We start from the raw sequence: 71,145 nt of genomic DNA, 5'->3' as shown, positions 1-71,145 counted from the left end.
TAGTTCTGGGTTATATGGTGGTCATACTATGATTTTTTTTCATGCTCTTATACCTCTAACTATGAATTTATTTTTACATTAAAGGCACCACCAGCCCCTTGCCATGTCCATTAGGCACCTTGTCAAACAGCACAGGCCAGAGGAGTGAAGAGGACTGCCAGCCGTGCCCTGGAGGATTCTACTGTGCTAGCACTGCCCTCTCAGTGCCAACTGGACTCTGCTCTGAAGGGTGTGTGCAAAAGTAAACCTATTAAACCATTAAAACTATTAAACCTATTAAACCAGCTCTTAAGTAATACTTAATCAGGAAAAAATTCATTAAGGTAACCAATTTATTTGCATTTTTTCTTTCTGAAAGATTTTATTGCATTGAGAAAGCAGCAACCCCCATGCCTACTGATGGAAACTCAGGAAACATGTGCCCACATGGTCATTATTGTCCGAATGGAAGCGCTCAACCTCTGCCATGTGATCTGGGGACATTTATGTCTGCCACACAGGCCTCTCAGTGCTGGCCCTGCACGGCTGGATGGTACTGTGTGGATGGGGCTCGCTTACCATGTCCACAAGGTTAGGGTAATTTTTTCTGTTTCTTACACGCCTCATAGATGTCTATTAACAGTTTATGTGCTTAATGGATAGACTAGGATACGTCCATTTGATTTGCTATAATGCTGAAGGAAAGCACCAGCGACATGACAAGACAAAGGACACACATATAGCACAGTTATACACAATGCAACTGATACAAAAGAATAGTCTGTCCATCTTGTTCAGGAACATGGTGCTGTCATACAAGTGTAATGAATTCTGTTCTGTTTCTAAATACCTTCTGCACAGGATAAAGAACTGGGACAAAAAAAAAAAAAATACAATAAGAAAGCAAACAGCGCCACACTGTGTAGACAAATTGTATTTGACTTGGTTCCAAACTGGTGTCTGAGCTCTGCTGATTTACCTGTAGGTTTTTACTGTCCAGAGGGGACGGCTTATGAGTGGAAAGCTTGTCCACCAGGCACTTACAGCCCAGACTCTGGCCTGAGTGAGCTCTCCCAGTGCATGGAGTGTGATGGAGGACACTACTGCTCTTACCAGAATGCTACATCTGTCTCTGGACTGTGCTCTGCAGGATATTACTGCATACGTGGAAACACCTCACCGCAGCCACTCACCTTGTCCACAGGTACAATGAATGAAAATGAGTGATGCAGTTATATAAGTGTGATTAGTTGATTGCCTGTCTTAATTAAACAGAAAAGCTGAGCTGCTTTTGCTAATTAAGCAAGCACGGTTGTTTATGAATTGCTCATATTCTTTGATTAAAAATAAAATGAAAATAAAAAGGTATTAAAAAATACAGCACCGAAAACTTTCTAGGGAGAAAATAATAACCATTTTGGGGCTATATAATGCAATATGTACAATGTGCAATATGTATTGCTCTTTCAGTTCCTATTATAAGAGTCTTGTCTTCAAGAGTTACTCAGAAACTAGAAGTTCTAGTTCTGCTTTGTAATCAAAACTAAGGAGCTATTGTTTTCTTAGGAGATGGTGGACCTTGTCCTGCAGGTCATTTCTGTCTAGAAGGCACCAGGGACCCCCAGCCTTGTCCAGCGGGGACGTTTAGTAATAGAACCAAATTAACTTCAGAGGTATGAGTTCAGTACATTCCTGAAACATAAAGCCAAATGTGTTGTAATCATCACTCAATAGTTATGTTCTTATTGAATGATCACATTGTGTGTTTATAACTATTGTGTTTGCATCAACTGCATGCTTCAGTATGTGTACATTAACCCATGTCTACTGGTATGATGCATGATTTATAACACTTTGTTATGTCCTTGAGTATGAGAGAGTCCTGTTTTAGCAATATTATAGTAAAGTTGTAGTATTTCTTGTAAAGAGACACCTCTCTCTTTCAGGACGAGTGTGTTCCCTGTTCTCCTGGTCATTACTGTGACACACCTGGGCTGACTGCTCCCAAAGGGGAATGTTGGGAGGGTTTCTACTGCAGCCAAGGAGCTTTGCTGCCCAATTCTTTAATCAGGGACCACAGAGGAGGGCCATGTCCTGCAGGTCGCTCAGGCTTACCTTGTTCAGGTTGAATTGAACCTAACTTTCTTCCCTTCAAAACCCTGACTTCTAATATTTATGATCTCTGTGACATACCACAGGTTATTTTTGTCCTGGAGGGTCCAGTGTGCCTCAGTCCTGTCCACAAGGATCCATCAGCAACAATGAGGGCCAAGCCAGCTGCAGCCCCTGTCCCCGCGGGTACAATTCTGAGAGACAATTCTGAGTTAATATCCAGACTGTCTTGGCTGAATAGAATAAAAAACAGGGATAGATCCAATAGCATGGTTTAAAACAGATGCAAAATCTGGGACAGACGGAACATAGATGCAGCTTAGGTATTTGTGGGCAGATTTTCAAGTAGATTTAAAAATAATTATCCACAGATTATACACAGCAAAACAAGCAATAATGAAAGGCACAGAAATGCACAGAAACCTTGGCAAGACTTTGCCAAGGTCTTTAACAGGAAGTTTAATTAGAGACAACAATAAGGGTGCAAACATTTCATAACACTGGTGATGGTGACCTCTAGTGGTCTGAAATAGATGTGTGAGTAGTGACTATTATTGTACCAACACTAGAGGAACAGCTCCATGCATGTGTATAGAACACAGGGGTTTAGGTGCAAGGAAATCCAAAATTTGACTATTACTTTAGTGGCAATATGTCTTGGGCTTGACCCATGATTGTTCCTTAGCATGGGTATAACGTTGCTTTAAAAAGTGCTAGCAAGAAGAATAATAAGCCCAAGTAGTTAAGTGAAAATAGTGGGTTGAGGTTCCATTGTTTTGAGTTCTGGTTCATAAACTTAAAAGGTAATTCTGGGAGGCAAGTAATAATAAACCTGGAATATTTTTTATTTTATTTTTTTTAATGGTCAAGAATCAGTGTGTTATGCACTCTATCCTGTGGGGAGAATTTCATTGTCAACAGTTTGCTATTTCTGACATCATAATTTTGTTCAGCAGGGTATCTCGAGCAGAAAGTACATGGAAACATTTTGATAAAATCATAATTATCCTATAGATCATAGGAAATATTTCTCCATCTCCTATTTCTGACCATCAACCTCAACAAAGATAAAGATCCAAGTGTTAAAGGATAGGGGCTGTTGTGAATCTCAGTTTGAATGAGTTGACATTCCAAGAAGACTTGTGGGCAATGGTGAACCCATACGGCATCACTATATATTCACAGTGTCTCCTATTCATTCTAAAGCTCATTTTCCTTTCATCACCTACCCGTTTCCTAATTAAATTGTACAACCCCAATTCCAAAAAATTGGGGACACTGTGTGAAATGTAAATAAATGTAAATAAAATGCAATGAGTTGCAAATCTCATAAACCCATATGTTATTCACAATAGAGCACAGAAAACATATGAAATGTTCAAACTTGAGGAAATGTACCATTAAAAAAAAAGGTAATTTTGAATTTGATGGCCTCAACGCGTCTGAAAAAAGTTGGGACAGGGGCAACAAAAAAGCTGGAAAAGTAAGTGTTACTTAAAAGAAGACAGCTGTTGGTTAAAGCAACAGGTCAGTAACATGATTGGGTATAAAAAAGAGTATCTTAGAGAAGCAGAAGTCTTTCAGAAGTAATGATGTGTTTGGTCATAACACATGGACAATACTCTGGATAATTGAATTTCAGGATATTTTCTATTTTTCTCTTCAATATAGTTACTACTGTCTGGCCTACGGCTCTATCACTGAAGGCAGAGACTGTCCAGTGGGTCATTACTGTCCCACAGGCACATCCCTGAAAAATCAGTATCCCTGTCCTGCAGGGACGATTAATCCCTATACAAGAATGGGCAGTGCAGACGACTGTTTACCATGCACACCAGGTACAATACTTCAAGCGTGATTTTTTTTTCCTAATTAAAAGAAATACTGCAACATAATCTCTATCTATTGCATCTGTAATGCATGTGATGTTAGCATGGACAATAATTACAATATCATTATGTTTCAATTTATTAAAAAAAAATTAACTGAAATCTAAACATATATTTTTTAAACACTTTCATGAATTCTTAAAGATATATTAGGTGCATTAGTTATAAATCTGTATAATCCATCTTTTCAGAGATAAATCGAACTCTCTTTTCAAAGAGAAATATTTGTGGTTGTGTTACCAACGTAGTTAAAATAACTCAAAATAAACAAGGAAGTGCCTCAGTTTTCACCTGATGTAGTTACCACAAAACCTTAGAGAATGCAAGTAAATAATGGAGATTACATTTTACTGTATTGCTCCAGGTTGGAAAGATAAAACTACATAATAGCTTTGATAGGATGCTTTCATGACTGTCTAACCCTTATACCTATATTAATAGATAGAGGTTGCATTACAGTAAATCATTATCCATCACCCTGATGGACAGGGTTGTAAAAAAATATTTTTTTTGTCCAAATTTTTGTCCAATTTTTTTTTTCATTTGCTAGTTGAATGATTGAGACCTTTTCTTCCAACTCACTGTGTTGATATATCTGGCAATGAAAAGTAGCTTTCTGGGTACCACTTTGCACTGAACTGTATGAGTGACAGTGAATGCGAACCGTTTATTAACAGTTTATTCTGGATAAAGCACCACACAATTAGCTAGTGTTGGCAACAATCAGGGCAGGTGCAGGGCACGATGAAAAGTGTCTTTCTAATATCTTAACGTATATACTTTCTCTGTCCACTTTATTAGGAACACATGCACATTCATGCAGTTGTTTAATCAGCCAATCATGTGGCAGCAGTAAAATGCAAAAATAAATAAATAAATAAAAATCATGCCGATACAGGTCAAGAGGTTTAGGTTATATACACATCAAACATCAGAATAAAGAAAATATGTGTGATCTCTGTGACTTTGATTGTGGCATGGATGTTGGGGCTGGTTTAAGTATTTCAGAAACTGCTCATCTCCTGGGATTTTCACACACAACAGTCTCTAGAGTATGTACTCTGTACAGTATGCTCTTGACTTGTATCTGCATGATTTTATGAGTTGTGCTGCTGCCACATGATTGGCTGATTGGATAACTGCATAAATGAGTAGATATACAGCTGTTCCTGTCCCGAATAGCACAAAGCCATTTTTTTTTCTCACAAGCGCTTTGGTGGGAAATGAGTGAAACCTCAAGTACGAATGTTTGCATGTCGTATTTGTGCGTTTTTGGACTCTACAGTGACTGTGAGATGTATTTGCTGCCATTGTTCACTATCTCGCCAGAAGTTTTGAAATGCTACTACATACACTTCAGCATTCGTAAACACAGAAGTGTATGGTTCTTCCATATTCTGTCGATGGTGCTGAATGAGTACATGCACAGGGATTTTCTGCCTGCTAGAATGCTACATTGCTAGAATGAATTGAATGCATTATTTTATATCTGTCACAATTTTCTGTCAGTGCATTTAAAATTCAGTAAATGACTGGTGGATAACACAACCTCTTCTAGTCGAGTATAATGGTAATAGTTTTGAATTTGTGTTATACAGGGGAAATGATAATACTCTACATGTGGTTGATAGAGATTAGTTTGAAAGCACTGAAATATATCTTTAAAATGAGCCAGATAACTGTAATAAAAAATGTGAACTACTTGAAACACTCCCTCTTTTGCAGGGTTTTTCTGCAAGGCTCCTGGTCAGAGTGCCCCATTTGGACCATGTGTAGCAGGACACTTCTGCCTCTCTGGGGCTGTGTCCCCAAAACCTGAGGATGGTGTGACTGGGGACCAATGTCCTCCTGGTCATTACTGTCCTGTGGGCTCCTCATTTCCACTGCCATGTCCACCTGGCCACTATAGCAACAGCAGCAAGAACACAGAGCTCTCTGCCTGTCTGGCCTGCCCTGCTGGTGAGAGCGCAGATCAGCCCAAGATTTAGAACAAACCAGCTCTTAAAAATGTATTGCAGTGAATGTTGTCTAAATCTGATTTTGTGACATTTTTATAGACCATTACTTGCACTGTTTCTTTATATTTGCTGGATATTTTCTCTCTTGTAGGATTTGCTTGCTCCAGCAGGGGGCTCTCTGCTCCTTCTCATGTCTGCCATGCTGGCTATTACTGCCCCCAAGGCCAGAACTCCAGTCAGCCTGTTCAATACATGTGTTCCCCTGGCCATATGTGCCCCCCAGGCAGTGCTACACAGATTTCCTGTGCTCCTGGGAGCTATCAAAGCCTACACACACAGGTTAGCATAGAGATTTATGGGTTAACGCTACAGCAGGAACTCTCAACTCTGGCTCAAGTTTCAAGTTTCCCCTGCTCAACCTCACCTGATCGAGTCTACATAATCAATATTAACGATATTAATTACTTAATATCGTTAATATTGATTATGCCTTTCCCTAAAAAGATATTTAAGTGTGTTCCCTATGTGGAGTTGATGCTTTCATTTCGGGATGATTTAATAAAAACGATTTTATTGTGTTCATTTTTTATAAGTTATTTCTAGCAACTTTCAAGAAATCTATATACATCAACCTTTAGCATTATTATACACATAATAAGACCATGTCTGGTTGAACTGACGATACAGTGATTGATTTGTTCTGCAGGCAGAGTGTTTGCTCTGTCTGCCTGGTTTTTTCTGTGCAGGCTCAGTGGATGCTGAAACAGAGATTATGAGAGGGACCACCACACCTGTCCCGTGTCCTGTGGGGCATTACTGTCCAGCAGGTAAACACACTTCTTGGAATATGCTAACACAAAGAAATTTGCAGTTTTTTCACATTATAGAAGTTCTATTTTCATCAGGTACAAAATCTGGGCGTGAGTTCCCCTGTCCAGCTGGTACTTACAGCAATGAGTTAGGTATGTCCAGTGTGGGACATTGCATTCCCTGCCCCAGTGGACAGTACTGTGGCTCCTCTGGCCTGTCCACACCCACTGGAGACTGCTCTCCAGGGTGAGTGACCATATCCACATTCCATAACACACATCATTTCATCACAGCACTATAACACATTGCATAAATGACTGTCTACTAACCTTTTTTTTGGTAGGTACCTGTGTATCCAGGGTGCCTCTCAATCACAGCCACCTGGAGATGCCACAGGAAGTAAATGCCCAGCAGGCTTCTATTGCCCAGCAGGCACCAGTCATATGCATTCCTGCCCTCCAGGAACATTCAGTTCATTAAAAGGTCACATCCATATTTACATAAAGCTCATTCTCTATTCGTATTATAGCAATTGAAAAATAATGTATGTTTCTGAGTTTACTTAGACATGCAATGTGTACTTCATATTGCACTGAAATATATGTTCCAATAGGGGCAACATCTATTCTGGATTGCCAGCCATGTCCACCCGGTCAGTACTGTGCAGACTATGGGTTGAGTTCACCCTCTGGCCTCTGCAACCCAGGATATTACTGCAGTCTCCGATCAGTGTCCTCTACACCGCATCATAACAGAAGTCTTGGTAAACAATTGTGCTCTCAAATGTAATGAATGGTTGAAGGAATACTCTAGTATTTTTCTTTTTTTTTGCCTACCCCACAGGGCAGCATAACACACTAGGAAGAAAGTGTTATTTGCCCTCTTCTGCATGCAAAAGCCAGCAATTGACTAGTTTCACTGTGATTGACAGCTCACTGGGGGTATGTCATCCCTCCCACCCAGAGGGTATGGCCATTTTAGTTCCCTTGGCTCCCAGCAACAGACTGCTGTAGCTCAGGATTTGAAATCGCAATCTCCCAAATGCTTTTCTGTGCCAATCAGGAACCCTTTAGCATTTAAAAAAAAAAAAAAAACTAAACACTATCTACTGCATCTGTAGTAGATGTGCAGTTGCTCACATCAAGAATTTCAACATGTTTCCCTAACGTGAGTTCAAAACTACTATACAACTTTACAACAACTACACTCTAATAATAAATGTCTTAGGATGAGACAAAAATGATAGAGTGTCTTAAAAAGTGGAGTTTTATCTAGTTTCAAACTATTTCTCTAAGGGTTTCTGGTCTCCAAGCGCACTCCGGCTGAAACTGGGGCACAGTGGTACCACATAAGTACACATTCTTCCCTCTGGAAAAAGTAGTTCCATCTCTGAAAAGATGAAAGATTTTTCAACAAAAAACTCATTTAGCTAAATATACTGTATTGTTTATTGACTGCCCAAACAACTGCCACTGGACTATCATTATAAGTGAGTTTCAGATGATGAGTTTGCATTTTCCCCCTCAATATAAAGAAATTCTAATCAATCGTACATGCTCAAATGCCGTAGATAGATATTAAGTTGAAAAATGCTAGTGTATTCTTTTTACAGTACATGAAATATTATATAACAATATAACATTAGCATTTTAATTGCTTCCTTTCAGAGGATAAGGTGCATGGGACAAATGCAGAAGATAAACTCTTTGATTTGGATAAGATCACTGGGAATATCTGTCCTCAGGGGCACTACTGCCCCATTGGAAGTGTCCAGCCATTAAAATGCCCACCAGGTAGTGATGTAACCACACAACCAAGATAACAAATGATCAGTTATTCCTGGCCCACACTTAACACTTACATCTGGTCCATATGCTGCCATGAAAGTAGTAATTTTTGTTTAATTTGTTTTAAAACATAGATACAACTTTAACAAGCCCACTTCTTAGGCAGCATGTGGAGAAGAACATATACTTAGGCTATTTTTGGATGATAATTAAAATCACAAAAAGGCGTTAGATTAAAGTGAGGAGAAATAAGTATTCGAACACTTTTGTTTGTATTCAATTCAATTCAATACAATGTTATTTGTATAGTGCTTTTAACAATGGACATTGTCTCAAAGCAGCTTTAGAGAAACATATAAACACAGGAATATGTGTTTTTAATATTTAATATACTTCTATTTGTCACGATTTCCCCTTGTGTTAAGTGCTGGAGTACGCAGTGCTCCCCAAGCTTAAAGCGCGAGTACGTGCTTCCAGGTTTCAGTGACATGACAAGTGTTTTGTCATGGTTTTGCCTTGTCTCTGGACCTGTATTGTCATTGGTTGTTTCCTGCATGTGTCATCATTAGTCTGAGATGTTTTGTGTTCACACATGATTACGTTTGTCATTTAAACCCCCTGCGTCTCGTTGTACTTAGCGAAGTATTGCGTGAGTGTTATCAACGTACCAAGCCTTTGTTCCTTGTTTACATGCGATAGTTTTGATCCTGTTCTCGTCCTTGTTTTCCGATTCTGGCTTGCCTCGCTTATGCCCGTTTACCGATCGCCTGGACATTTGCCTGTTTAACGACGACTATGTCTAACGTTTTGGCTTTGCCTGCCTGCATTTGCATTCGTCTCAATCAGTTTTACGTGACAATATTGTGAATATCCACCACAAATTTACTTGCATACATGCAAGTTTTTTTTTATTTTGTACACAAAAATATGAGCAATAAGGTAAGCATTCATAAGCATAAATAAATAATATGTTCAAAAATTAACAGAGTTGGTAGGGGAAAAAGTTCTAGATAAATGCTACAAAAAATCGCACTTGGTGATATAAAACCAGATGTTGCTATTGGTTGGGAAGATTCTTGCAACAAGTAGCAGTCATGGTGAAGGTGAAGGAGCTTCTTAAATTTCTCAGGGACAACAATATTAATTAACATTCGAAAGGAAAAAGCTACAGATCCATAACAAAGACCTTAAACATTCCTGTCATCACAATTGATTTAATAAGATGGAGCTTTAATAAGATAAGATAAGATGTACCTTTATTGATCCCCTGTAGGGAAATATCAAGAAATGCAGAGGAAAATTGAAACTGATCCCCGGACAGGTGCAGCACGCAACATTTCATGACACTCTCTCAGTCCCGAAAGCAGCAGAAACAACAGTTACACAGAGAACAATAAGCAATGAACTGCACCACAATCATCTCTGTTCCTACACCCCATTCAAACATAATTCAGCTCGTCATGTCTGCAGAAAGAAGGGTTCCGCATATGATCCCAAGAGCACCATACCCACAGTGAACTATGAAGGTGGGAATATAATGATATGGAATTGCTTCTCTGCAAATAGTACTGGGGCATTGCATGTCATTGAAGGAAATTTGAATGGAGCAATGTACTGGGACATGTTAGAGAAGAATTTAATCTCATAGGCCAAAAAATGAATGTGAGGAGAAGATGGATGTTTTAACAAGATAGCAACCCCAAACATATGGCCAAAATATCTTAAGAAGGCCTTGCATGGCCTGGACTTGAATCCCACTGAGAATTTATGGAGGATTTTGCGAGTCCATCAGAATTACTTTTGGGGAATTGAAGATGATTTGCCAGAAGGAATGGGCATAAATGTAACCACAATGCTGTAAAAAAAAAAAAAAAGCTAATTATGTAGATGTCTCAAAGCTCTAAAGGATAACAACAGCTTTGCAACAAAAGTACTAATGTTGTTATTTTGCACTGTCTGAATATATATATATATATATATATATATATATATATATATATATATATATATATATATATATATATATATGTGTGTGTGTGTGTGCGTGTGTGTGCGTGTGTGTGCGTGTGAGTGTGTGTGTGTGTGTGTGTGTGTGAGTTATGAATGCATACATTTTGTTTCATATTTATCAGTCAAAACTAATTTTTGTAGTGTTTGTAAATTTGAAGTGGATATATGCACTGGACGTATACTAAATAACAAAAACCAAAGTGTTCACATACTTATTTCCTCTCAGTGTAGTTGTTTGTTTCATTATTTCCTAATGTGCCTAACCTGACTAGGGAATATATTACATACATTAACAGTACCCTAGGATGAAAAATAAAATGGGATTAAATAAAATGGACAGGAAATAATAAGCAGTCAAACACACATACTGTATACACAGTCACATACACAGTTTCACACAGTCACATGACTGAATGTTACTTATACATTATGATGCTTAAATACAGAATGTTTTTGCTGATTTTCTTTTGACTGTGATGGCATTAATTGTGCAAATGCTTCTTTATAGGAACGTTCCTGGGCCGATATGGCGCTGTGTCCGAGTCTGACTGTAACCCATGTGTGCCTGGATTTGTCTGTCCCGATTGGGGCCAGAGCTCTGTAGAGCTCCTCTGCCCAGAGGGTTGGTTCTGCCCTGCAGGCTCTGAGACTGAACGTGAGCCTGGTAGGCTGTAGTGGCAATGATATATCGAATATTAGTCTCACATGGTTATGAAAATGCGTAGGCTAGTTTTCCAGTCATAGAAAAGACCCCTGGGAAATGAGAAAATGGATAAAATGTCTGGGAAATTTTTGTGATATCCTAGAAAGATAGACAACACAGTCTATTTACACCAAATGCTTTTTTTTTTTTTTTTTTAAATCATTGATTGAGAAAGTAATCCACATTGTTCATGTTTACTGCATCTATTTTTGTATTTCTCGTGAAACCTTCTCAATCACTACTGATGATATGTGATTCATGTGGGTCTAAATAAATGCACTAAATCTGCAGGGTTTTTTCACAAGTCACATGAAACAGGACTATCGCTGAAGACTAAATCTGTAGTCTGAGCTGGAAAGAAATTAGCCTCAGCCTCTAATTAATAGCATTCTGTGTATTTGTACTCTGGTGCTGTTGTTCTTGGTTGCACAAAAGTAAAATATTAAGTCGCTTTAAGCCATTGTTAACAGTGCAAAAATGTGGACGTCAGATCTGACCCTTATTTTAATGTATTTCTTCCTAAAAGAGAGGGAAGGCTTAGGCCTGTTATTTACTATGTTGTGTGGTCAGGTCAACAGTGCCCACTAGGTCATTCATGTCCATATGGTAGTACTGAGCCTGCCATCTGTCCCCCTGGAACCTATCAGTCTCAACCAGCTCAGCCATCCTGCCAGACATGTCCAACAGGTGACTCAATGTTAAGATATATTAGAAACATCTATACACCCATAGATAGCGTTCTAAAGATCTGTCCTGTCCTGCTCCAGGTTTTTACTGTCTGGAAGGTGCATCTTCTCCTACGCCCTGCCCAGCTGGAACAGTGAGTCAAGTTGAAGGATTGCAGTCTTTGTTGGACTGCCCCCTCTGCCCCCCAGGCTTTTACTGCAATATTAGTGCTCTCACCACTCCCTCAGGACCTTGTTCTGCTGGTCAGTGTCTCTTGGTGTTAGTTTTATTGTTTTTCTCTGTCAGGGCTTGTTGTCACAAATTGCATTCTGATCCATTTTCCCAAAGGCCACTTCTGTTCATCTGGAGCCACAGAACCTAGACCAGTCGCTCAGACATATGGAGACATCTGCCCAGCAGGGTATTACTGCCCTAAACAGAGCAGTGCTCCTTTACCCTGTCCTGTTGGCCACTTCCTGCAAAATAAGGGAGCCTCTTCTTATACTGCCTGCTCCACATGCCCTCCGGGCAGGTACTGCCTTGCATTTGGCTCCTCCCAACCATCGGGTAGGCAGATTTCAACCAATCCTAGACCTCTACATTTATTGAAACTATGTATGCTTTTTAGATTTAGCTCTGTAAGGAAAAGGAACAGCTCTATTACAGCTGGGGGTAGAGCTAATTTCAGGGCTGAAAAAAAGAGACAGAAGGCTGAAATAAAGAAACTAGCCTAAAATTTTTCTGGCATTATTATGAATTGCAGGTTTTCCTCGAAGTTTTGAAAATGTTTTGGAATTGTTGAAATTGGGATCTTTATACTGTCCGTTTAAGATTTAACAGCATCCTTCATGAAAAGAAGCAAATATATTTGTATAAAATAAACATTGCATACAATAATTACAAATTCCCACTCAAACTATTGGAGAAACCAATAAACGTTTCTTCTAACAAAATTTAATATTGGCCATTTTTATTTTAATAACAGTATTTTTTTCTCAGAAATATACGCAGCGCAAATTATTGACACCCTATAGAATGTCTATTGAAAATTTAAACATATGGGAAGAGTTCTATTGCTTGAATTACATCCATCCATCTATACATCTATTTTCTATACCGCTTATCCTACTGTGTCGCGGGGAACCTGGAGCCTAACCCAGGGAGCATGGGGCACAAGGCGGGGTACACCCTGGACGGGGTGCCAATCCATTGCAAGGCACAATCACATACACATTCACATTCACACACCCATTCATACACTACAGACACTTTTGACATGCCAATCAGCCTACCATGCATGGTTTTGGACTGGGGGAGGAAACCGGAGTACCCAGAGGAAACCCCGCAGCACGGGGAGAACATGCAAACTCCGCACACACAGAATCGAACACCCAACCCTGGAGGTGAATTACATCCATCTTCCCAAATAAGAATAAGATAAGAATCAAATTACTTTTTGCTTCCAGGTTTTTGCTCTCCTGGACACTACTGCACAGGCGGTGCAGATACTGCAGCACCAAAAGCCAAAGCTGTTCAGTTGACATGCTTCTGTGACCTCTTGCCAGAGTCCAGACACAGAGAGTATTATCTGTGTGCTCAGAGATACAGTACCACCTGCACAGCTCATAGCACAGGTATACTGTATTATTGTGCCTGAAACAAACAAAAGCATGTGTGGTAGTTCAAGTTCAACCAATTTATTTGTTTCTTTATACAGAAAGTGGAATAAGAAACAGCATGAGTGAGAACTCCAGGCTTTCCTCAGATTTAGCACTGACTAAACCTAATTCAAAAATAGCTCTGGAAGTCACGCAAGCTCTATGCAATGACTTCACAGGAGACATTTGCCCTGTAGGTAAATAATCTGCCTTTTTATATATGTATTTATGCAATGTACTGTGTATCCTTTATATAGCTAGTGATCATGAATTACTGTATATACAGTGAAGTCTATAAGTAATTGGAAAGTGACTTAGTGTGTGTGGTTATGGCTCTGTGTAACACTGCACTAGATGTGAATGGATTCATGTATGACATCATTGATTTTATTACCTCTGGTAAATTGTAGTAAATGTCCTGTGCAGGTTTTTACTGCCCTGTGGGCTCATCCTTGCCTCAGCTCTGTAATGCAGGCTCTCACTGTAATCAGACTGGCCTTCATGCACCTGTTGGTTTTTGCCCTGATGGTTTCTACTGCCCTAAAGGCTCCTCAGATCCTTATGCTACACCCTGTCCTCCTGGACATTACTGTCCCAAAGGCACGGTCATACCCCTGCCCTGCCTGCCAGGCACATTGAGAAGTAAGATAAAGCATTTCTAGCTGTGATCTTTAGGGATATTCCAAATCAATATTTATAAACACTCAAAGTATATAGTAAGTGTAGTCACTGAAATATAATCACTTAATTTAAAGAATGCTTAATGAGAAATGTTCAGCAGAAATGTACAGCAGAAATGTACAATAAAAATGAAACTGGAAAAAAAAAAGAATGCTTAATGTTATCATATTGATAGACTGTAAGTCAAAGTGATTCCTTATTATATTATTTTGGTGGCAAATTAAAGATGTAATATCTCCTAAATCAGTTGGTGTAGTCTTGTGTTATTTAACAGACCTCTTTGTGGTTTGTGCTTCATAAATTCTGTTTCTATATGTATCTTAGGCTCTGCTGGAGGAGTGAGAATAGAGGACTGTTTGTTCTGCCCATCTGGATATTTTTGTGACCAGAAAGGTCTAACAGAGCCCAGTGGCCTGTGCTCTGAGGGATATTACTGTCCTGTAGGGCAGAACTCATCTCAGCCTCCAGAGCATAAATGTAGAGCAGGTCACTACTGCGAAGAGGTGAAAACATTACACTGTCTAAATCGGTACAGCACATTAAAAAAAATGTATTTCTTACCATTAGTAAGTTACCAATTTTATAGGGAAGTATGAGTGGCAGAGCATGCCCTTTGGGCAGCTACCAGCCCAGGAAAGGACAACAGAAATGCGAGATGTGCCCTGCTGGTTTCTCCTGCCCTCATGAAGGTAAGCGGTGTTCCTTTAACAGAAGAACATTTTCAGGCAATATAACACAAGAGGGAGTGTGTTCTCTCAAATAACACCACAGCTGTTATTTTATTATAGTTGTTGTTCCTGCATCTGTGGAAAAAAATATTGCAGACCAATCTTTTACTCATCCTTCAGTATAAACTTGCCATATAGTCATGTAAAAAAATAAGTACTGTACACTTCATGGAAATTGTTTGCTTTTTTGACATGTTTGGACAAGCAAACATTTGATCATCTTTTAAACTGCCTGTTAATGAAGTTGGTATACTTGAACAAAACGATAAGGAAACTTATCAAAAAAGATTTTCCGATCATTTATTCAACAGAAATATCAATAGATGGGGTATTCTACTGTGGAAATAGTCAGTTAGTATTGCCCCCTTTAGCAGAAATAACTTCTTTTAGACATTTTTCACAATTGTCCACCAGGCTTGCTGGAATTTTTGATTTTGGATGTTTGAGGGTTTTCTTGCATGTACAGCCATTTGCTGGGATTCATATCCAGGCTTTGACTAGGCCATACCATAACACTCCATTTCTTCTTTTTGAGCTATTCCTTGATGGATATGCTAGTGTGCTTAGGATCATTATCCTGTTGAAAGGTCCACTTTCAGTTCAACTTCAACTTTCAAGCAGATGATCTCACATCATCTTAAAGCTCTTTGATATGATGCAGAATTCATAGTTGAATCAATGAATGCAAGCTGTCCAGTCCCTGAGGCAGCGAAGCAACCCCAAACCATAACATTTCCACCACCGTACTTCACACTTGGTATGAGGTGCGTCTCCTGAAAAGTTGTCTTTGGTCTGTGCCAGACATGTCTGCTGTTACTGTGGCAAAACAAGTCTATCTTTGATTCATCTGTCCAGAGCACATTATTCCAAAAGGTCTAGTCTTTGTGTATATGCTCATTGGCAAACTGTAGTCTTGCAAAGGCTTTTTCCTGGCATGCCTGCCATGCAGGTCAAATTTGTGCAATCTCTTTCTGATTGTAGAAGCATGCACTTTGACACCAACAGACTTATTAGCAGATCCTGTGATGAAATTCTGGGGTTCTTGGAGATTTGTTTTTGCGTCATGGGCTGAATTTGCTGGGCTGAATTTGCTGGGACGACAGTCCTGGACAAATTGGTAGCCGTTTGAAATCTGCGCCATTTGTTAATTATTTTCCTTACAGTGGAATGATGTATTTCAAATCATTTGGAGATCTTTTTGAAATCCCTTGCCAGACTCATAGGCATCCACAACCTTTTTTCTGAAGGCCTTACAGAACTCTTTATGTCTTGGCAGGATGACACCACACACCTCAATAGCAAAGGGAACACCAGACACTAGATATGAGAGGGGTATAAATAAGACCGGTTCCACCTGCACTCCCTAAGCAGCTTCTAATCACTGGCACCCAATCATGAACACCTGATTCTAATTTTATGGATTTGAAGGTGTGATAAATGTATTGGTGTACTTACTTTTTCCATGTGACTGCTCTGGTTATTTTGTGTTAGTTTAAATGGTCAAAATTTATTTAAAATGTCAAATTTATATGTGTCATTTGATAGTGTATCACCTTTATTAATAGGTACTGTTTCAAAGAGGATCAAATGCTTGCTTGTCCAAATATGAAGAAATAAATAAATACATAAATAAATAAATAACACAATGGTGTACTTGTTTTTTCACATGACTGTATGTTTGTCCACCATATGAGCAAAACAGTGAAAATTAAATGTAGCATTTATATTAGCTGGTATTTTGTTTTTTCTTCTCAGCTGATGGTTAAAACTGCTATAGACTATACAGTAGCTTGTCAATCTCTGATCCATACATTCATCATTTGACATCTCTGATCCAAACATTATAGAATTAGTTTTGTTAAAAGTGTGATCAGCAGAATAATACAGACTGAGTGGGGAAAAAGAGCTGTTATCAGATATAACATAATGTCTAGTGGTCAGATTGTGTGTTTAGATTTACTGTAACTATTTAATGTTCCATTTTTCTAGTCCTTTTGCTTAGGTATTATTTTTACCATAGGTATGACACACACAGTCCCATGCAAGCCGGGGTTTTATTGTCCAGCATGGTCTGCTATTGACAAGCCATGTCCAGCGGGGACTTATGGAAACCAGTCTGGGTTAACTGAACTATCCGAGTGCACTTTGTGTGATCCAGGCTCATACTGTGCAGGAGCAGGTAGATAATACTGTATGTTCTCTAAGGCAAGCAGGTAAAGGTCATCAGAGTCCTCTGTTAGAGGGTTTTACACATTTGTGTCTGCTTAGGTAACGTTTCACCCACTGGTCTGTGTATGGCCGGCTTCTTGTGTTTTGGAGGAGCTTCTCTGCCATCTCCTGTAGACAATGTGACAGGAATGCAATGTCCACCTGGATTCTACTGTCTCACTGGGAGCTTTACTGCAACACCCTGCCCCAAAGGCACTTTCAGGTACACATGGCTTTGTATAAAATGACAGAAAATTATATACACAGTTGTGTGTAAATGTTTTCATCCCTTTTTTAGAAGTTTAAAGTTAAAGATTTTGAATGGACAAAGACTGGCCAAACAATTTGACAGAGGATACAGATAAACATTGGAAGGAAAATATAACACATGAGATGATCCTAAACTCCTTAGAGGATATTTATAAAGGTTAGGATAAGTTATAAAGGTAAATTCACACATTTAGATAAGAAAAGAACTTTACTATTATTATTAATAGTATTATACTAGCATGTACAATTTGGCTATTTCTTTTACTTAATTAAGGAACATCTTTGAAGCTTAATAAGCTAAATATTATTTGTTTTCTTCATTTTGTCCTAAGGGTGTCGAAACTTTTACACTCAACTGTAGTGACATAATTTTTTTTTTTTATTAATGTCTGTATCTGTTTATTGCTCAAAATATCCATATCTGTATCTGTATTTGGATTTTAAAGTGGGTGTGGCCTAAACTTGAAGGTTTCTGTTTGTTTGCATGATTGTTTTTTGTTTAATAATCAAATATTTATTTATTTAACCCTACCAATCTCGAAACACTGGAAAGCACCGGGAAAAACCTGGACATTTTGAATTCTCCCTCAACCTCAGCTACCTCACTCAAGTTCATAAATGGTCTTAAGTAGAAATGTGAATAGTTATTATTTTTGTTTGCCCTCAGTATGTTCAAATGAAGATGGTTCTATTTCCCAAAATATAAACAAACATTTAGCCTAATTTAAAATATCATGACCCTGATCAGGCCATTGTAGTGATTACGTTTACATGGACAGCAATACACTAATTATTGACCTTATTCTGAGTAAGACAATATTGTGATAAAGGTGTTTACATTAGTCGCTTTTAGAATATTCCTTTCATGTTCCTGTTTTACATGTTATAGAACATAGATCAATTAACGACACACGTCATTTCGTCTCCACACCACGCCGTCCGACGTTCCCTCCAGAATTTCACATATCAACATACAGTTGGTCGTTGTTATGGTACCGTATACAGTTTTGGGTGTTTTATTTTTAATTTTACGAAAGCTTCAAGTGCAGTTTATTATTTGTCATGCTGTACGTGCAAATAGACGACTACTTGAAGCTGTGGGCTGCATCCCAAACCACATACTTACCTGCTATATAGTAGCTGAAATACATGTATTTAACCTACTGTATAGCAGGTAAGTATGCGATTTCAGACGCAGCCATGCTCTCTTGTTTGTCGTCAAATGGTTGAGATGCCATGTGTGTACGTGCCCTGTTGCAAAATGCGGTGAAAACTCCCACATGACGTTAATAGTGTGATTAAGTTCTGTAATGCACTTCGATAATGTGACTAAAATAGCAATACTCGACACGTCTTAATTAAATTCGAGTATGACTTTAGCAGGATTAAGGTAATCAATAATCACTGTTTACATTCTTAATCAGAGTATTGTCTTAATCAGTTTACTATCGGCTTATTGTTAAAAAACGAGGTCTTAGATTGTCCCATGAGCTTCTAATCTGACCACTCACTCATGTTAACAAGAAATAAAAACCTCCTGCTTTATGCTTAAGTATGTTAAATGCAGAAACAGTTTTGATTCTGTAGCCATAATTATGTGATTTTTCCTGTAGCGTGCTGCGCGGATTGACAGAACTAGGGCAGTGCCAAAGTTGCTCCCCAGGGTTCTATTGTTCAATAGTAGGCCTGACTGCAGTTAGCGGACCTTGCCTGCCAGGTTAGATTTGTGAAACATATCCTTTATTTTTCTAACTTTTATTATACTGCAGTCTTTAAATATGACCCTGTTGATTCTGGCAGGTTTTTACTGCAGTGAGGGATCGCCTAGCGCAGCCCCTGTGTCTGCTGTGTTTGGTGATGTTTGTCCTCCAGGTTATTACTGTGAGAGTGGCAGCGCTGTGCCCACGCCCTGCCCGGTGGGCACTCACAATTCTGAGAGTGGTGGAAAGGGTGCAGAGGACTGCATGCCTTGCCCTGATGGTAATGCGTTATTAGAACTTTGCAGGTTGACCTCAAGACCTCACTGCTATATAAATCATCTAATGGAGTTGTAAAAAGGGTCACAGGCATTAATTATTCTCACACTTCCTATTTTTTTGTGTGCAGACTTTCATCATTTCTGCATGTGATTCATCCACAGGGCTGTTCCAGGATCTGAAAGGCCAAAGAGAGTGTAAACCTTGTCCTCCTGGATTCTACTGCCCCGCATCCACCCAGAAATCTAATGTCAGCAGCACTCCATTGATCTGTCCAGAGGGCTATTATTGTCCTAATGAAACACGGCTAGGCAGGCCTGTCCCTTGCCCCAGAGGCACATACAGTAATACCCGAGGCCTTTCAGCAGGTAATACATTATTTAAAGTAATATATATACAATAAGGGTGATTATTAGACCCCTATTTTTGTGCTTATGACACAAGTGTAAATAAAAGGAATATATTATATTGCTATTATATATTTATAATATTCCCCTTAAACAAGAGCAGCTAATTGCACTGACTTTTTTGGTAAAGGTATACAGTTAGATTTCATTTAACTGGTTTGATATTTTAATGGAAGAAAAAAAAAAACACCTGGCTGATATAATTTAGGACAGTGCGTATGGGGGCTCACTTACATGAGTGAGGACATACACTTTAATTTCATGTCTCTGTGAGGACATTTTTGATTATAATAATTATAGAATGCTCGATATAATAGTCCATTGGCTGCCTAACTGACATTCAGTCCCTGCATGTCATTCTTTTCTTTTTTTTCTTTTTTTACAGATAAAATAATTATGTCTGTTGTATTTAGTTAATAATTTGGGTTAAGATGCCTATTCATGTTGAAACAGTGTGAGAGAAATAGTCTAAATTCGTAAATTTGGGTTGGGATAGGACTTTAAATCTGCACTTGAATTCAGGAAAATACTATTTTGGGTTTGTGCCTGTAGAAGGTCGAGGCTGTACCTCAAACAATGATTTATTTTAAAACAAGGTTTATTTTAAAGCAAGATTTTGCAGTTGGGCCATTTCTACCTAAAAGTGCAAAATGCATGATGATGTCAACGTAGATTATTATAATTATTTTACATGTAAAATGTTTCTTACTGCAGTCTTAAAGTGACCTTGGGAACATAGAGTGCATGCTCAAACGAACACAACCAAAGGTTAGGTATTAAATTTGTGAAAGCCCATTTCTGTTAGCTTAAGACAAAATAAAACCATTTACAAATCCTTAATAATAAAAAATGACGCTCTATAAAATATTCACAGATGACTTATTGTTACTGCAGTAAAGTTGGCTCTATTTTACATTCACCATACATTCCTACTAAGAGCCTGTGAAAAGCCTTATACCTTATCACGATGCACATGTGGACTCTTGTTTTACATTAATATCATATTTTGAGCAGCTTTTTTATGTCTCAATCAAAGTTATACTTGAGTTTCAATTTGAACTCTTCTTATTTCTAACAAAAAATGTCTAAACAAATTAGCAAAATGCCACTGCTTTATGAGCAGATTATGCTTGTGCATGGAAGAAAATGGATCCTTTATTTTGAAAAATCATGACATTCAGGTTTGGCATTGGCTTTGGCATTTGTCTGTTTTTGTGATTAGATGAGTGCGTGGTCTGTCCAGTGGGCTATTTCTGTGGTGCACATGCACTTGTCCAGCCATCTGGGCCGTGTGCCCCTGGATTCCTCTGCTTTTTGCGTGCCACAGTTCCCAACCCCAGTGACAACAAAACAGGAGCTCTTTGTCCACCAGGGGCATACTGCCAGCTGGGAGTCAGAACTGGTACTGGTCAGAGCTTCCAAAACATTCTACATAACAATGATAACACTGTACAGAAATCAACATTCTGAAGAGATTTTGTAATGGCAGAATGACTTGAACATACACTAATTTCATTGTTGTGCCTTCCAGGTGACTGTTCTCCAGGCTACTACTGTGACTGGGGATCTAGTAGCCCAGAAGAGAGACTCTGCCCAGCAGGTTTTTATTGCCTAGCTGGCACAGACAAACCCATTGCCTGTGGCCCAGGGACATTCAGCTCAGTCATGGGGAACAGTGACAGAGAAAACTGTGAACCATGCCCAGCAGGCTACTTCTGTCAGGGTGGGTTTTCCATATTCTATGTAATATTAATATTATAGTAGTACTTCTATAGCATCGGTAAATATGTATTTACAATGTAGGGGATGGAGTGGTGGTACCGGTTGCTTGTCCCCAGGGGTTTTATTGCCCCCCTGGAACTGTGATGGGCACAGAGTTCCCCTGCCCTCAAGGGACAGTGCAACCACAAATTGGAGCCTCTACTGAAGGGGATTGCTTACCATGCCCTTCAGGTTACATGTCTACCACATCTATTCTAGTAGCTCATGTAATATGTATTTTAGAGATAAGTGTGTAAACAAGGCTCTCTTATTATGCATATATAGGTATGTTCTGTGCCCTGCCTGGGCTTTCTGAGCCTACGGGGCACTGTCCGGAGGGCTATTATTGTCCTCCGGGAACTATCAACCCTAATGCTACTGGATACAAGGTAGATTTTATATGATGTATATGCACATTAAATTAAGCTTATGGTTGTGTAATAGGTTATATCTTAATTTCTCATTTAAGAGAAAATGAGTAATAATAAGAGAAACTAAATGTGACCATGTTAGGGTTGTGAATAATACTAAGCATACAAAATAGATAGTCAGTTTTAATTAGTTTTCTCACTCACTCCATGTTTCTCTCATTGCCAGATGAACTCTACTGGAAATAACATGTGCCCTCCTGGTCACTACTGCCCCGCTGGCACTAGCTACCCTCTACCATGCCCTCCTGGATCATTCTCAAGCTCTCCAGGGTTAAGCATTGTAGAGAAGTGCCAGTCCTGCCCACCAGGCTACTTCTGTGAGCATCCTGCAATGGTCAGCGCCTCTGATGCTTTGCTCTGTGATGCTGGGTAATACTCAAGTATACTATGAGCTGTGAATGGATGTCTGACCAAAATACACCCAAATCCATTTGAGTTTGACATTCCCTATGCACTTTTCTGCTACTAATGGATGGGGGTTACGCTTTAGTGCTCCAGCCATTATTTTGCTTTGATATTATAGTTTGAAATGGAAGCTGTCTATAGAGTTTAAAGATGAACAGCAATGCAAATAATTGAGACATACATATGCCAAGCGATAATGCATTTTCTTTCATAATGCAGTGCAGTTTGTAGCAAAACAGGCTCTGCATTTTTGCTTGATGATAGATGATATGAAACTTGACATAAATTTATGAATTCTAAAGGGGGACATTTTTCTAAAAGTGTAGAGCAGAGCAAAAGTCATTGCATTTTCCTAGTGTATTTGATAGGATTGTGTCCTTATAATTAATTGGCAAGTCATGCACCATATTGCCAGGGGCATTCTGTAAGAGATGCTTTTTCTTGCTCAGGTATGTATGCCTTGGAGGTAGTCGCAGTTCTCGCCCAGTTGATGGACTGGAGGGTTATATTTGTCCCAGTGGCTACAGTTGCCCCATTGGTACCCCAGTGGAAATGCCATGTGAGCCTGGCACTTATAGCAGTGCCCCTGGAGCTGCTCATTGTCTTTCCTGTCCATCAGGTACCATGTGCCCTTCCTCAGCCACTCAAGAGCCCTCTCCATGTCCTAAAGGTATCTTGAGTTCTCTACTGTATTGTGAAACATCAACTTGACTGTTGTTATTATTGTATTATGTTCGTAAATATCCAAGGACAAAATTAACTAAACCTACAAAAATCAAACACTATATTTGGTATTTGGGCAAAACATTCTATGTGTTATTATTGAGCATGCTCATACTGTTTCATCATTTTTTCGTTTCTTCTTAATTATTATTAATTAATTTATTTATTTTTTACATCAGGACATTTCTGTCCTTCTGGCACTGCTTTGGCACTGCCATGCCCTTTAGGCACTCTGGGCCAGTTTACCAGGGCTCAATCAGAGTCTGCCTGTGTACCCTGTCCACCTGGCCTCTACTGCAACATACCTGGATCCTCTCAGCCACAAGGTCTGCTTACGCTCATATACTTCCAGATTTCTCACGACTTGTTGCCAAAGACATCTTAGTATGCTGTATTCAGACAATATTAGTATAGTATAGTATAGTATAGTATAGTATAATGAATTAAATTATCCAAATGTTATTTTAAGATATTTGTTTCTGTTTGCCTTAGGCCAATGCCAGGCAGGATATTTTTGCCAGAGTGGTTCTGCATACCCTGCCCCCTATAACACCTCCAGTTTCATGAGGAATGGTCCCTGCCCACAAGGCCACTTCTGCCCCTCAGGAACCCTCACACCTCTGCCTTGCCCTGCAGGCAGCATTCGCAATCTCACTGGTGTGTAAATGCACATCACTAGCCAGCAAGTCATTAGTGAATTTTTCTCCTTTCTCCACTGACCAAATTCTCATTTGATTTTTATAGCAGTTTTATTCTACAAATTGCAGAATTGTTCATATTCATCTCAGTTATGAGCAATATGAACTTTTACAGAAATAGACTAATAAGAGATAGAGGCCATATGATGGACTAAGATCAGCTATTTTGCCATATTTACAGGTTACAGTGATCAGGGTGAGTTTTCCAAAAGCATAAACACAAAGCTCATCTTTAAATGATACAGTGAATGTCACATTGCACACTCCCTCTTCCGTTTAAAATTATCCTAATTCAGCTGTGCTGTAGTCCAGAATATAATCTTTATTATTCACGTTTATTAGAGAAACTGTCATGCAACACATGTAGTTTGCCAGAAAAAAAATAGCACTAGATCATTTTTACCTCAAAATTCAGTAAAGGTTAAACTCAACAACTGAGGATTTGCATTGATGAACAAAGCTGCAAAAATGCAACAAAAAAAATACTGGTCTTCTTTCAATCCTTGTGAGGATATCCCTTATACTGGCTCCATCTGGGAAAGAACTCAACCAACTTTTTGTTAGGTTTGTAAACAATGGTGTAACACCAGTAAGAAACCAGAGACCGGTGTTGAATTTCAGACTCTTGATGTTTATGCACATGATTTAAAGAATATTCAGATCTGCTTTTTACCATCAGAGGCATAACTTCAGAAGGTTTCACCAGCTCCTATACACTATAGATAAGTCTATAGTTTAAACCGGTCTAGTATATGTAAGAGGAAAAAATGTTAAAAAATTCACGAGTTTTAATCAATCTATACCATAAATGTGTGTAAAAGGAGGAATGTGAAGAACACAATTCACCTTTACTATAAAGTTAGAAAGTCCACGATAAACATAAATGAACAATTGGAGTAACTATGCAAATAGTAAAAAACAAAACAATTAAAATATTGTTTATTTTTAAAAATATTTCCTTCAACAGGTGGTTATTCCATAGACAGCTGTCTACCCTGTCCAGCAGGGTACTACTGTGCCAGTGAGGGCCTTAATGCTCCCAGTGGCCCCTGTTCCGCAGGCTTCTACTGCCCTGCTGATTTCTCCTCTACTACTCCCCATGCCTTCCTCTGCCCCAAGGTTATACCTGCGTTTTCATCCTGTTCCTCTCTCATATCAATCAGAGCTTAATAAATAGACTGACAAGCTGCATCATTTCAGGGTCACTACTGTCCCCTGGGCTCTCCTGTGGCCTTGCCATGTCCCACAGGACAATATCAGCCCAGCCCAGGCTCAGAGATCTGCATCCCGTGCCGCCCAGGCTTCTACTGTGAGGAGTCCATTGCAGGAGACCCCTCACCATGTCCCTCTCACTCTTATTGCCCAGCAGGTATGCAGTAGACACACACAATATAAATAATACTAATACCTTCCATACATGGTGTTCAGCTCAATTTGATTTACAATAGTATAGGAGAAAAAGCAAAGGTATTTTATTTATAGTATCAAAAACAAATTATGTTTTTATAGAGTATTATGTTTCACTGACATTCTTTCATTATTGCAAGAAACAAAAATAGTCAAATAGGGAAAACCTTATATATGGTATCAGTTCGAATGTAAGCATTTACCTTTCTGAATGTGATTTAAGTATTTTTTAAAAACTTTTTTACTCACCCTTTATTTAATACTACACCCAACATTATAGCATATCCACTGAACAGCTTTTGGTTCCTCTCAATTGTAGTCATTTTCCAAATATCCAAATAAGTCTGTTTGAACTCTGCTACTTTGCTTTACCAGCCTTTGTTTATTCTTATTGACATCTGTTATAATACTCTAAATGTTGGGCATTGCTTTCTTTACTTCAGATCTGGAGACTCAGAGGGTCATTACAAGGTTTTTTGTTGTTGTTGTTTGTTTTATGTTGTAGATTTCTGGCGTTGTTTCAGATTATGGCTAAATTTCATTTTTAACTTTAGCTTTGAATTCTATTTTTAGAGATAAATAGAAAAATAGAAGTATATTTTACTTTTTCAGCCAGACTCTATTTTGAATACAAACTTTAGCACTTTAGTAGAGATTACCCGATGAATGTCCAGTGCCACAGACTTTCACCACTTTGGAGAGTAAACACAGAAAGTAGCCTTACTTTTATACCGCCTTTATTAGACACTGGACAAGTCTTATACCAGATTATCTTAAAAAATGATTTGGCACATATCCGTTAAAAGACTTTCAAATGTATAGCTACCGGATCAGATTACATAATCAGATTATATTAATGTGATATAGTAATGGTTACATTTTTGCTTTAATATTATGTATATATGCAGGCACTATGGTTCCTCAGCCATGCCCCAATGGCACCTACACTCTTCCTGGTGTCGAAGGTCTACAGAATGAGAGAGAGTGCTTGGCCTGCCCCCCAGGAAAATTTTGCAGGTTATCTAATCCACCTAACAGCAGTCTATGTTCACAGATTAAAATGTGTCTTTTCGTGCAGCGTTTTTTAGGTGAATATAATGTTAAAGCCTTTTGTTTTTAGGGGTGGTCAGATAAGAGGCCTGTGTGCAGCTGGGTACTTGTGTATCTCAGGCAGCTCAGATTTGACCCCACGTGGCCCAGTTATGACTAACACAACTCACTGTGAATGGGGAGTGCAGTGTGCCGGACCCTGTCCTGCTGGTAGGTCATTCAGGACACAGTGCAAATTAAACTAAAAGCACTCAGTATATGTCACCATGTAACCATAATTGTATTGGCAGGTTTCTACTGTCCAAAGGGCACAGAGAAACCTCAAGCCTGCCCTGTTAATACCATAAAGGAAATCCCTGGAGGAAGCAGCATACATGACTGTCTCCCCTGCCCACCCAGACACTGGTGCAAAGAGGGTAATTAGAACACCTCAAAATATTTAACATTCTCTAGTTAGTTAAACATGAGTGATATATATTTTGTATATAAATAAATCCTCAATCACTTTACCTCAACCCAACATGCAGGTGATCCTGAGCTCTACATGTGTCCTGAGGGTCATTACTGTGATGGTATAATTGATTATGAGTCTGAGGGTAGACCCGGACCAAGAAAGTGTCCTCGGTTTACTTATAGACCTACTTCTGGTGCAGGAAGCAAAGGAGACTGTCTTCAGTGTCCGGCCGGAACTTTCTGCAATGCTATAGGTCAGATATACAGTGGATATAAAAAGTCTACACACCCCTGTTAAAATGGCAAGTTTTTGTGAAGTAAAAACAATGAACCTAAGATAAAGTGTCAGAACCTTTTCCACCCTCAATATGAAATTACAATGTATAAAAAAAATAAGTGAAAAACAATCATTTATACATTTAAAGGGAAAAAATAAACATTAAAAACTAACAATAACCTGGTTGCATAAATGTTCACACCTTTTTATAAACTTGCCAATTAAAAAGGGGTGTGTAGATTTTTTATATCCACTGTACAATTAGTTATGTATAACTCATTCCACACACTGTATAGAAGATTAAAGTCTGATTTATACACAATTGAAATACAATTAGAAGTTTCACTTTCCACTATATTTCTGTCTCTTAAATTCACACTGTAATCATCACTTTAATTGCTGCAAATGGGTCCAAATTTAATTTAACAACATGGCTTCCATTCGTAGTATTCAGTAGCTCATAAAATAGCACTTGATCCAGCATATTCTATTTTGCAATATATATTTTTATACTGTGCTCTTACAGTTAGTTGTGCATGAAAACTTGAAATTAAGGTCATGAAATCATAATGTCTGCATGGGGTCTGGGCTATTTTATTATGCATTACATTGTCTATTTTGAATTTATATATATATATATATATATATATATATATATATATATATATATATATATATATATATATATATATATATATATATATATATAAACATGTGTTAAGATTGGTTAAATCTGAGACCTGAGTAACAATTTGCTCAATTTTGGAATTAAATTCTAATTGCTCAGAACTCAATGGACCATTGTTTTTCAGGTCTGACTGACTTCTCCAGTTTCCCCTGCCCCCCTGGGTATTGGTGCAGTGGTACAGGTTTGCCAGTTCTTTGCCCTGCAGGCACCTTCAGAACTCAACCAGGGGCAAATGCTTCTAGCCAGTGCCAACTCTGTGGTGCTGGTACCTATTGCCCTGACCCTCGTCTCACTGGTCAGCCTAACACTGTGGGAATTCCTTGCAGAGCCTCTTACCAGTGCCCCATTGGTGGGTACAGAGATGCTTTATTTTATATTTGCATATAAGATCTTTATATACAATTTGTATATAGTAATGGTTTACACTAAGTCTTCTTATAGGATCAGTTGTGGAGGACTTGTGTAGAGCAGGCTCATATTGTAGGCCACAAACTGGAGAACCCACTCCATGCCCTGCAGGATATCACTGCCCTGAAGGCTCACACACCTACAACACACCACAGCAAATGTATGTAAACTTAATATGCTTTAAGAAAATGGAAAAATTATTAAGTTCACATTTTGTATTAATTTCCTTTGACAGGTGTACATACCCATATTACTGCCCAGCTAACACCTCAACCATGCTGTCATGTGGTGGTGGCTTTATGCCCCGTAATGCCAGTGGCCTAAGAGTGTCTCAGGAGAGCAGCTGCTTAAGGTGTGAGGCAGGGACTTACCGACCCAGTGGGTCTCCTCACCTCCGCTGCCTTGCATGCCCCCCAGGCTACCACTGCCCTCCAGGTAAGTCTTCTAATTGGGAAACCAGTAGTCTACAGGTGTGAATTGCATTTTTGACAATTCTATTAAAGCTTTTTTAAAAAAAAAAAAAAAAAAAACTATGATGAAACCAAAAAGACAGCAAGCATCATAAATAATAATGACCTGTCCGTCAGGCACTGATGACCACAGTAGTCAGCCTTGTCCAGTTGGATATTTTTGTCCACGGGGCTCAGCCAATCCAGTTGCATGCCCACCTGGCAGCTATGGCAACAGCACCAAGGCTGAATTACTTGAGGAATGCCACCCTTGCCCTCCAGGCACATTCAACCACCTGTACGCCCAGAGAGCCTGTTTCCCCTGTGGCAGCTCTTCCATTTCATCACAAGGTCTCCTCATTAACATTAACATACTAGAACAGTGTCATCAACACCGACTCTACTGCATACAGTGAGTCCCGTTAAGTGAAATTCACAACATTTTATGGTGACTTACTATGGTCTTTATGTCTAGGGGCATCCTCATGCATGTGCATAGGCAAAAACCGGGCATTCCAGCACTCTGATGGCTCCTGCGTGTGTAAAGCTGGTTATGTCTTCTACAATGAATTGGACTTCAAAAGTTCCAATGGTGATAGTGATCTAGACTGTCAACCTGAGGTAGGAGAACTGACTCACTTACCTAGAATTCAGACTGGATGTGTTCAGTAAGCATTGCTATGCCACTTTCCCTCTAATACACACCGGATACCTTGTTTTGTGTACTACTGAAACAATTCAATTTTAACAAGAAAACAAATGCCCATAAGAACAACAGTGTCAATAAAAACATGAGATGGTTGAAATTCGCCCAAATGAATGGGACATGACACAGAAGGACAGCAAAAAACTGATATTTACGGTTACACGATCATGACTCTGTTGTAGATTGTGATTTTAAAAAGGTTATAGATTTTGTATTTAGTCTAATCTCAATGGAGTTTATGGTTCACTTACAGTATCTCACAAAAGTGAGTACACCCCTCACATTTTTGATATATGATTATATCTTTTAATGTGACAACACTGAAGAAATGACACTTTGCTACAATGTAAAGTAGTGAGTGTACAGCTTGTGTAACAGTGTAAATTTGTTGTCCCCTCAAAATAACTCAACACACAGCCATTAATGTCTAAACCACTGGCAACAAAAGTGAGTACACCCCTAAGTGAAAATGTCCAAATTGGGCCCAAAGTGTCAATATTTTGTGTGACCACAATTATTTTCCAGCACTGCCTTAACCCTCTTGGGCATGGAGTTCACCAGAGCTTCACAGGTTGCCACTGGAGTCCTCATCCACTCCTCCATGACGACATCACGGAGCTGGTGGATGTTAGAGACCTTGTGCTCCTCCACCTTCCATTTGAGGATGCCCCACAGATGGTCAATAGGGTTTCGACCATCACCTTCACCCTCAGCTTCTTTAGCAAGGCAGTGGTCATCTTGGAGGTGTGTTTGGGGTCGTTATCATGCTGGAATACTGCCCTGCGGCCCAGTCTCCGAAGGGAGGGGATCATGCTCTGCTTCAGTATGTCACAGTACATGTTGGCATTCATGGTTCCCTCAATGAACTGTAGCTCCCCAGTGCCGGCAGCACTCATGCAGCCCCAGACCATGACACTCCCACCACCATGCTTGACTGTAGGCAAGACACACTTGTCTTTGTACTCCTCACCTGGTTGCCGCCACACACGCTTGACACCATCTGAATCAAATAAGTTTATCTTGGTCTCATCAGACCACAGGACATGGTTCCAGTAATCCATGTCCTTAGTCTGCTTGTCTTCAGCAAACTATTTGCGGGCTTTCTTGTGCATCATCTTTAGAAGAGGCTTCCTTCTGGGACGACTGCCATGCAGACCAATTTGATGCAGTGTGCGGCATATGCTCTGAGCACTGACAGGCTGACCCCCCACCCTTTCAACCTCTGCAGCAGTGCTGGCAGCTCTCATATGTGTATTTCCCAAAGACAACCTCTGGATATGACGCTGAGCACGTGCACTCAACTTCTTTGGTCAACCATGGCGAGGCCTGTTCTGAGTGGAACCGGTCCTCTTAAACCGCTGTATGGTCTTGGCCACCGTGTTGCAGCTCAGTGTCAGGGTCTTGGCAATCTTCTTATAGCCTAGGCCATCTTTATGTAGAGCAACCATTCTTTTTTTTCAGATCCTCAGAGAGTTCTTTGCCATGAGGTGCCATGTTGAACTTCCAGGGAGTGTTGAGGGAGTGTGAGAGCGATGACACCAAATTTAACACACCTGCTCCCCATTCACACCTGAGGCCTTGTAACACTAACAAGTCACATGACACTGGGGAGAGAAAATGGCTAATTGGGCTCAGTTTGGACATTTTGACTTGGGGTGTACTCACTTTTGTTGCCAGCGGTTTAGACATTAATGGCTGTGTGTTGAGTTATTTTGAGGGGACAGCAAATTTGCACTGTTACACAAGCTGTACACTCACTACTTTACATTGTAGCAAAGTGTCATTTCTTCTGTGTTGTCACATGAAAAGATATAATTAAATATTTACAAAAATGTGAGGGGTGTACTCACTTTTGTGAGATAGTGTATGTGAGCAGGAAATAATATGATCTCACATTTATACACTGTACATAAGTTGCATCTCTATGGTGTGGTTGTTGTGGATTGCAATGCTGGTTAAAGTGTAAGTCCATATATACCATGTGACTTGTCTACAGAACAGAGCTATAGAAATGCAATGTAGATTGGCGTGGAGCTATAAAATATTCATCCGAATGTCTGCATTATCTTATAAATCAATAATAAAAGGCATGATGAACATTTGTGGTCCTTTAAGGTGAGCAAACGCTGTGGAACTGGACAAGTGAGACTGGCTTCATCACAAGACTGTGTCAGTCCCTCTGAACACTCATGCAACATTACTTGTGGAGCTCATGGTGGGAGTCTGGATGTAAGCTTGGGCATGTGAGTTCACTCAAGAGGATCTAGATTAATGTTAGAGTAAATACAGCACAATACAATACAGCAAACAAACCTTACATGATCATCTTTACAGAACAAGTGAATCAGCTTGCAGGATTTGCAAGACCTGTAGGGTTTATGATTTTATAGTATTTGATAATTAACTCTAGTTCATGTGGAGGATTATAAGAGAGACAGTTGTCTGCTTCCTTGCAGTTGTCACTGTGAGATGTATGTCTCTGTGGAGGAGTTGTGTAACTCCTCATGCTTGTCTGCACTGCCTGTGCTATCTGCCAGACTGGCTCCAAATGGACAGCTGGTGCTCAGGATCAAAGTGATGGATGAAAGCAGGATCTGGAGCAGGGTGAGTACTGTGTGTATGTGTGTATATTTGTGTATGTTCTTTTTTTCTTACTAATAGATATTGATAGGCAAAATTGTTTCTGTCCACTTTGTGAGATGTACTGAGCAACTCGTTTCTCCTTTTAGAATATCATGAATGTCCTGGGGCCTGACAGTCATATCAGCAGCTTCGGAAAGATCCATTTTGTCCAGTTTTCTCCAGATGGAGTGTTTGGTTGGATTTTAAAGGACCCTGTGCTTATTGACATCTTTTTGTCTGGTACCTCAAATAGACATTGCATGGCCCAGTTTATTATTTCCTAGTAACATATTTGCATCTTAAACATTTATTCTTTGTTTTCTTGAATGTAAAAGAGGGAAATATAGTACTGTGGACTAGTCTTCATCTACTTGGAGGCTTAAGTGATATCCATAGTCTGATATTTAATCATATCTCCCCAGAGCCATTTGAAATTCTGGATGGACATCCAAGGAAGCGAAGACACACCCATGAGCTAGGATTACTGATCTCAGGGCCTCTCCCTCGCATTCCCAACCCCATAGCCTGCCTTTCCACCAATGACATGCTCATCTTTCAGCTCACCATCAACTACACAGGTAAATTATTTTTTACAAACAATTTCTTCTTAAGTATTTATGAAGGACTGTTTATAGTACAGTATGTAAAATCACTCTATTGATTGTGAATCCAGACCGTCTCCTCAGCCACTTTCCAGTCTATCAAAAGAACCATTTGTTCAGCAGTAACCCTACCTGGGACTTTGGTGCATTCAGACAACTGGAAAGCCTTGTCAAACATTCCCGATTTAATTCCACCAGGTATGATCACTAATTTATATGCAAACATTTAACTGTCTTGTTTTATTCATGGCTTAGTTGTTGTCCCAACGATCAAGGGCACCACTTTTGATTTTATAACACCTTCATGTCAATTATTCACAAGATAAACAATATTTATTGAAATAGATATATACGAATATAGAATCGTTTCACATGCTTAAGGATCCTGGTCTATGTCTATTGGATATTTCTGCATTTAAACCTTCTTATGCTGTAGATGGTCCCACATGGATAGCCTAAAAATGTGCACTTCTCAAAACTCCCAAATCTCACTCTTTGATTTAGTGGATAATCTCACCTGGATATTGTAGATTTGCACTTTCTAAGAACTTCTGCTGTAATTGTAAAGAGTCAAATTTCCTTCCAAGTTTAAAACAGGTCATCTAGACCTAAACAGTTTTAAATAACACACAATCTTTTTTTTTTTTTCTTCCAGATTTGCACATGCATTCATGGAGCCAGGGAAGTATGTGTTCCTGGACAATGCAGTGCCAGATTGGAGCCTGATAGTTGTGGTGAAAGAGGAGGGCACTGAGTGTGATCCTACTGCAGCTGCCTTCCAGCCCACCTCTCCAGCACAGCTGGTGCGACATGGGATTGTCAAACAACAGCGACTCAACCTGTTGCCTGACTGGGGTACCATTGGAGGTGTGTGCATAGTTCATTACAATTACATTTAGAGTCTTAGCCATGGTATATGAAGACTCCAAATTTAGCTTGTTATATGGGCAGCAATGGCTTCAATTTTGCAGTCCTGCTTCATATGTTCCTTCGTGAGTGTTTCTTCAGGCCAGTTGAGGTTTTGATGTTGAGGTTTTGAATGGGCATGACCAGACTTCTCCACTGGTACACTATATGGCCAAAAGTATGTGTATACCTGACCATCACAACCATATGTGGGCCTTCCACAAACTGTTTCCACAAAGATTGAAGCACACAATTGTCTAGAACAGGGGTGTCCAATCTTATCCATAAAGGGCAAACAACAGGGCAAACAAGTAGGATAAACTGATTAAACAGATGCCCTTATCCAGCGTGACTTACCTTTATCTCATTTATACAATTGCACAGTCGAGGGTTAAGGGCCTTGCTCAAAGGCCCAGCAGTGGTAACTTGACATTGTGGGGGTTTGAACTCATGGCATTTAAAGCAGCCCAACGTCTTATCCACTGACCTTCCACTGCCACATTTTTGGCTACATGGTGTATTTTGCCCCAACCCAAAATATTTTCCCAAAAACTAGCTTCACCATCAACATGAAAAATTGATCAAGTGTGGATCAAAACCTCCTAATGTATGTATTATCAACATAGTGACATAATCCTGAATGGACTTTGTTGGGTATTATTATCTACAGGGGTCTTGGTGCTGATGGTGTTACTAGTAGTCGTGTTGACTCTGACTGCCCTGCTTCTGAGACCAAATCATGCCAACCTCATTGCTAAAGGCAGACCAAAGCCTAAATGGCGCAGCTTGGGAGAACCTACTGTTCCTGTAGCGTATGTTTACAATGAAGAGTGGTGAGTCAGCAGTTAAGGTAACTCTATGGCTCTGACTGTTTTGTGAACACTAGATGATGCATTTTTTTGTTGTTGTTGTTCTTGTCCAACAGTATAGATAGCGCTCTACTGGGACTCAGGGGAGTCGGTGAGGGTGCGGAAGAAGAAGAACCTGCTGTGTGCAAAGGTGACATACCTACACCACTCAATTAATTAACCATCGTCCATTATCCAAATAAGATACAAGTCTTATGACTTTTTAAAATATGTTATTCAAAACCTGTATTAAAACAACACCTCAAGGATTCAAGAATATATTCATGGAGCTGGAAGGATTCAATGTCAAAACACTGTATGACAAATTAGAGGACCAGAATTTGCATCTGGCATCACAGCTGGCTAAGCACCGCAAAGATACACAGGAGTTCTACAGGAATATCTGTCAGCAGACTGATATACTGCGGGTGAGAGACATGGGTTCATTCTGTTAAACCACATGAAAGTATTTACAACATTCTCTTTCTCAGTGCAATGGCTTTTTAATGGCATTGTGCTTTTTTTTAGGATGTTTTGGAGAACATGGAGCCCTCAAAACTGATCCAGTGGAAGAAGATTATAGATAGTAAGGCGCAAGCCAAGAAGGAATCAATTTATGGTATGACTTTGAAGATTAATGACTGATATGTGTGAGCTGGTAAGAGGTCAGTAGTCAGTATATGTGTCCATGTGCATTTCACAGTGGAGTCATCGATGGGCTTGATGGAGGCTGTGCTGAAGTCTTTAGAGGCCGTGTTGTTTAGATTGAATGGAGAGGCCTGGCAGCAACAGCACCAGCACAGAGACAGCAGAGAGAGTGAAATCCACATCAGAAACACCCAGGTCAGTCACAGTGAAACATGGACCGTAGCATATTTTCCAGTCAATATGATTTGCTTCAAATTCTGATCAGGCTGTCTGTGACACATTGCAGATTTCTTCAACTGACATGAGTGAACTGAAAGCACGGCCGGATACAGAAGCAGCTTCTTCTGGCCAGGGTGGGAGGAAATATCTCTCAGTGCCCCCTTTGAGCACAGTACCCTGTGTGAGTGAAGAGGATCTGGCCAAGCTGATGGCGCTCACACCTCTCACCAGAACTCTGCAGGACATACAGCAGTCTCTGCAGGAACTCAGCCAAAGGCCCAGAGCACAGGAAGATAAGAGTAAGACTTTTTAGTTTTTCTTCAAACTCGTCACTTAATTACATATTAGATTGTTAAACTCTTAAAGAGATCCTATATTCTAATTAATTAGTAAAATTTGGTTTCATAGGTAAAAAAAAAAAAAAAGGTTTGGTCACATCTGCTCGGAGAAGAGGTTTTTTTTTATTCTTAAAGTTTTCTGCTATTTTAGAACATTACATATGGACAAGGCTAAGTGGGTAACAGTTTATTTAGACACTTATTTAACAACAAAACCGGAACTAAAACAAACATAATATTATTGCACTGTTGACATGTTCTGGAGAGTGTAAAACTTGCTGTTAATCCATGTCTTCCAGGTACTCCTTCGGCAATTCCCGACGACCCAGCAGAATGGGCATCAGCAAAGTTGATCCCTGTTGCCCTTGATAACCTCTCTCCAAGGTGCTTTGCAGTGTTCCTGTTTGGCTGCCATGTTGTACAGCTGCTGAGCCGAGTCTGCTCGTTCCCTCCTGTCATGCTGCTACTGGCTAAGACTCTTCCAGTCACGTGCACTGATACTCTGTTGGTTTACTGCTACAAAGAGTTTTACTACGACACAGCCAACCAGATCCTGTATATCCTTGAGAGCAAGCTTCAAAATGCTGGCCAATTTGTCTCAGTTCTCTTACACTCCATGGCCTACATTAGCTCAGGTGCGTACAGAGAGGTCACTAAGGCAGCATTTACACAGCAGCTCTTGATGTCCAATTCCGATTCATTAACTATATCAGATTTTTTTTAATGACAAGCTTACATCTTCTTTTAAAAGTGACCCATATCTGATATCTGCATTTACACTATACACTTTGTGAAACAACCCCAGGTAGATGTCACCGGAAAAGCTTAGGCCAAAAAGGAAGTAAAAATGGCTCAATTTGTAATGAACGCAGAAGAAAATATAATAGAATCTTTTGCTTTCCGCACCATATTTAAAGGTAAGCAAACACCGGCCTCTTAAGGTGGAGAAAAAACAATAGAGCCCTTGTTGCAGCCTGGGCGAATGCAGCAATGATCGCTGCTGTGAGGCCTAAAACTGATCTGAGAATATTGGAATCCATACGCTTTTTTTTCTGCTTACACGTTCATGAGTCATATCCGATCTGTGTCATATAGGAGGAAAAAAATCGGAATTGGGTCACTTGAACCATGTAGTATAAATGCGGACTAAGTTACCAGATGTCTCACTGACCCCGGTCATCATTTTTTACTATGTAAATATACAAATTAGAGATGGCACACTGGCACTTTTTCTCTACCAATAGCGATACTTATACTGAATCAGCTGATATTGATACCCATCCAATAAAACGACTTATCTTTAAAATTATTTATTTTTAAAGAAATACAGTGGAAAATACATGGAAAAAAAAACTTACACTTACATAAGTCTTACACTACACCACAGCTTTTTTATTAGGTTAATCTGTTTCACACAAAAATAACTTACACTGCAAAAATAATAATAAAATAAAGTATAAAGAATTCATATAATAAAATCACATTATACACAATGTAAACATTTCTGGTTCCCAAAAAAAAAAAAAAAAAAAAAAAAATCTTTTCTAAATCCAATTTTCCAATTTGTTACAGAATCGGATCAAATTCATTCTTTATTTCTCCAAAATCTGATAAATCATTTGCATGGTATTTTTTGGTACACATATGAATGTATTTTAAAATCTCAATTATTAACAATATAATTAAAATTTATGCAATGAAGACAGTGCAAATAAAAGACAAAGACCATGTGACAGTGACAAAATATTACAAAATATGAGACATTACAGTTTAATAAAATATTTTTTCTAAACACTTTCATGTTGGAAAATATATTTTTAGCATTGTTCCAATTTCAGTAAAAAATAAATAAATAAATAAATAAATAAATAAATAAATAAATAAATAAATAAATAATTTAAATGTCCACACTGGAGGTTTAAGCACTTTTTACTTCCAGGCTCTGCATCTCGAGACTTCATGGGTGCTCTCCACTCAGCGATATCTGCCCTAAGTATGCAGTTATTCCAGCTCACCTTCACTCAGGAGCAGCTGGAATGCAAGGTAACTTCATCTGACACATTTGTCAACACTGTAAACTCACCTCTAGACCTTTATAATGATTCTGGGCATGCTTACAGATTAAGGAAGAGATTCCACATGTTGCCTTTGGAACAATAGCGGAGGACTTCCTCAGTGTTAAAATTCCACCAGAAACTCAGTTCTCCCAGAATCTGTTGGCAGAAAGGTTTGTTCTCAATTTTATTTCTATAAGATCTACTAAATTAACATGAACGTGTGTCTATATACTGTATATTAATGTTTTCTATCCAAACATAGATTGCAGAAGTATAAGTACTTCAAACTGGAGCATTTCCTTTGTGAACAAAACCCCCCTCCAGCAAACAGATCCGCAGAACGTAAGATCTTAAATCTGATTAAAGCTCAAATCAGATACCAAATTAAATCAAAATCAGGTTTAATATTAGTTCTTTTTTGTTCCAGATCCTGGTCAAATGAGCTGTAAAGGTCTAGAGAAGGTGAGGTATTTGTTGTTGTTGTTGTTGATTAATACTTGATGTACTGGATATACAGGTACTTTTATAATGATATGATCTCCTCATTGAGCTCCTCCTTCCAGATACGGCTGTTTATTGGTTTTATAGCACAGCTTAGTGAAATTTCTGGGCAACTCAGTTCACAAAAGCAAAATATACAGTCTGCCTCTTTCCAGAATGATTCAGATTCACCTTGAGTTCGTGCATTGTGTGTGACCCTACACTGAGTCACCCAGTTAACGTTCAAGTTCTTTACAAGCTTTCAGCTGTGCTTTGCTATTTTTGGCTCCAACGTCTAGTGGGCTTTGATGATTGGCAAGCTACTGTCTCTCACAGTTTTTGTATTCGCATTTGTTCTCTCTTTTACTTTCTTCGGACTTGCATCTGTTTTGTCATTCAGCTTCACGCTTTCTCTTGGCATCCATCCAAAGTCTGCCCTTTGCTCACTCTGTCTTAGTGAGTCGTTGTCTCTCATTGCAGGAGCAAGCATCGATGTTAAAGTGTCAGCAGGACACAGTAGAGCAGAGATTGAAGGAGATGAGAGACAGGCTGTCTAACTCTAGTGCAGCACAGAGAACTGTGTGTCAGGAAGAAAGCCCATCCCAAACTACAGAACAAACACATCCAGACAGCCAGTCCATGAGCGAACACACAATCAAGCCAGGTGACAACCAGGGAGAGGTCACTGAGCAGTTCCCCAGAAATAAACAACACAGCAAACACATGGATGAAGCTTCTGGGGAAAAGGACATGATGGCTTAAAGTGGTTTTGTATTAAAAAAACAAAACAAAAAAAAACAAACAAACAAACAAAAAAAAACAGTAACTACAGTACTACAGTGTTACATATTCTAGATTGTTATGTTGACTTAATTTTCTATATTACTTTCTATCTCTATTCTGAAATTTCAAAACGATTAGCTGTAAATACATTTTTACTGTAATGCCATAAACACTCAGTCATACAGTTATCTATTTTATCAGAAACAATCTGAGTGAATAGTAGAATATTAGAATATTGACATAAATTTCAGAATTCTCTAGTATTTGGTATGTTCCCTATTGCTTCTCAAGCTCTTATGCACTCAAGCTGTCATAGACTCCAGAAGCTTGTGTAAAACCGGATGATCCGGATGATGTGCTTTAATGTAAAGAATTTAAACTCAGAGGGGAATTAACATGATCAATATCACAAATTTACTTAAGTTAAAAAGTGGCCTAGAAATTTAACAGTTGCTTTGTTTGAAATTGTTCCCCCCAAATTCTAAATTTCCAGTTTTAAATGAAAATAAATAAATAAATAAATCTCAGGGTTTCAACTTTGGTCTCAGACGTTTGGACCCCACTGTACTGTATATGTGGTGGCATTGGAAAAATCTTGACCTGGTGAATTTTGGACATTTTCTACTACATATAATTCTAAAAACTATAGCGTTTCCTGAACTATGTTTCTCTTTTGCACGTTGTCAAGGTTTTTTACCATCTGGTTACCTTCAAAACTGAAAAGGGAGAAAATAACTTTTAAAGATTGCATTTGAGTGAGTGCAGGTACATCAAGGACATCTTCCACAGCTGAAATCTGATTTCACTAGAGTATATAATTGTGCATCTTTTTTTGCGCAGTTCAGTGTTTTCACAATAATCGTCACACTGTTGTCATCACTAGCTCTACATTGGTTTTTTGTACTGTATTACTCAATTTGCACATTTCATTCCACATGCAGTTTGACTTGTGTATTTCCTTTTCTTCCAACTCCGTGAACTCTCTCCCTATGTTGTGGTTATGCATGATGTCTGTTCATTTGTTTATGCACTTTATTTTAACTGTACGGTCGCTGCCACTGTAGCACAAGCATTGTATTGTTTCTTCTGTACTCTGTATTCTGGAAACATTTGAAAATAAAGTGAACTTAAGCTTTAACTCTGCAGCATCTTGATCAAAGTGTGACAATCACTGTGTGATGAAAAGATCTTTGAGTAGACTGACTACTTTTACCCAACATGATCTTTGCAGACAATAATCCAAAGCATGATTATAAATAAATAAAAATATTTCCACATAATGTTGGTGGAATACTGTATATTAAATAATGATTAAAGTTGATGTGAAAAAGTTTGTTACTGGCAGAAAAAACAAGGAACAGATATGTAGTTATAAGAGTGAGCAATGCAAGCTTCGAACTGACAGTTAGGTCATTGAATAAATGTAGTAATAACTGGTACTTAAATAAATATTTATGCATTTGAGTGTTTCTCAGACTGAGGATGTGTTTCTGTTATTTGTTTGCAATTTCTGGAAATTAACACATTTGGGTATTTTTATAAGTTGTAATATTTAATATTTACACATAATATCAAAGCTTCACTATATAGAAATACACAATTGAATAATGATTAATCCACATTAATGTACTTGGGGGAAAAAACTGTAGTTAACTGGGTTTTAGTGTAAATGTAGCTTTTTTACTTATATGAACAGGACTTCTATGAATAGAGAACATATTTACTGATTTCCTGGCTTTATGTTTAATTCCTTTAATTCCACAGATGACCTGATCCAAAATTGCCCACAATCAAAATGTTTTATTTATTTAATTAGGTCTCATTATTAATAATGAAAACTTGGGGCTGTCTCTCACGGGGAAAACGAGGCCTGACAAATCAAAACATGCTTCTGATTTTGTTTGTGGGTCAGCGTCCAATCCCCTGTGGTTCTTGTGTTGCATTTAATCAACACGCTCATGTGAAATAAGAGAACAGATGATGTTTGTCTTATATCTAACGACCTAGTATTCAAACCAACACTGTATTAGTTCAGAATGATAAGGTTTATTTTAAAAGTTTAGGATTGACAGGACACAGACTGCAGATTGATGCTTTATCTGTGTCATGTCATCAATGCACTCACTAAGCTCATCCCCAGAGCCTGGCACAGCAATGCAAGTATTCCTCAACGACAGACTGTGAACAGATTGGGAAGGGCCAGCTGGAGTATGCTTTTGTTCCCTATCAGTGCTGATACACTGCTAAGTTGTCCTGGCTGCATTCTGTCTCATTCCTATCGCTTAGATTAATTCAGAGAAGTGTGACTGTGACACTTGGCATACCTTTCAACCGCTCTTACTGTGGCAGCAGCGAATGTCATGCCTGGTGTTGTGCCTTTGTTCTCGCTTTATTGATATGGAGTTGTTTACAATTTTGTCATCAGGTTGTCAGGCTGTATTTCTAGAGCAGGGGTGGAGGGCCTCTTGTTATTATACCTATTTCTGTCCTGGCTCTCTCTATTACACATGGACAGCTGCAATATCTGACAGAGTGGGTTTGAATAACCTTAAACACGCTGATCCCGTTCTGCTAGGGAGCTGTGTTTGCTGTGGAAGTTAATGGTTTATTAGAGTCTAGTGTTATGCTGCATGAATTTTAAACTAGTAGACGAGATGGAAGAGTAATATCTCAGTTAGGAGGAGCCATTTTCCAGTAAGTGTGATCACTTATTATACATAATGTACATGAATTGCATTGATTTTGAGGCATCGCCCTGGTTCTCAAAGTAAAGTCAAACTGAAGTGAATCCATTTTCTGTGAATGTATTATTTCAGGAAAAAAAATCTCTGATTCTAACAAATAGCCAAAATATTATTGTGCATCATTTTTAAATAATAAGGCTAATATTTGAATATTAGGCTTTTCAGATCATTTAAAATATTTTAAACCTGTGCTGATTGAGATGGAATTTTTTAGAGTGTCACTGGCTGTACAAAGTTTGAGAACCTTTGCTTTTACGATAAAGAGATAAAGATAAACCCTTGCTCTAAACCAATGTGCTCATGTAATGAAGATTGGGATGCAAATGCAGATAAGAGTTTATTAGAGAGAGACAGGCAGACAAATCCAAAACATGAGACAATAGCGGGGTCAAGAAACAGACAATGGTCAGGCGATCGGCAAACAGGCATAAACTAGGCAAGGAAAGAATCGAGAACAAGAAACCAGAAACAAGATCAAAGAACATGAATCAAAACGAGGAACAGGGTACAAACGCTTATGGTGTGGTATGGTGATAACACACAATACTTTGCAAAGAGTGAATGCCTCGAAAATCCTTTTAAACTGTGGTGTGATTGTGTGTGAAATTGGATGCAGGTGTGCGTGATAAGAATGAATGAGTGCTCTGGGAATTGTAGTCCATGTTTGTAGGCCGCAGTGCAGGATGGGAAAGGTAGAAACTGGTTTGCTGTGATATGACATAATGAGATAAAGATAAAGTTATGGAGGATCATGAATTAAAGAGGGTTGGCAGAGGTGTCTTATTGTTTTCATGTAGCAATCTTGAAATCATACCAAATCCCTTGAAATCACTTCCTTTGCACTATATGCTTGCTTTCACTGCTTAAAATGAAACACACTACTAGTCCTGTGCCAAATTTTTGCAATAAACTACACTCACCATCCACTTTATTAGGAACATCTGTACATTCATGCAATTATCTAATCAGCCAATCATGTGTCGGCAGCAGCACAATGCAAAGAATTATGCAGATGCAGGTCAAGAGCTTCAGGTACACATGTTCACATCAAACATCAGAAGAAAGAAAACATCTGTCCTCTGTGACTTTGATCGAGGCATGGATGTTGATACCAGATGGGCTGGTTCGAGGATTTCAGAAACTGCTCTTCTTCTGCTGTTTTAGACCATCCACCTCAAGATTTAATGTGTTTTGCATTTTGTGATACTTTTCTGCTCACCACGGCTGTAAAGTGTGCTAATTTAGTTATTATAGACTTCCTGTCAGCTCAAACCAGTCTGGTGATTGTCTTTTGATCTCTCTCATCAACACCCTCTGCTCACAGTATATTTTTCGGTTTTGCGTACCATTCTGTGTAAACTCTAGAGACTGATGTGTGTAAAAAATCCCAGGAGATCAGTTTCTGAAAAGCTCAAACCAGCCCATTTGGTTAAAGTCACACAGAATTCACATTTTTTCTTTGTTTTGAAGTTTGATGTGAACATGGACTGATGCTCTTGACCTGTATCTACATGATTTTTTGCTTTGCGCTACTGCAACATTATGAACTAATCAGCCAATGTGCGGCCAATGTGTTGGCTGATTAGATAACTGCATGAATGTGCAGGTGTACAGGTGTTCCTAATAAAGGGGATGGTGAGTGTATATTCGTTGCACTTCAAAAACAAATCATGTGAAGCACATCCAAGCACTAGATTCTTTATTATTCCTGTTTTTGTGATTGGCATGAACAGCAACTCTGTTTTCTGTATTTCTTTCTTTCTTCCTAACTGGCTGGTATTAACTAGAAAATTATTAGAATTAACTATAAATATGAATATGAATAAGAAATATGAATTTACATTCTGCGGCTCATGTACTGGCCTAAGAAAATATTCTAGCAAGAATAGTACAAAATGTTTATTACTCAGAGTATGTCTGAAAAGTTGGTGAACTTGAGAAGCGTATTTGTTTGTAGGGTCTTGGTTGGCCTAAAACAGAGAAAAATATAGCACATTTTATAGTACAGCCTATGATAACAGTATGTACACAAGCTGAGTGTAAGTAATGTTTGTAGAAGTTTCATTTGAATTGGTGGAACTACGAGCATTAGAGTGAAGACTTACTCTCAGTGGATAGTGATGAGGGCAACCTTCTGCTCAAGCCGTTTGCTTCCTCAGATGCACATGGTTTCTTTTCAGTTTTTTCCTCTCGTAATTTAGCTATTGGTACAAAGCACAGTCAAAATAGGAATCGATGTCCTGAGACAATACTGAATCATTAAATCCACTGTATAACTTACCTAGGCACTGAGGATCATGCAGGTCATAGTTATGAAGCAATGAAGTGTGTACTGGATTTGATGGATCACTGGTCCCTTGGGAGAGAGCAAATTAATATATTAACTACCCACACTTATTAACAAAGACCATGTCTTGTGGGGCCACATGTGATCTCTATGAAGAATAAACTTCTGGACACAAAAATTATTTGTGGTGAAAACAAAGCAGCACCCACAGGCTTTTCCTGTAGTTCATGCAAATTTAATATCATCTAGTGCAAGTGAAATCTTCAAAAATGATGTTTAATTGTACCATTTTTGCCATGACAAAGCTAATATGTGTCTGCAGTACAGTGTTGGGGAGTAGCTAGCTCCCAGTAATGATGCTACTAGCTTAGCTGAATATTTTAGTTGCATAGCAGTAATAGAAATGTTTTCTAAATATTGGTGCTTTTCCCGTAACAATCTCGTACTATCTTCCCTTGGTTGCAGCATGGCAGGAAAAAACTAGCTAGCTAGACATTTCCTGACATAACCTGAACCCCAATTAATAGAGTGGATCCTCTCTGGTTGTTATTTTAAGCGATTTATGTAATGCTTGTTTTTACTAAGAGTAGTTTACAAATAGCAACAAAATCTCTTTATGGCAGATTCTATAAGAAGCATGATTTTTTGGGGGGTAATAAATTAACTTCACAATAAAACAAAAATGTCAGTTAATTTTTCTGTATGACAAAGTAGCTTCAGTGTAGTTAGTTAGTTTTTCTTTAGTAGCTTGTAGTGTAGCTAGCTACTTTATCAATAGTCTGGCTGTATTGTTGTTATTTTAAATCATGAGTCGCTTGTACAACTGCAGTGTAGCTTCCCCAGCACTGTTGCATTACACGTAATTCGTTCTCCATACACACAGCACACTGATGCATGTTTAAATGGTGGCATATTTTCAGATATCCTGGTTTATATCCATACCGTATGCTTGCTGCTGGTTAGACAATATTGACAAGGGTGCTTTTTTAAACTGCTGTCCCTACTTTGACCTCCACCTTCACTAAGAATTGTGTCTCCAGACATGCTTTCTCTGTATAGATTACGTCTGGCCCCGCAAGACTAACAGAGAACAGACGTGAGTGTGAATGAAGTACATGGTCATGTCTTATAGTAAAGATTTTCCATTTCCTTACGGCTTATGCTGATGAGAATGTATTCCTCCCTCTGGGCTAGAACATCTGAAGCAACTGCAAATTGGTGATGAGGCAGATTCATCAGCTGACCATTCAAATTTGCCAAATCAATCTCAGCTGGCATAGATAACAACAATATCAAGACAGTGTGATAAAATACTAATCTCATATACAGCATGTCATTAGCCTACATAGCCAATACAGACCAATAACAGGTAAATAAGAAAAACACACTGTTAGGGGGAAATAGGTTTATTCTAGCACCATTAAGAGAACTTTAACATGCCAATGACACCTACCTTCATTTTTACATCCACACTTCACTTTGATCCAGTCCAAAAGGACCACTGTTTTACATTGAGTGTTGAACAGACTCTTTTGGTCGTCTGTAAATTGTGCATCAAATCATAAATCAATTCATATATTGCGTTTACTCTAAATGAAATGTTTTTCCTAGAGCTTATGGAAGAGCACTTACCACCATGAAGCACTGTAATAAACATTGCAGGCTCCCAAAATAAGCTGCCTTGCCAACTTATTTAATGAGTAAAAGACCAGGTGCAGGTTAGGCAAGGAAGCATGGAGAGCCAAGGTGATTGTTTATTATAGTCACATGACCGCTATCCAATGGGAAAACAAGGCAATTCCGAATCTTAGCACGTGAGTAATTTCAAGTTATATGGATAATGAAAATTTAATAGGATTACACACAACTAAATGAGAGACAGTGTGCTTTAACTGCAAATAAATAACCCTAGGTTCATTGGGAGAGCTTGTCAGTACTAGCCAGACAGCTGAAACACACAGCTGAGCTGTGCTCTTGTGTGCTGAGCACTAGACCTAAGGGAACTAACAGAATGCATGACTACTCACGTAGAGAAAAAAATAAATAAAATAAAGGCTGGTTATATTTTATTAGCAAATGTGGACATTTTATTTAAATATATACATGTATACATATTGTTATATTATTTAATTTCAGTATATACAACAAGCATTACTGACATGATGTATGATATGCTTTTATATTATGATAGTAAAAGCGTAGATATATTAATAATAATGGAAGATTCACATCCCCTGCATTGATCAAAGTGTTTGCTTGTAAGTAGTTATTTGGGTTTTTTTTTCCTGTACAGCATTTAGGGTAATAACCAGAATAGCAGAGTTCCATGCTTTACTCCTATGTGAGTGCACTACTCTAGGCTGCTCAGAGCATGCTGTCATTTTGCATCACTGTTACCATGGTTCCCCTATCTTGTGGATATGGCAACCACCAGGACTGCCATTTTTAGCCTGAGCTGAGTCTCAGGAGGCTGCCAGCAATTCGCTCCCTCAGCAGCACACCAGTCCTAATGCTATTACGCTACATTAACCATGACTATACCAGGAAACTTTACATTAGACAACATACAATCTCTCAATACAACAATTTTATACTGCAATAAACTATGATATTCTGGTATGAGCATTGGTTAAAGTATATGTTTTGCTGTATATGTAGTAAAAAATAACAATAAAACCTTTGTCCAAGCTCAGAACCTATTTATTTATTCATATGAGGTTAGTACCAAGCAAAATATCTTTTAACTGTAAAAGTAATCCCTGTGAGGAAAGTGATCTGTCCAATCACCCAGACCACCATAAGAATAAATAAAGATAAATCTACTGAAAGAAGAGCAATCTGGACTGATCTGAATGAAAGTTTCTGTTACCACCCTGAAATTAATTATTTTCCAATAACAGCATGTCCCAAAGTGTTTAATTCATCTTATACCAAAGTAATTTCCCAATGATTACAGTTTTTCATTTATTGAAGATTGACATACATTTTATCCATTATAATTACATTTCATATAAAATTGCAGCTTGTTATTGAGAAACCTTAAGCACGTCTTCACGTCTTTACCTGTCATGGAAAACTTAAAAGAATTTTCTTTAAATGCAAAGTAAACATCTTCACCATATCAAAATTATAGGTTATAGGCCTTACTTTAAATAACATGTTTTGTTTTAATCCATCTGTTATTAGACTTATTATTAGATTATGTTGAACATTCGCCATACGATTCCTTATGAATTAGCCGTTATGATAATGCTAATGTATTAATAAAAAAAAGAGGGAATTAATATAACATAAACTTGATATTTGCCTTACAGCAGGCACTACACTCAGAGCTGCTGTTATAGAAAATAAAACAACACCTTCTACCCAATCAGATTTGAGAATTCATTAATTTCCCCCTTCTTTTATCGTCTAATCTCAGTCTGGGTACTATTTCAAGGCACATACTGTTTGCACTCAGTGTGACTCATAAAATAATTGCTGTAATTGCAGTGAAGCTGATTTTCCAGCCTCTCCTGGGTTAAAAGGTGTGCGTGGGTTTTGAGCACTGGAAAAATGAACCTCTGTTCTAGAACAAACAAAATGAAGCCTGGCCATAAATTCTGCGCATGGATGATGTGGATGCCGAATATGCAAACTGATATGCAAAGCCAAAAGATGCCCATGAGTGCTTCACTGATCTCTACACCAGTGTATGCAAACTGTCATGCAAAGTTATAGATGCCCATGAGTGCTTCACTGATCTGTGGTTAACGTGTGTGCTCTGACTCAGCATGCTCTATTTACCCTGTTGCGTAATCCCTATGAAACCAGGCAGCCAAGACTACACATTTCAAATCTGATATAAGAGTGTTTTGTGAGAATCTAGACATTATAATGAAAAGCATAGTCAGATAACACCTCGTTTTATCTTACAGGCCACATTCTAGGTATCCAGTTACTGATTGTAGTACATCTATTGCTCATTTACTAGTACTCGTAAAAAATGCTCTGATACCAACATTTGATCCAACATGCTGTTATATGACGTAAACCAAGTGTACGTTCATGTTACCAATAGGTATTACAGCAACCTCCTACAATACAAGTAACCTAATAAAACATCTTCATTTCATTTAAACAATACCTTTGCTGGAGAGCATGAGAGCAGCTGACCTGCCCACAAACAGCAGTATCAGTGAACATGGTCATTACAAATGAGTGCAAAGTCCCATGAAAGGTATTTGCAAGCATGGAGTAGTAATGCAAGTGTGCATGTGAGAGCACTTCACTTCTGTGAGCACTAAGCACTAAGACTTGCTTACTAATAAGACATACATGTTTACTTTCCCATCTCTTGCCAGGATTTACAATTGGCTCACTTCACCTTGCACTTGTTTTTAACATCAACAAAAAACAATTTCAAGAAAATGTTCCATGATGACCCTGCTTAATACTAAATAGGTTGCTCATGTCCGTATCAGTATCAGTACTGATGAGTACCAAATATATGTATTCATATTCAGCCTGAAAAAAATAGTATCAGTGCATCCACTGTTGTTGTTGTTTTGTTTTTTGTTTTTTTTACCCCACTCCTGCAGTTATTTTTGATATTTTTGCACAGAACTGGTTGGTCAAACATTTGATTAATTTGGGATAACAGCACCTCTTAATGTACTCATTTTAACACATTATTATTATTATTATTATTATTATTATTATTATTATTATTATTATTATTATTATTTTTGTTGGAAATTGCTGTGGTACTGTATATGATAAATAAAACAATTTGGGATGCACTGTTATATGAAAATAACAGTCACTCTCATTGTTGATTATTGTCCTATAGCAACTTTCGAGTTTTGTTCCTTAAGTATTATTTGAGTATATACTTTTAAAAACTTATATACTTATATTTACTAATGGATTCAGTTTGTGCTATGTACCAAAATATAAACAAACTAGCCATTTAAATTAAAATTTAACTCATGCAATTTTCTTCCTTCAGTACATTTCTGTGTTAATGAACGTGGCTTTTCTTTGTTCCACAAGCTTCATATCTGACTGCCTGCTCCTGTCAACATGAAAGTAAAAAAAATGCACCATTCAGGATACATTATACCTTGCACCTAGTATTCTTATACTTATAAGACGTATTCATGTAAAAAAAAAAAAATTGTGGTTTGTGGTTAGCATGTTGGTCTCGCGCGTCTGTGGTTGGGGGTTCGAATCCTGCCCTATGTGTGTGGAGTTTGTATGTTCTCCCCGTGCTTCAGGGGTTTCCTCTGGATACTTCCCCAGTCCAAAGTCATGCGCTGTATGCTGATTGGTATTTCCAAATTGTCCATAGTGTGTGATTATGCTCTGTGATGGGTTGGCACTCGGTCCATGATGACCCCCACCTTGTGTCCTGAGTTCCTTGGGATAGACTCCAGGCTCCCATGTGACCCAGTGCAGGATAAAAGGTATGGAAAATGGGTAAATGGATAAATGCTAACTCAACACTGAGGAGTTTTCTGTGGGAGAAAAATGTTTGCTGAATGATCACCAAATAATAAGAGCCAAATATCTGTAAAATGTTATTGATGGGGAAATTTCCAATTTTAGTCCACAGTTCATATCAGGTCATCTTTCATCCTCATATCGTCTCAGGGAGTTTTTCTTTACCACCATCGCTTCTGGCTTGCTCATTAGGGACAAATTCATACATTTAAAATCTATATACTGAATGTGTATATTTCTGTAAACTTGCTTTGGGACAATGTCCATTGTTAAAAGCGGTATACAAATAAAACTGAATTGAATTGAATTTCCATTCCTGCTAAAAAACAAAACAAAACAAAAAAAAAACCCAAATAGAAACCATCACAGAAATTCTAATGTTTTCCACTACAGATACCATTTCAAACCATCAAATAACCATTAAAACCATTACCATTACCATCCACTAGACATAATAAGACACCAAGAGAAGGCAACAAATTACCAGTAGAGACCCATAGGGACTCCATTCAAACCATTCAAGCTTCCATTCAAACCAATACAATTCCCATTATAACCATTAAAACCATTACAAATTCTGTGAGGGTTTCTATTGTTTGCTTTTCCTTTTTTTTCAGCAGGAATGTCCGATATAAAAGTGTTCATGGAGGCAAAATGGATGCCAATCCACTTGTAGCGACTGACTAACATGTTTAGCTCTCTCTCATCCTCCTCTGTCGGGGAACAGAGTCAGCCTTGTTCGAGTGTGAGACTGTCGCGCATGCGCAGTTGAGATAAAAGCGAATCATGACCAGCAGGGAAAACACAAAGCCAGGCGGTTCTTCCACAAAGAGAGGGTGTAGCGCGTCAGTGTGGCAGCGGATAATTTGTGGTACTCGACTGAATGGAAAGAGAAGTCCTTCCTCTCTCTTCCTGAAACGTTAGAGCGCTTTATTTCCGAGGAGGAGGGATTTTCTTTGAAGAATAATCTCGAATACAAGTCTTTTGGCTATGTTGCTTTGCTTCTGAACATTATTATGAAGAAAAACCCTGGCGGAAAAACGGAGCGTCAGTTCTAGCGAGTTCAGGGGCTTGTCTTAGAGGGTGTGGATGTAATGTGTATCTGTCGCGGTACGATTTAAACTTTCTCCTTAAAACAGTTAGGCTAAACGTTACTTCAGTAGTTAACACCTGTTAGATGAGTTAGTAACATTCATTAACATTCTAATGAAACCTGTTAGCTCGTGTAGGCTTTTGTGACGCACGCGCACTTGCCTCTCATTATTATTATTATCATTATAATAACATGAGGGTGGAAAGTCGCTGTCCATGGTCCTGACCAACTCCTTATTTATGCTTTAGAGTCTTCTGTAAAACTGACTCGGTTTCAAATCTCAGATTTCCTGATTCCTGTTCGATTCATGTGTCATCTGGCCCCCTTTTTATTTTATTTTTTGTTGCAACAGTTTGATGTTTATTGATGTGTTTCTGGTGAACAGGGGACACCGCCCTGCCATTAGCATCATGACAACTCAAAAGAAGCTTCTTTGGCAATTTCTCATGCTCCTCATATTTGCTGGTAAGTCATTTTTGAGCATTTAAGATGAAAGCACGTGCAACCTTTGTAGTACATTGTATTAAGTGTGAATTGTAATTAGGATAAACATTTCATTATGAAACATGTAATGAAATATTGCGTTTCCATGGCTTCTTAGAAAACTAAGATTCAAATGCACATTAACTATTCATAAAGAAACATTAAAAGTACATTATTAAAGCCTTTGCAAAGAGTAAATGTATTGTGATACAGCGAGGCATATTGTGCATAGGCTTAAACACTTATCTCATTGCCGGACATCTGCTTTAACTCCATCCTTATTTTCTCCATCTTTAATAAGATATCACTAATAGAGCTTTGAGTATTACCTGATACTGATTTGATACATACTTTTTTTTTCCCCACCATAAATATTTCCTAAGGCGTTGAACCCCTCAAACTATTGTATTATTATTCAGTTATACATCTTAAAACTCAGGATTCAGTAACTAGAGTGAAACTAATAAGAAACATATGTTGTTAAAGAGTGAAAACTGTAAATCCAGATCTTGCAACAAGATCCTGAGAGTTCAAGGGGTTAAAATCTGTTAAATGTTCTTAAGATGGAAATTGTTGCATCTAAACTACTTGAAATTTTTAATGAATTTCTATTTAGGAAAGCTGTCACGGAGGATCCGATCGGAAAATATGTTAAATCTGATCCAATACCCATCCATAATGCCATTATCAGCTTCAAATTCTTGGGCAATATAGTGATGCTTCAGCTCTTGGACCACTTTGTTTTTTTTTTCCATCTGTCTAACACTTCTCAAACAAGAATATCTGTGTTGGTAGCATGGGCTCGGGGCTGTGGGTTATGTAAGATGGCTGCTATTTCAAAGAGTGAACCAAGAGACTGTGTTCACAATGCTCTAAAGAGTGCTTTAATTTCCTCATCACTGTGACTTGTACAGTACTCTGCCGTGCTTTAATGTATGTGGGCGTGCACTGTCCTGTACAAGTGTAAAATGCATGTCTGACTTGGGTCAGACACTGTGAAGGCTGATGAGCTCAATTATGTTTCACTATTTCTGGGATACAGACTTAAAATAATAATGAACGCCCCTGTTCTCCCTTAGCAACTCTCTGAATCTGAATTAATTGGCCTGCTTTTCAGATGAGCAGATGAAGGCTAGAAGTTTGACAAAGGAAAGAATAAAATTAGGTCTCAAGATGAGATCTGATCTGTTCGATGAAACTAGAGACAAATGTATTCATTTTCTAGAAATGAAATGAAGCATGCCTAATAATATGAACTATTCTTAAGTGGCTAGTTTATTATGGCTATAAGTTGCATTAGTGCTGTGATGGTAAACTGTCTGAGAAGAAATGTAATAAACGTGTGCCATGGTATACTCAGTAGTGTCAGCATGATGATCTGGGATTGCACAATTTACAACACGAGTCTGTGGTCTAACAATATAGATAGAAAGCTTGCACTGATAATGCAGTCTAGTCATTTCTAATACTCTGTGTTGTTGCATACAGTAGAAGAATGCAGACCAGTGTGCGTGGACGCAATCTCAGACACAGAAGCAGTGCTGGGGAGCCCCATGAAGCTCACCTGCATCTTATGTATGAAGAGAGAGGAAATCAGTGCTCAGACTAAGGTTTCCTGGTATTACAGACCTGACCAAGATGCCGTCCGTCAGATGGTAAGAACAACATGCATGTTTAGGGGCAACCCAGTCTCACAGAAAACAACAACAACATTTACAGACACTTATCTGCAGCACCTTCTATATGTTGAATATCAACGTTCTGTCACGAGCATACATTATATATCAATGTATCAAACATTCATTCGAATGTTCTGTATGTCACGTATTAACCAAGCCCACCTTTACCACTATGCTATTTGAATTTGATCAATATACAGTTGCAACCAAAATGATTGAACTCCCATTGCAAATCAGGTTTATTGTCAAAATTTATTAATTTATATATAAATAAATAAATGTATAAAATCTATTGTCAAAAGTTTGCAGTGAACAAATCAAACAAAAGCAATCAAAATAGTTCAACACAATGAATGCTTTAAGTGGTTTCCCCAAATTCAATTGAAAATGCAACTTATAATGACTTTCACAAAATTATTCAACGCCCTGAATAGATTCCCTCACAACAGCACAAATATGCAAAACCATGCTTGATATGCAGAATCAATTGCTTCATTCGTTGCACCAGATGTACTTGAGCTGGAACACATGAAATACCTGAACTGGCTAGGGGCAGAAAATTCATGAAATACCTGGACAGGGCAGAAAAAGGAAGCTGTCAATGGATGCATCGAGATTTCTGAGGAGGCAGGTTGTGAAAAACCCTCGAGTGACTGCAAAAGACCTGCAGCAAGACTTGGTGGCGACAGGCACTGAGGTTTCAGTGAGCACAGTATGGCGCGTACTAAATGCATAAGGTTTCCATGCCAGAACTCCAAGATGTACACCAATCCTGACCCAAAAGCACAAGAAAAGTCGGCTCAAATTCATATAAATAAGCCACAGAAGTTTTGGGATTCTGTTCTGTGGAGCAATGAAACAAAACTGGAACTTTTCAGCATGATGGATCAGCGGTCTGTCTGGAGGAAGAAGAATGAAGAAAGAACTACTAAGTACTAAAGATGCTTGCCATGAAGGGGTTGAATAATTTTAAAACTGGAGAAATCATTATAAGTTGCATTTTCTGTTGAATTTGGGAAAACCACTTGAAGCATTCATTGTGTTAAACTATTTCAATTGCTTTTCTTTGATTTGTTCATCGCAAACAGCTGAAAGTCTGTAAATTTTGACAATAAACCTGATTTGCAATGGGAGTTGAATAATTTTGATAGTAAAAAATTGACCTCTTTTTTTTTTTTTTTAACATATTGAGTGTATCCCACTCCATGCATAGAGTTTGTGTACACAATTAGGCTTGCAAGACACTTGCTAACTTAGTACAGTAACGAGGGTATTTCCAAAACATGGAGTTTAAATATGTAAATATATAATATTCTGTATTTTCAATACGTGTTTCATCTCAAAATTGTAAGTTAATATCTTACAGTTCCTACTTTTTATCTTGCAATTCTCAGTTTGTGCTTCCGCTTAATTGGCTAACCTCTACTCTACCCCTATCCAAGTCACACCAAAACCACACTGCTACATATGCTTGGTTTTGTTGTGATTTGATTATTGGAAGCACTAAGCTGCGATTATGTGACATTTGAACTCACAATTACGAGATTAAAACAAGTCACAACTGAGCCATGTTAACTCGATTACATAAATCTGTGTAATGTCTTCTCATACGTGGCAGAAATGAGCTTTCATACAAATGTAACTATACACATCTTACAATTATAAATACAAATGTATAATTTTGCTTATACTTTGTGTGATTAATTGTGTTTCACAATTCACTGTAAAACAGTGAGTGCATTTTTTTTTAATCCTGCTTGATTTTATGTTAACCAGATGTTAACATAACTAAAGGTATACTAAATGCATAAAACAGATGACTGCCTGCAGTTATAAATTATGTGTTTTTGACCTCAACATTGTCTTGCCAAAAACAAATGTTCGCTTGTAAACCAATCATTATACTCAAGCCTGTTGTCATTAAAGAATCAATTTTCCTCCTTTCCTTTCATAATTTTACTCTTTTCATATTGCAGTGCTGTTCCATTCTTATTTGTCCCATCTTTTCACACCAACTATACAACTCTACGTTTGGCCTTGTTAAGCTACTGTGAGATAAGGACAGATAAAAAAAAAAAGCAGTACTAAAATAGACTATGTAACAAGTTCCTTTTTATGTGCAGTTTTGAAAGGTTACTCAGCAAAATGGCTAGTAAAGTAATAGAGATTCCTGCTGGTGCCAGAATTGACCTGCATTTGTTCATTTCAACCCTCACGTGTGATTCAAAGGACTTAAGATTTCCATAAAAAATTCACAGTGAAAAGATTTTCACATTCTGTTGCACAGAAATATACAGTGATTTTTAGTGTGGTAATTGAAGATGGTTACATAGACACCCTATAGCAGGGGTCATCAACTGGAGGACTACAGTCCAGATGTGGACCTAGCAAAGTAGTTTAGCAGATTAAACTAGACAATACTGTACCAGATCCAGACAGAATATGAAATAATTCAACTGGGCTGTAACACAATTTTTGTCATTTTGCCTCTGTACACCACCACAATGGATTTGAAATGAAGCAATTAAGACGTGACTGAAGTGCACACTTTCAGCTTTAATTGATGGGCTTAAACAAAAATATTGCATTAACCGTTTAGGAATTACAGCCATTTATTTATTTTTTACAGAGTACCTCTATTTTCACTTGCTGAAAAGTAATTGGACAATTGATTGTTAAGCAGTTTCATGGCCATTTGTAGCCTGTTTCCTCACTGTTTCATGACAAGTTAAGGAGATAAAGGGTCTGAAGTTGATCCCAAGTGAATTTACATTAGGTAGCTATTCATGGGAACTCTCAATATGCAGTCCAAAGAGTTGATGCAAGTGAAGAAGGCCATCATTAGGCTGAAAAAACTAAATAGACCTACCAGAGAGACAGCAGAACCTTTAGGTGTGGTCAAATCAACAATTTGGTACATTCTTTAAAAAAAAAAAAAAACACCCAAAGTCAACCAGCAACACCCGAAGTCCTGGAAGATCACAAATACAACTGAAGTGGATGAATGCAGAATTCATTGTTAAAGAAAAACACCTTCACAATAACTAGCCATGTCAAGAACACTGGAAAAGGTAGACTTATGATTGTCAAAGTCTACAATCAAGAGACACCTCCATGAATGTAAATACAGACGCTTTACCTCAAGATGGAAACCACTGGTAACACTCAAGAACAGAAAGGCCAGATAAGACTTTGCTTTAAAAAAGCCTGACCAGTTCTGATGCAAGATTAACTTGTACCAGAATGTTGGGAAGAGTATGGAGAAGGAAAGGAAGGTTTCTAAGCATACCACATCTTCTGTCAAACCTGTGGAGGAAGTGCCATGGTGTGGGACAATGGAACTGGGTTACAGAAAGGCAGATTGGAATTGGCAAAGAAATTCAGAGATGAGCCCTGCCGTTTTGGAGATGCTCTGATCCTGTCAACTAGCCATCACATTTTTTTTTACATGAACCACTGTGACTTCTGTATCAGATCCTTTGTTTCTAAAGCAAGTCACAATCATTTATGTAAATTATTTACCTGAAGGGAGCTTATTGTGAAAAGGAAGAGCTTTCAGACTTTCATAGATATTTTTAAATCTCATTTACCCATGCTCTTCTTATTACTGAAGTAACATCATTCATCCATTTTCTGTACCACTTATCCTACACAGTGTTGCTGGGAGCCTGGAGCATATCCCAAGGCATTCAGGGCACGAGACACCCTGGATGGGGTGCCCACCTATTGCAGGGCACAATTGCACACACATTCACACACAGTGGACAATTTGGAAATGCCAATCAGCCTACAGTACATGTTTTTTGGATGAAACTCCTGAAGCACCCCTGGGGAGAACTTGCAAACTCCATGCACAGAGCAGGGCGAGAATTGAACCCCCAACCCTGGAGGTGCAAAGCAAACATGTTAACCAAACCACTAAGCCACCATACCCCCTATTTAAAAAATAGTCAGAGATGTTCTGTCCAATCATCTTTTTACAATGTTGAAAGATGATTGGACAGAAAAATATGTGTTTATTCTCTGCTGTTAGTTCAGCTGTTAAAGTCCATGGTTGTAGTTAAAAGTGGTAATGTAAAGCACCAGTGTAGAACAAAACAACCACTTCCAGTTGATGTGTCTTATTTATAGCCATGAACTAGTCATTAATGGTTGAGCATTAAAAAATATCTGTTGTTGCTTGGCTTGTGTGGCATGGTGATTTTTCCCTGCTCGCCATAAACCATTACAAAAATGGCAATAAACTATTTAATCATCAAGAACCCATACTTTGCCATACCAGAAACAATTAAAGAAACACTTTTTTTTTTTAATGTAAAAAAATAAAAAAATAAAAAAATTTGTTTAAATCCTTATCCTTATGTCTAATGTTCATATGACCAACAGTTTTCTCTGTTGGTATAATTTGTAAATATCATCAACATTAACATTATTTCGTAGTTAATGTGTAAAGTGTTAAATTTAGCATTGTGGTAATCTTTTTAGGTCAAAATGTTTTTTTCTCTTTTGGTTGAAAGCTAAAAGTTTTTGACAATTTTTGCTTGAAATATTTCAGTGACATATCTAATAATAATATTTAGCTGTATATTTGTCTAAAGTTATCTAGGTTGTATATACATTGATTTTCATCATATCATGTTAATGAACACAAGCTTTAAGAGTCTGGGAAGAGAGCTAAGATCATTTGCGATGGGAGAAAGGCAACAGGGCTTCCAGCTGGCATCAGCTAATATTGCAGAGTTCAAAACGCATGCACACATCATTCCACTTCCCTTTCAAAGGAAACTCAACATTGCATGAGCTTCATGCTGTGGGAAGCAACCTCGCGCTTGGCCAGTATCTGAATTCTGTGTAAAATCATGCCTATTTATAGGCCTGCTGTGGTCAGGTGACGTGGCATTACGTGTGCCACATGACTAAAAACAGTGCCTGTAAACCACGTCCTCAGTTCTTTTGTCTGCAGCATAGTGATTGTGTGAACATGCCTAAAACTCTTCAATGCTCTCAATTTTCAAAAGAGATTATATATATATATATATATATATATATATATATATATATATATATATATATATATATATATATATATATATATATATATATATATATATATACATATTTGTTTTTTCTTCTGTGGCTATCCTGTGCAAACTGAATGAGCTTTAGAGAGTTCAAAAATTGGGTTACTCCCTGCTCACATGTTATTACAAAGGGGGGGAGACGTTTTTTGTGTGAAGTATTACAGAGTATTTTGTTTGGTATGGGAGTGAGGAAAAAAAGCTTGCTGTGGCGTGACTTCACTTCCGGCTCTCTCACTTCTCAGCTGAAGTGAGATGGATTTCAGGACCACATGACAAAATCAGGGGGGCTGGCTTTGCCATCCAGGCCATATTTTCTAGCCTCGGGTCACACAGTAGGGGCATCTCTTATCATCAGATGCCTCCCTCACGGTCTCTGGAGTGGCCCTCATCTAGTGGGGTATATAAATCACCTAGAATGTGGGCCATACTCTTAGCACTGGAATTCTTCTCCTCAGTTGAGAGGTCATCATGTGTTGGACAATACAACGGTGGTCTCATATATCAACCACCAGGAAGGATTATGTTGGTGCCCCTGGTTTAGGCAGGTTCAACTAATTCTTCTCTGATGAGGAAGAAGTTTTGTCAGTGAATGCAATGTAAATTCCGGGCAACTGGAGGCAGGGGATGAGGCCCGGTGATTGGAGGCTCCATCCACAAGTGGGTGAGTCCATATGGTGGAGGTTTGGCCAAGCGGAAGTGGACATGTTCGCCTCCAAGGAGACATGGATACCATGGTACACACATGGCAGAGGTCATGTCTGCATGCCTTTTCCCTGATTGCTCTGCTCCCACAGGTTCTAGCGAGAGTTTGCGAAGATCGTGCTATGTTTGCTGCTAGTAGCAGACACAGCACGAATTGGCCTTCTTGAATTTGGTACTTGGAGGTAATATCTCTTCTGGATGGCACTCCCTGGGAGATTCCCATTCACAGGGATCTATTGTCTCAAGCCAGAAGGTTGATTTATCACCCTCGGTTGGAACTATGGAAACTGTGAGTCTGGCCCCTGAGGGGCACCAGCTCATAGATTCCGATCTCTCAACTGAGGTTGTAGAGACCATGCTAAACGCTAGAGCACCATCCACGAGGATGGTGCTTTTATTGTGGTGTGAGGAACATCAGTGAGACCCAGTAACTGCGCAATAGCTTCAGTCCTGGAGTTCTTACAGGAATGATTGGCTCCTACAATTAAGGTCTATGTGGCTGCCATTTCGGCCAGCCACACCCCTATTGATGAAGCCTCTGTGGGGCAACATCCTCTAACTTCGAGGCTTATGCATGGTGTCAGATGGCTGAGGTCCATCTGCAGACCATGCATACCTTCCTAGGACCTTCTGTGGTCTTGTAAGGTCTGTCAGGTGCCCCATTTCAGTGCTTAGAGTCAGCTTCAGTGAAGCTTTGACCCTAAAGGTTGCACTTTTGACTGACCCTGACATCTCTGTTGCCACTTCCTGCCTTGATTTTGCCCCTGGATTAGCCAAGGCCTCCTTATATCCTAGGCTGGATAATTCCTAAGTGCCTATGTCTGCTGCCCAGCTGGTAGTCTTGCAGGTTTTCTCCCCTCCTCCATTCCTCATACCGGAACCAGGAAGATTGCACCTACTGTGTCCAGTGAAGGCTCCTTGTACTTACGTCCAGTGCTCTGGCCAGTGGCGTAAGCTAGAGCAGTTGCTGGTCTACTTGGCAGTGACAGTAGAGGTGATGCTGCATCAAAGCAGCGCATCTCTATTTGGATAGTGGAAGCAGTCTCTATTGCTTATGAGTCATGCTGTCTCGCTTCGCCTCTGGGCATAGGGGCTCATTCCACTAGGGGGGTCGCCTCCTCAAAGGCTTTATCTAACTGGTACACTTACTGGATGTGTGTGCTGCGGCACACACACCGCACTACACCGCACACATTCATTCTGTATCACAGATTTGTCCTTAAAAATGTGCATTCTTCATGCAGGATCAGGAAGCCTATCACACAGAATGCCGCAAGGCCAGTTTCTTAGAATTAAATACATTTGTTACACTTGCCAGAATATCCACCAGGTGGCACATGGACTCAAGTGCTCCCACATATGCACCTCAGTGCCAAACTGAATCTCATGTAAGGATTGCTCCCTCTCTTATGTGGCTATAATTAATTATCATAAATATCATCATCTATTTTAATTGGAACATATTCAGAACATTGAACGAATATTGTTAGCTCTTATGATAAATGAATTATCTTATTTTTGAAAGTGTACAGCGTACCATAGGTCACTAGTGCGTCTCTTGAGGCCAGGGGAGTGATGTACAGTTTGGCCTTATTGGCCAGCTCGTATATCTGGTTCTCAGAGATTGTATCTCTGCGGGACAGCATTCCCTCGAAGATTCCCGTTCACATGGATATATTGTCTCAAGCCAGAGGGTTGATTTTTTATCTTCGGCCGGAACTATGGAAACTGTGGGTCTAGCCCCTGAGGGGCACCGGCTCAAGGTTGAAGAGACCATGTTAAATGCTAGGAACATCAGTGAGACCCAGTAAACTGCACAATGGCTGCAGCTCTACAGATCTTACAGGAATGTTTCTTGGCAAGATTGGCTTCATCTACAATTAGGGTCTACGTGGCCATTTCGGCTAGCCACGACCCTATTTATGGAGCCTCTGTGACAGGCCATACCCTCAGTACGATGGAGTGGGTATACTCATTCCCACAGCATGAAGCTCACTCACCGTTGAGTTCCAACGTCTGTAACCCTGTTCCCTGAGAAGGGAATGAGACGTTGCGTAGCTTTGTCATACTGGGGTATGCCTGTAAATTGCGTTTGCGCTTCAGACAAAGAGAAGCTGAGGACGTGGTTTACAGGCACCGTTTTATAGTCACATAACGCGCATTATGCCACGTGACCTGTACACGGCAGGGCTATAAATAAGCATGATTTTTACACAGACTTCAGATATCGGCAATGCGCAAGAATGCTTCCCACAGCATGAAGCTCACGCAACATCTTAGGGAACAGGGTTACATGCTTAATCCAGACGATTCATAGTATGTTGATTGGCTCACCTTCCATTTTATTGGAGAGAAAAAGACTGCTCATTTGGCATATTTTTAGTAATAACACAAATTTATGTAGAGGTTGACAGGTCTGGAAATATAGCATAATCAGAGTAAGCATCACTCAGAATCGTGGCAGTGTAATATCATGTAGAGATGATTAAATCCTTATATCACACAAGCCTAGCTGTTGCCATTCAGCCACATTAGTTGCTTAAACAGACCTTTTTAAATAAGAATTTTTATGTAGCTGGACCTTCACAAAATTTGCAATAATTAATTCATTGTCTTTGCATGACTTTTCTCCATCCATTAGATCTACAAATATGATGGTAAGCCAAAGGAGGTAGAGGGGCCGTGGAAGGGTCGTCTGTTGTGGAATGGCAGCAAAGACCTGCAGGACGTCTCCATCAGCATTTCCAATGTCTCACTGAATGACAGTGGCCTGTACGAGTGTGAGGTGCACCGCCAATTTTCCTTCAACTCATACAGCCCTTCCACAGAGAAGACCTTTGAGATTGAACTGGTGGTGCGGGAGAAAGGTAAGGAAGAGCACGCACTATTGTAGTCTAGTTTTATGAGTAGAATGACCATTTTTTTGACCACTGTGGTGTTGACCATCTGATGATAACAATCTGATTATTTAGTTTTTGTCCCCAAAAATGTAATATTTCAGATTTTAATGTCACCATGTAAGATTAGATATTTCATTAAATATGGCTTCACTTTTGCCCTTTTGTGTCTTTGTGTTTGTTCAAATAATAGTATGTTTTTGTTCTGTTTTTGTTACTACTTACTGCCTACTGCTTATTGGAAGGCAGTTATTTTCAGAGGATGAGTTTTATCTAACCAAGCTGTTACTACTCTTTCTATTTTAAGGGGTAATGTACAGACTCTGCCTTGTATACTATTCTGTGGATGCCTGCCTTGAGATTGCTAAATGCACAACATCTGACACTTCGAATATACTTTACACAATGTATATTTGTTTCTATTGACTCATGCCACCACAGTTGCATTATCTCTATCTGTGTCTTGATCACAGGTTTTTAAACACAGATAGAAATCCACAATGTTGTATTTAAGTGGTGGATTGTTTGTATTTTGTACACTAGTTAATAACATATCATACACACTGTACAACTCTACGAAGCTTTCACATTTCATGCATGCCATGTCATTTCATGCAGTGCACAAGCCAAGATGGCCATCACATATAAGTCTAAAAAAGGATGACAGTATATTATATTAAATAAGTAAATATTGATTAGCTATTGGTCAATATCGCAAGTGTTTTCTTTTCCAGATGCACTGCACTGCTTGTGATACATCATTAAACCAACAGTTCTCAACTTTTTGTCTCCAAGCTAAACTTCTACTGTCTGATTAATGTAATTCGATATATAAATTTTGTTTGATGTCTGTTGCACATCTTTGCTGTTCTGCTGAAGACAATAAAGCTGAGAAGTCTGGTGTCATATTATTCCACTCTCTGCACCTAATTCTTGCTCATTCTGACTGAGATGAATTTGTCATATCATGAATCTCTGTGTTTCAAAGAGATTTTCTACAGCATTTGAGCATGGATTGTGTGCATGTGAATCACAATATGTATTAGTGTACATCCTGAGTTAAAGCCAACACAATATAGAAACAAGCTAATGTTACCTGTGATTGCATCTTCCCAACTAAACAACTGCTATCGCTTAAAATCAATTGACAGAAAAAAATTTGCAATAGTATGATTCCTTGACAATGTTTGCTCACTTCTACATATACCATACATAGATATGTATAAGTCTTTAACATTATATTGTGCATGCCATTTAATTAATACATTTTGTTCAAATTATAATGGACATGTAGTATAAAAGAAAATGTTCAGTTCAATGAAATTTATCAAATAAGTTCAATTAAATTCAATTAAAGTTAGTTCCTCATATTAAATGAATAACTTCTGATCATTTCTTTTTACTCAAATTGGTATTCAACCATCTGCCTTAAGTATTAAAGTAGCTCTTACAGGCTTATTTGTCTTTCTTCAAGGCATTAAATGAGGAATACACCATGACAGAGTGTGCAGTTATAGGTAAATAATCAATGATGGGGTGGTATGATGTGGCCAGATGTAAAGCAGAGTTGTTGTTACCACCCTGAAGTTGATTATTTTCGAATGACAGCATTTACAAAGTGTTTAATTCTTCTTATACTAAACCAATTTCCTCGTCATACATTTTATACATAAATAGTTACCATACATTTAATGTTGAGGCTTGTCCACGAAACAAGTTAGTTCTTGTTATCATGTAAATAGTCGTTCCCTCACTTCCTTCCCTCTTTTTAAAGTTGAAGACAAAAATTCATGCAACACACTACCTAAAGGAAGTATGGAACCCTAAGTGGCCATGCATTATTATTTTTTTCTTTCTTGTTTTTTCATGATCTTGACTTAATTTTCTCGTGATCTCGAGATAACAAAAATTGTTTTCTTGTGGTCTCGACTTTTTTTTTTCTGTGTCCTCGACATCGTCCCGGAGTCAGTGGGGTTTTTGAATGGGTTTTTGGTTAAATGCCTGAAATAAGGTCTGTGGTTAACACAATCTCATGAAATGTTCATGTTTTATACTACGACATAAAATATATCATTAATACTCCACTTGTGATTTTGTTAAGCTTTTACGTGTCTTGAAAAAGACAGTTGCTACCAAGTGGGTAAATGGGACTACAGAGGTTGTCGGGGACATTAAACATCATAACAACAGGAAATGTCATATACTACAGCATTGTTGTGTTTGTACTCACACTCTTGCAAACTATTCCAACTCAAACTTGTAGATTTATCAGTTTATAGTATTTTGCAATTGTAGTGTTTTTAAAAGTAAAGATTGAAAGAGTTGTCAGAAGCTTAGTGGTGGTGACGTTGAAGTCATGCAACATTAACTTTTTACTTCTTTGATAGTATTTAGGCCTCAAAATTCATAAAGTTTTGTTCTTTTGTGAAGATTATCTTGATTAGCATCACATGTAAGAATCATAAACATTTGTTGGTCACAAAGCTTATTTTCTGCAATAATCCAAATGCCAGTGGAAAAATCCTATTGGCTTTTTGTCAACAGAACCAGGGTGATGCAAACTTCTGGGGTGGCCTACAAAAATATTCCACCCCTGCAGGATTGACGACTTCCACATTAGTGTCCGACACTTGAGAGGGGGCACCCCTCTCTCAATGCGGAGATAAAGTGCATCTGTACAACGGGGAGTTATTAAATTTATGATGGCGAAGATGCCAATATACATGTTCTATTCACAAGGCGAGAGATTTTCTCTGGATTAAATTACGTCATGAGAAAACTTTTGGTTATGTCAAGACCATGAAAAAAATAAGTTCACAAGAAAACAACTTTTTCTTATATCGAGATCATGAGAAAATTAAGCTGTGATCTCGAGAAAACAACAAAGAAAAAAATTTGTAATGCATGGCCGTTTAGGGCTTCGGTAAAGAATGGATGGCAAACATGCCACTCTTTAATTGAACCCTATATCTTATAATCAGCTATCCAATCACTGTATTATTAAGTCACTAATCTGGTATTAATTTATGTTGTGTGCATGTTAGCAAGTGACGATCCCACAGCACTATACTCAGAGATCATGATGTACGTTTTGCTGGTGTTCCTCACCTTCTGGCTGCTGGTTGAGATGATCTACTGCTACAGAAAGATCTCCAAATCAGACGAGCAAGTGCAGGACAGTGTGTGAGTATCCAAAGAAGGCAGGATTTCTTTCCAAATTTATGTATGTGCATCAGAAAACATTAGCTAGTACATTCAGATCCTAACCCTGATTTTAAATCAGGATCACATGGTAAGATAGTAAAGTACAGATATTTATGCTACATTTCACGTTGGGTGTGTGTCGTTAAGTTTTTACTGTCACATCTTACCCATTTGAATACCATTTTCAGGTAACTTTCTACCAGTCACCAATAGGCTGATTACAAGTGGTTCACTTATACCACACTGTAGACTAATGCTTGCATAGATTAATTGGCTCATTCATCACTAGTTGCTGCTGTGGGAAGCTGTAGACTAGTTGGGCGGTGGCAGATGATACAGAAATGCAGAGAGATATTAAAGAAAGCAGATCAAACGTTTCACTGTCAATGAAACCAGTTTTATAGTAAACTGTACATTATGCAAGACTACGCTGGGAGTGGTCTGGGGTTTTCTTCTTCTTCTTCTTTTAATTCAACTGAACATCATCACTTTGATATTATTTGATCAAGTTTAGAGTATAGAGGATTGTGCAAGATTTTTTTTTTAAAAGAGAGGATTGTACAGGGCTTTTTTTAATCTCATTCCCACCCACTCCTGGAAAAATTCCTCCCCAGTTATTTCTCTTGCCCTTTTAAGCTAAAAATAATTTAAATAATGATTCCCGAAGGAATTATGTCATGACCAGCCTTATGCAAAAGAGTACATTCAGTGCCGCAGGTTGCATGACACTATCCACTCAGATATTTTAGAGTGATGTATGCTAGCTGACAGTCAAGCCAGACTTATTTTTGGATGCTACTGAGGCTGGAGTTGGACATTTTGAAGAAAAAAAAAGTCCTAGATGCATCTGGAGACATAGCATCCTCCATCCTTTAAATAGGGCTTTGTTGATGGACAGTAGCTTCCATGCTGCACAGTCTCGGTTCCAGAATCAGCAAATTCATCTGAACCACCAGGTTAAACATTTTTTAAAGAATTGTGTACATCCTTATATAGTGTAATATACTTTTTGCTTCAACTATGTAAAAGACAACTAGTTGACTAGTCAACTACTTTTTTTTTTAAATGCTGGTCATGTAAATGAATAGTCTTGCAACCCCTATAGTGGACATGTTATCAGAAATATAGGTTTAATTGTTAGTTTATTGCAAGTGCACAACATGGATGGAATATATACAATCAGCAGTAAAGACCAAAGCAAATGGCCTTAATAATCAACTAGTTATTATATTCAGACATTAGTGATGGCTTTCTAGTGTATTCTCTGTAACGAGCTGTTTCAATCCATGGACAACCGCTTTATGGACGCACATAAACAAACCCACACACACACAGTGCTAATGCATCCATCCACTGTGGTCTATAGGTGCATTAGTGAACCCTAATCAAATCAGCTTTGTAGTGCAGGCAGGAAATTGCTGGACCCTCTCCAGGCTGATCTGTTGTAATCAGATTGTGATATTTATCCCTCCCCTATTGCCATTTGACACAGTCCAAGACCACTGTAAACCCTTATAACACTTTTCGTTCCATTATTGAGAGGTTTCAACTGTCATTGCCTGATGTTTGTGTTTCTATAACTGTTTTCTATTCCTCTTTTATATCCATGGATGCTGGAGGCGAAAAAAAAGGAGAAACATGATCCTAAAAATGTCCACCATTTTTTAATTGAATATTTGCACTGATGTGTAGCTCTTTAGAAAATCCTACATTTGACGGTGCAGTAAAGCTGTACCCTCTTAGATTTTGCCTCTTTTTTTGTACCCATTTGTCTACAGGACAGACTACCTAGCCATTCCCTCTGAAAATAAAGAGAACCCACCGGGTCCTGCAGTAACGGAATAAAACTGGTTGTCTCACACACAATACGGTATTTAAATTTACCTCTCGCTCAGTCATGTCATCTAACCCTCATCTACTCATCGTGTGTGGCTCACCCTCCCCAGCTCTTTCTTGTCCCTCTATCAGTCTGATCTGTTCTGACAAGTTCTTGTCCTGAAAATAATCCGTATCTTCTCATATCTGTCCACTCAAAGGATTTCTACTTTCTCTCTAAAACCTATTCCTTTAAACTGCATACTAATCATTTCTTTCAGGCACTAGATGTTAGGTGAAGCACTGTCCAATAACAGCACTCAAGATTGTAGAGACCATAGGATGCCAGATGTTTGTGTATGGAATGTTGTTATCAGTTGCTATGTGGGAATGAGATAGTCCTTGCTGCAGAATCATCCAGGGGGTGAAGCTGGGTCTGATCCAACTCCTCCTATAAGCCTAACCCGTAACCCAAAAGATGGTGTACTACACAGAACATACACACTTATCCAATCTAAAACACACTGAGTTGCCCTGGACATTTGGAGGAGCTGGAGGAGCCAAACAGGATATTTGACCATTTCAAACTGATTGACTCAATAGTGACACATGGTGGTCTGGCTTAGTTGTGTTAGTGACATGAGATTTGTTAATCAGATTTGTAGCCGAGTGATTAGATATGCCTACCTTGGAACAGTCTAGAAACATGGAATGGGTCCCTGAACAGTGTCCATTTTGCTCTGTGGGGAATTCATTTAACTCAGTGGAACATAACATTATTGATTGTAACTCTGGAGTTATCCTTTCCTCTGATGGCTTTTAGTTACATGGATAATATATTCTCTATTGCATTATATCAAATTAATTATTAATGCACAGTAATCCTAATGTTTTTCTCTTTCAGGTTCTGACGAATCCTTATGGCTTAAAAAGAGGCTGATCTTTGCAGGGACATTGCCAGCGTGCGAGAAGCACTGACATTACACGAAACCTGACGAAACAAATCCCTGTCATCTTGCTCTAGTAACAAGAAGCAAATTCTCCACTGCTTAATTATCACCCCTGTCTTTCTGTCAGTGAACTTGACAATTACACTAGAGAGTAACACTAGAGCAAAACGGGGTCATGTTCGTGTTTTCACTATTTTTGCCTTAGAGAAGATTCAACATTCTGAGCAGCAACCAGAAATAAAAAGCTAGTACACTGCCTATTTACAAATGTATTTGCTTGATGTTCAACATACTCAGAAAACCTTTCATGTTATTTGATAGAGTCATGTTCTTACCGTTTTGATAGAACAAAATCGATTTTTGAAAATGTACTCCAACATCTTTTAATCTGTTCTTTTAAAAAAAGGATTGCATTACATCTTAGCTTTCACTGTTGCGTTAGAGCAGGCTATTTTTGCCCTGTCAGGTTCAAAACTGAGTCTCTGAGCGTGTCTGAGATAATCGTTGTAGTCATCTCAGCTCATATGATAGCTTATACATAACATTATGCTTTTGTGTGCGAATGAACAGACCTGTGGTTACACCCTACATGTGGATCATACCTCTCAAAGAATGATTTTTCTGGTCATGAGATTTTGAAATTGAGATTGTGTACATATAACGTGACATATGTGACAAACTGCATAAGTCCCTTTAGAGCCTTTATATCAACAATGGTAATGTTTACTGTAAGCATGTTGAAGTCACTTTTAGTGATTATTGCTCAGTAAAACACTGTAGTGACTCCAGGAACCTTTACTCTGTAATCACTGCTAATCTTACAGTTACTGTGGACAAGTTTTGTGTTGTACTGTGTTCTCTCTAGATTATGAGCAGTTTGGGTTTTTTTCAATCGAATGTTTACAAGAGGACTCACGAACTATATCTCTCTAGACATGAATACCAATCAGTGTGGCTGTCCGAACATAACATGCTGTAATTAACTAGTGAATGCAACACTGGTTCCTATAGACTAATTTTACAATTATGGCAATGTGAAAATGACTGTGTATCTGCACTTTATCTCCTCTGGAACTGTTAATGCCTTTTGCTGTCTTTTATATTAATACACTGTCAGTACAAGAAGACAAATGTGACATGTTTTCTTGCCCTTTCCTGGAAGAGCTGTATATCTCTTGTGAAAGCTTGCCATTTATTATTAAAGCGAAACTGTGTATTCTGAAAGATCTTGACCCTCCAGTGTGATTACTTTGATAATTATGTATTTTAAAAATGTAAACAGAGAAGTAAAATATTAAAGTTAAAGCCATTAAGGTTACATCAGAGAAGTTCAGAACAGTAGGTCAAATACCTGACATGGCCAATAAATCACTCACATTTGATAATTGAACTCATCTAGTGTGTGATGTAACCAGCCATATTACACTTATATTAATGTTTGAGCCTATTCAGAATCCCATAAATTTTACTCTATCCCATAATCCCATAATGTCTAATCAATCCACATACTCAGTTTGTAAACAGAATTGACATACTCACTTGCTCAGTTCAGAATGCTGTGGTCTGTGTCTCCATCTACTGCTCATAATACACACAGACTAATTCTCTGGAGGAATTTAAAGTCAATCTCAAGCCAATTTTTTTTTTTTTTTTTTTTGCTTGTTTGTTTGTTTCTTTGTTTTACATTAGTGAAGAACCTATGCAACAGGTATGTGCCAATATAATCATTATGGAAGTGATTCTTATTTAAAGATAGATTCCTGGGAGCTTCAGAAATAAATACAACGAAGTAACCGTCACAAGTTATTTAAACCCTCTGGCTGTAAGATTTGTGTAGAAAAATGCTACTGCAAGCTACATATTGTAGACTTTACACCCCTTGAACATTTCCATAGTTTATATTATTAAAGTCTGGAAACAAAATGTATTTATTTGGGATTATATATCATGAATGAAAGTAGATGAAAACCATCAACTTAGTAAAATTAGAATTCAACTTGAGTGGAATTAAAGTTTGATATATTTTTTTATAGGTTTAATTGCTAGTTTATTGCAAGTGCATAACATGGAAGGAATACACACACACACACACACACACACACACACACACACACACACACACATACACACACACACACACACACACACACACACACACACACACACACACACACACACACACACACACACACCAATTAGCTATAACATTAAAACAACTGACAGGTGAAGTGAATAACATTGATTATCTTATTACAATTGTGCCTGTCAAGGGGTGGGATACAGTATATTAGGCAGCAAGTTAACAGTCAGTTCTCAGAGTTGATGTGTTGGAAGCAGGAAAAATGGGCAAGAGTAAGGATCTGAGCGACTTTGACCAGGGTCAAACTGTGATGTGTGAAAGCATCTCCAAAACAGCAGGTCTTGTGGAGTGTTCCCAGTATGCAGTGGTTATTACCTACCAAAAGAGGCCCAAGGAAGGACTTCTCATGAATCGCGACAGGTTCAAGTAACCCCAAGGCCCATTGATGCACATGGGGAGCAATGGCTGGTCTGATCACATAGAAGAGCTACTGTGGCACAAATTGCTGAAAAAGGTTCATGCTGGCAAGGATAGAAATATAGAAAGACAGTGTATTGCAGCATCAAAGCTATTCACAGGGCACAGTCACTTCACAATTCTGGGCTTTACAATAGAGTGACAAGTCATTTGAAATCCTGTTTAAAGTCTGTGTGCCAAAAGGCATGTTGGAGACTCCACGAACAGATGGAACAAGGCTCTCTAGTCTGATGAAGCCAAAATGTAACTTTTTTACCTCGGCACAAAGTGGAAACAAAATATTTGTCTACAATTAGTGGAAACTCAAAACAGCTAATCGATGTAAGAACACCATCTCTAAAGTGAAGCATGGTGGTGGGAGCTTCATGTTGAATGTTGCTCTTGGCAGCTTAATTGCTTCTCTGACTAACGTCCACTAGCCAGAGTCGCAGTTGTGCATATGTTTCAGTAATGGATTTAATAATGATCTGTGGGATGAGATATGTTTGCAATTTGTCATTGTATAAATGATAGACTGTTTTGTTGACTCTAATATCAGGATCATATTCTTGGCATTGAATTGATAAGAAACTCAGTTGTAGGGCTGCAGGGCTTGTGGCATCCTTTAGGACATATATTAAATGATTCTGGTACCTCCTGTATAAGAACATTACTGCAAACCACTAGATGGCAGTAGCCCCTTTCAGACAGAAGTGATCTATTTGGTGGCTGTTTTTAAGATCTTTTTGTAGAAAGAGTACTTAATTAATTTCCTCAGAAACCATTGTCTCTTTTGATTAAATGCTGCATAGTTTTGTCAATTACAGTATATCAAAGTAGACCACTAAATAATGCTTCAGCCTTGAAGAGCATAGCCTGCTGAGGAATAATGGGATCATAACAGTAAATACAAAACACATGAATGCGATGTTGCAGTTTTCTGATAAGACAGCATGACTTTGGTGACGTTTCCTGCATTGACACATTGCAAGCTCAAGGGTGGAAATAAATGCAGGTGGAGAAGCTAAACAAAGATTAGCTACTGCTTAGGGGGAAGGTTGGTACTAATCTTCAAGGTGCATAGTGCACTCTCTTCAAAACTTTATTTAATCCTTAGACAGTCTCAGTCAGCTCACTTTATCACATGTCCAAGTGATAATGAAAACAGCACGATAGGGACAGTGCTCCATTCATTAACAGCTTTTCATCTCTCTGCTGACAATCCGCTAGAGACATTTTCAGAGCAACTGAAACCTGAGGAACTCAAGGACTTGGTTTGAATACATCGTAACGGTGTTATAATGGAAGCAGTATAAGATGCTTACATAAACAGGCTAAAATATTTTTTTTTTTTTTTTGGGGGGGGGGGGGGGGGGGGGGTTCAAAAGG

The 71,145-nt window shown here is 38.5% G+C and overlaps 5 protein-coding genes across 12 annotated transcripts; 4 read left to right on the top strand and 1 right to left on the bottom strand.

Annotated features, from left to right (window-relative positions):
• Positions 1-23,725: 23,725 nt before the first annotated feature.
• Positions 23,726-28,122, top strand: LOC124629115 (zonadhesin). The gene is made up of 8 exons (XM_053687515.1): positions 23,726-23,819; positions 24,828-24,979; positions 25,061-25,229; positions 26,176-26,284; positions 26,388-26,527; positions 26,608-26,733; positions 26,845-27,024; positions 27,860-28,122. The coding sequence occupies exons 1-8, from the start codon at positions 23,726-23,728 to the stop codon at positions 28,120-28,122; spliced, it is 1,233 nt and encodes a 410-aa protein (XP_053543490.1).
• A 67-nt stretch (positions 28,123-28,189) lies between these two features.
• Positions 28,190-31,552, top strand: LOC128635306 (multiple epidermal growth factor-like domains protein 6). The gene is made up of 4 exons (XM_053687501.1): positions 28,190-28,578; positions 28,731-28,943; positions 29,068-29,213; positions 31,414-31,552. The coding sequence occupies exons 1-4, from the start codon at positions 28,302-28,304 to the stop codon at positions 31,543-31,545; spliced, it is 768 nt and encodes a 255-aa protein (XP_053543476.1). The 5' UTR covers positions 28,190-28,301; the 3' UTR covers positions 31,546-31,552.
• A 208-nt stretch (positions 31,553-31,760) lies between these two features.
• Positions 31,761-39,939, top strand: si:ch211-286b4.4 (uncharacterized). Its single transcript, XM_047161483.2, has 17 exons — positions 31,761-31,902; positions 32,028-32,160; positions 32,343-32,498; positions 32,594-32,720; positions 33,178-33,389; positions 34,099-34,261; positions 34,354-34,427; positions 34,544-34,704; positions 34,805-34,895; positions 34,980-35,119; positions 35,211-35,442; positions 35,781-36,116; positions 37,421-37,524; positions 37,602-37,708; positions 37,801-37,880; positions 37,966-38,000; positions 38,499-39,939. The coding sequence occupies exons 1-17, from the start codon at positions 31,768-31,770 to the stop codon at positions 38,778-38,780; spliced, it is 2,568 nt and encodes an 855-aa protein (XP_047017439.2). The 5' UTR covers positions 31,761-31,767; the 3' UTR covers positions 38,781-39,939.
• A 1,363-nt stretch (positions 39,940-41,302) lies between these two features.
• Positions 41,303-68,447, top strand: scn3b (sodium channel, voltage-gated, type III, beta). Of its 5 annotated transcripts, XM_017491623.3 has the most exons (8): positions 41,308-41,495; positions 49,165-49,279; positions 50,795-50,874; positions 52,381-52,547; positions 60,996-61,221; positions 64,296-64,434; positions 66,234-66,325; positions 67,175-68,447. In XM_017491623.3, exons 2-7 carry the CDS (start codon positions 49,203-49,205, stop codon positions 66,298-66,300), a joined length of 756 nt encoding a protein of 251 aa, XP_017347112.1. In that variant the 5' UTR covers positions 41,308-41,495; positions 49,165-49,202; the 3' UTR covers positions 66,301-66,325; positions 67,175-68,447. The 5 variants fall into 5 exon arrangements, with proteins under 5 accessions (XP_017347114.1, XP_017347113.1, XP_017347112.1 ...); XM_017491624.3 differs by lacking the exon at positions 66,234-66,325 and having other exon boundaries at positions 41,306-41,495; XM_017491626.3 differs by lacking the exon at positions 49,165-49,279 and having other exon boundaries at positions 41,311-41,495.
• Positions 41,870-45,516, bottom strand: LOC128635274 (uncharacterized protein CXorf65). 4 transcript variants are annotated; one of them, XM_053687293.1, is made up of 7 exons: positions 45,465-45,516; positions 45,286-45,372; positions 44,987-45,103; positions 43,827-43,901; positions 43,651-43,746; positions 43,452-43,515; positions 41,870-42,252 (listed from the first exon to the last, which is right to left on the bottom strand). In XM_053687293.1, exons 1-7 carry the CDS (start codon positions 45,487-45,489, stop codon positions 41,952-41,954), a joined length of 765 nt encoding a protein of 254 aa, XP_053543268.1. In that variant the 5' UTR covers positions 45,490-45,516; the 3' UTR covers positions 41,870-41,951. The 4 variants fall into 4 exon arrangements, with proteins under 4 accessions (XP_053543268.1, XP_053543269.1, XP_053543270.1 ...); XM_053687294.1 differs by having other exon boundaries at positions 44,987-45,040; XM_053687295.1 differs by having other exon boundaries at positions 41,870-43,515.
• Positions 68,448-71,145: the final 2,698 nt, after the last annotated feature.

Source organism: Ictalurus punctatus, chromosome 17 (genome assembly GCF_001660625.3).
Source record: "Ictalurus punctatus breed USDA103 chromosome 17, Coco_2.0, whole genome shotgun sequence".
Lineage (NCBI taxonomy): Eukaryota > Metazoa > Chordata > Actinopteri > Siluriformes > Ictaluridae > Ictalurus > Ictalurus punctatus.
This window is presented reverse-complemented; position numbering and strand designations above follow the sequence as displayed.

What these genes read in the sequence shown, in the direction of transcription:
- LOC124629115 (XM_053687515.1), top strand. Translation starts at nt 23,726, where the DNA reads ATGAGGAATGGTCCCTGCCCACAAGGCCACTTCTGCCCCTCAGGAACC. An exon ending in CAGACACTGGTGCAAAGAGG is followed by an intron (nt 26,734 to 26,844) that starts GTAATTAGAACA and finishes CCCAACATGCAG; the next exon opens with GTGATCCTGAGCTCTACATG. An exon ending in AACTTTCTGCAATGCTATAG is followed by an intron (nt 27,025 to 27,859) that starts GTCAGATATACA and finishes ATTGTTTTTCAG; the next exon opens with GTCTGACTGACTTCTCCAGT.
- LOC128635306 (XM_053687501.1), top strand. Translation starts at nt 28,302, where the DNA reads ATGTATGTAAACTTAATATGCTTTAAGAAAATGGAAAAATTATTAAGT. An exon ending in AGGCTACCACTGCCCTCCAG is followed by an intron (nt 28,579 to 28,730) that starts GTAAGTCTTCTA and finishes CCTGTCCGTCAG; the next exon opens with GCACTGATGACCACAGTAGT. An exon ending in ATCTAGACTGTCAACCTGAG is followed by an intron (nt 29,214 to 31,413) that starts GTAGGAGAACTG and finishes TGGTCCTTTAAG; the next exon opens with GTGAGCAAACGCTGTGGAAC.
- si:ch211-286b4.4 (XM_047161483.2), top strand. Translation starts at nt 31,768, where the DNA reads ATGTATGTCTCTGTGGAGGAGTTGTGTAACTCCTCATGCTTGTCTGCA. An exon ending in AGCAAACAGATCCGCAGAAC is followed by an intron (nt 37,881 to 37,965) that starts GTAAGATCTTAA and finishes TTTTTGTTCCAG; the next exon opens with ATCCTGGTCAAATGAGCTGT. An exon ending in GCTGTAAAGGTCTAGAGAAG is followed by an intron (nt 38,001 to 38,498) that starts GTGAGGTATTTG and finishes CTCTCATTGCAG; the next exon opens with GAGCAAGCATCGATGTTAAA.
- LOC128635274 (XM_053687293.1), bottom strand. Translation starts at nt 45,489, where the DNA reads ATGTTTATTACAGTGCTTCATGGTG. An exon ending in TATTACAGTGCTTCATGGTG is followed by an intron (nt 45,373 to 45,464) that starts GTAAGTGCTCTT and finishes CACAATTTACAG; the next exon opens with ACGACCAAAAGAGTCTGTTC. An exon ending in CTCATCACTATCCACTGAGA is followed by an intron (nt 43,516 to 43,650) that starts GTAAGTCTTCAC and finishes TCTCTGTTTTAG; the next exon opens with GCCAACCAAGACCCTACAAA.
- scn3b (XM_017491623.3), top strand. Translation starts at nt 49,203, where the DNA reads ATGATGACCCCCACCTTGTGTCCTGAGTTCCTTGGGATAGACTCCAGG. An exon ending in AAGATGCCGTCCGTCAGATG is followed by an intron (nt 52,548 to 60,995) that starts GTAAGAACAACA and finishes TCCATCCATTAG; the next exon opens with ATCTACAAATATGATGGTAA. An exon ending in ACTGGTGGTGCGGGAGAAAG is followed by an intron (nt 61,222 to 64,295) that starts GTAAGGAAGAGC and finishes TGTGCATGTTAG; the next exon opens with CAAGTGACGATCCCACAGCA.